The following is a 70,723-nucleotide window of genomic DNA, read 5'->3' as shown; positions in this document are numbered from 1 at the left end:
CCCACATCTGATTAAGATGGCCCTACAGCTCCTCTGGGACCCTGGGGGGTTCTTGGGCCTGACTCCAATCTCCCCCCCTCATTCCACCCATCTTCCCAGGCATGAAATGATCTCTCTCTCTCTCTCTCTCTCTCTCTCTCTCTCTCTCTCTCTCTCTCTCTCTCTCTCTCTCTCTCTCTCTCTCTCATACACACCCCCATTCATCTCTCTCTCTCTCTCACACACACATACACTTTCACATGCACTCTCATCTCTCTCTCTCTCACACACACACACTCATCTCTCTCATCTCTCTCTTCTCTCATCTCTCTCACACACACACTCACACACACACTCTCTCACACACACACTCATCTCTCTCACACACATTCTGTAGCTCTCTCACACATATACACACATTCTCTCTCTCTCTCTCTCTCACACACACACACACACACACTCACACACACACTCTCTCTCTCACACACACACTCATCTCTCTCACACACATTCTGTCCCTCTCTCACACATATACACACATTCTCTCTCTCTCTCTCTCTCTCTCTCTCTCTCTCTCTCTCTCTCTCTCTCTCTCTCTCTCTCTCTCTCACACACACACACACACACACACACACAACTGATCCCCAGGCAGGCAACCTTCCGAAGCGAGGAAGCACTCAAATGTGAGACCTCTGTTTTTACTTTCACGTTCGCATACAAAAGGGTGCGGACTCCAAATCAAGCATTTAACGAAGTTGGGCGAAGCGCCGGGGACGGAAAAACAACAAAAACGTTTGGGAAAAGAGCTTGGGACGGAAAGGAATTGGGGAGGGGGGGAGAAAGACCCAGCTAAGGCCATGCGCCCCCCTCCCGATTCTGCTTCTCCCCCCCCCTCTTCCCCCCCTCGCAAAGCCTTTCATTAACCCACCGCAAAAGCCTCCCCGACCGAAGAACGCCAGCACAAAAGGCAAGAGGAGAGCCCGGAGCAGAGCCATTGTCTTCCGATCACTCGTCCCAGGACAGCTCCGACCGAAGATATTTGGCCTTCCCCGAGGAGACGCTTCTGTCCATTTCCTTCCTACATTCTCCGCCCGTCTCTGGATTCCCGCCGGTTTGGACCTCGTCCCCGCCCCCCAGCAACTTGAAATATCACATCCTGGAGGAGGAGAAACCGATAGAGAAAGGGGAGAAACGATCCCTTTTCTTTGCCTCTGGCCGCAAAGGATGTTGAGCCCCGTTGGGGGGGGGGGGGCAATGAAACATTTGTTGACTTCCTTCCTAAGTCCTTGTCTTACGACCACAATTGAGCCCACAAAGACAAAACAGGGCAGCCCTCTTTATTTGAGAGGCCCTTCCACCAGAGTGGATGGGGGGGGGGGGGAAGACTCCAGGTCACTTCCATTAAGCCTTGGCCCCTACTTCTCAGGAATTTTTCTGTTACCTATGGAAGATTTCCCCCTGAAGGTCCAGCAGCCCCCCCCTCTTAATCTTCCAGAAGGAACATGTGACCCACTTTCCCCCCCTCCCCATAGAGTGATGTCAGAGTGGGAGACTGTGTGGTCACTTTTTAATTTTAATTTTTTAGAGATATTTTGGGCTTGGGCAACCTAGAACTACGCCGTCTTCAGTCTGATCTAAGCATAGTACACAGAATTATCTGCTACAACATCCTACCTGTCAATGTCTACTTCAGCTTCAACCGCAACTACAATACTGAGCACACAATAGATACAAACTCAAGGTAAACCTCTCCAAATTCTGTTGCAGAAAATACAACTTGAGCGGCAGAGTGGTCAATGCCTGGAATCACCACCTGACTCTGTTGTTACATCCCCAAACACCCCATAATTTTAACCTTACACCGGCTACTGTTGACCTCACCCCATTCCTAAGAGGTCTGTAAGGGGCCTGCATAAGTGCCCCAGCATGCCTAAGGTCCCTGTCCAACGGTCCCCATTTATTTGTCCCCATTTCCTGTGTTCTTATTCATGTTTATTCTTATTCCTGTTAACTTGTACATGAGGGACAAACAAAATAGAATAAATTAATAAATGAATAAAATAGATAAAAAGGATAAAATAAACAAACTAAATAAAATAAACTAAATAAACTAAATAAATAAAATAAATACCACAAATAAATAAAATACACAATCAGTGATGCAGCCTGCCTTCAAACGTTTTTAAGAAGAGATTTTGAACAACCATTTGTGCTGACAGAGCGGTGGGTTGGCCTAGAAGACTTCCAAGTCCCTTCCAACTCTGTAATTCTGTTTCTCTGCCCTGCTTTCTCTGCCCTGCCCAGTACAGAGGGAGGGGGCAGAGGCCCTGAACTGGGGGTTTTCTCCAACTCTCTAACACAGCCCCTCCCTCAAAGACCTGGCTAGCCCCTCCACAGCCCCCTCCCAAGCAGCTGTTCAAATCTACAGTTGCTATTCTCAGAAGCTCTGGAGATGAACCTCTGTGGCTTCTCCCCACCTGTTGGCTCTTTGATGGATGCTTAGAAGCCTCACTTGAGGATTCGCCCTCTGAGGTGGCTGAACGCCCAACAGCTTCTGGGGGAAAGAAAGGAGGCAGCCCAAGACATCAAGTGCTTGAAGCAAAGGACACAAGGACACCTTCTTTTGCGTTTGTTCTGCACAAGATAAAGGTAAAAGGTTCCCCTCGCACATATGTGCTAGTCCAGCAATGGCGAACCTTTTTTGGCTTGCGTGTCATAAGGGGGGAGCGCAGGGGGGTTGTGTGTGGGCGTGCCGCACCCATAATGCAATGTGCGACCCCCCCAGTGCGCATGCGCGCATGAAAGGCATTCCCCCTTTTTTTGCATGCTTTTTTCACCCTCCCCAGGCTCCAGAGGCTTTGTAGAAGCCTGAGGAGGGTGAAAACAGCCCCCCGCCCCCCCTGGAGACCCTCTGGAGGCTTTGGGGACCTTCAGGAGGCTTCCCTGAAGCCTCTGTAGGACTAAAAACAACCCTACGAATAGGGCCAGTTTAATCCCTCCGGAGGCTTCAGGGAGGTCCCTGAAGCCTCCGGAGGGCTTAAACCAACCGTAGGAGCAAACCGGAAGTCTGTTCTCAAACTTCTGGTTTGCCCATAGGGGCAGTTTTTTGCACTCCGGAGACTGTAGGGAAGCTCCTGAAGCCTCCGGAGGGCCTCTGGGGGGGCTCTTTTCGCCCTCCCCAGGCTCCTATAAAGCCTCTGGAATGAAAAATGGCATTAAAAAGGGCTGAACTCAGCTGGCCAGCGCATGCATGCGCGCTGGCCAGCTGACAGGGCAACGCCACGCATGCCCTGACAAATGGCTCCACGTGCCACCTGTGGCACGCATGCCATAGGTTCACCATCCCGATGCTAGTCGTTCCTTACTCTAGGGGGCAGTGCTCATCTCCGTTTCAAAGCTGAAGAGCCAGCGCTGTCCAAAGACGTCTCTGTGGTCATGTGGCCGGCATGAGTAAACGCCGAAGGCACATGGAACGCTGTTACCTTCCCACTATTTTTTCTACTTGCATTTTTAACGTGCTTTCGAACTGCTAGGTTGGCAGAAGCTGGGACAAGTAACGGGAGCTCACTCCATTATGTGGTGCTAGGGATTCGAACCGCCAAACTGCCAACCTTTCTGATCGACAAGCTCAGTGTCTTAGCCACTGAGCCACTCTGTCTCTACTTGTTCTGCATAGGAAATACATTTAAACAATTTTTCTCCTCCCATGCCAATTTTAGTACATGTTGTGTTTGCTGATAGCCTTTGCTGGCCTTGATTGGGGAGACCTCCTGGTTATGGAGGGCCTCTCAGCTCATCAACTGGGCTGCCCCGAAGATTGATACAGTCTCTGGTTGATAAAGTCACTTAGTTCCGATAAAGAAGAATATATCTAGTTCAGGCTTGACATGAGATCTTTGCTGCTCTCTGAGCTTTCTTGTTTCCTTGCAGATGTTTCATCACCCAAACTAGGTAACATCATCAGGTTACAGCATCATCAACATAGCCTCCCATGAAGTTATCTAGTTTGGGTAACGAAACATCTGCAAGAAAACCACATTCATGGAGCGCCAAAGACACTTCAAAGTCACTTGGATCCATTCTAACCTCAACTGTGCCTGAGAGACCATCTGTTGGAGCGGTCTGGATGAATTTGAGCTGGTTAACTATTGAGGATATCAACGTTTTATATTTATATTTAGAATTAGACGTAGTAGACCATTACATTATACCTTGGCCAACTGATCTCAAGTCAACTTTTCCAACAGGGAGAACAATCAACTAATGGAACATCTTTGCCTTCAGAAGTTGTGGGAGCTTCATCACTGGAAGCTTTCAAGAAGAGACTGGACTGTCATCTGCCAGGAATGGTGTAGGGTCTCCTGCTTGGGCGGGGGTGAGGGGAAGGGTTGGACTAGATGACTCACATGGTCCCTTCCAACCTTATTCCATTCCATTCCAATTGCAATTCCTACTCTACTCTACTCTACTCTACTCCACTCCACTCCACTCCACTCCACTCCACTCCACTCCACTCCACTCCACTCTTTTCATTTCACACCATCCCTATCCTTATCCCTATCCTATGAAGGGCTGTTGCCTGTACAAATGGGAAGACGTGCTTTTTAGGCAGCGTGGGGTTTGGCTGCTGGATTGCCAGGGCGGAGAACTTTAGCGGAGCTCAGTAAGAGGCGGTAGTGGGGCGGAGTGAAAGCATCTCAGTCGGAAGACGCCAATGTGCGGGTGGTTTAGAAGAAAATGCGGCTATGCCCGGCGTGCCTCTTGGTCCTGGGGGCGGCGCTGGGGGTTTCTGTGCCGGGGGGCTGTTGCGGTGAGTATCTGGGTGGGAAGCAGAAAGGGAGGGGGAGCGCATGTGTCCTGGGATATGTGTCCCCTCTCCCCCCAAGCCGCTTCCTCCTCATGTGCTTCGCTGAGTCGCGTTTAAAACTTGCTCGCCTTTCAGTTGGAATCGATCCCCATTTTATTTCTGAGAAAGTGAAAGGAGAATGTTGGGAGCGCGGAAAGTTGGGGTGGGGGCTGCTACGGACGAGTTCCCGGAAGGGGGAGGGACAGCAAGGGGGGGCGTGATCTTCCTGGGTCTCTCTCCCCCTCCCTCCGTCCCAAACTCCTTCGGGCTACGCTTAAGTCTTTCTTTTCCCATCGGTTCACGTTTAATTACTTAAGTTACCCAGTTAGTTTACTTTGTCATTGCCCCTCCTACAAGGGAATTAAATTCCACCTTCCGTCTACATTGTAACTATAGAAAATAAAACAAACACGCACCCTTCACATTCTCTACCATTGAATGGAAACTCCCTAATATTGCATTCATATTTCACTATCCGGTAGAATTCAGTATAGTTACTGCTCTGGGATAGAAGCTGTCCTTCAGCCTGTTTGTCCTTGTTTTTATTGTCCTGTACCGTCTGCATGATGGTAATAGTTAAAAAAGAAGTTTGCATTTTTGAGAAAAGCGAAAGTGAACAGTGAATGTGCAGAGGGGGGGGGGGTGGCTGCTGCGGCGACTTCCTGGGAGGATTGGAGACCTCGGGCAGTGGGGGTGGATGGTGGAGGGGGGGAAGCATAAGGGGGGGAGCGTGTCCTGCCAGGGTTTCTCTCTCTCATTCTTGCCCCTCCCTCCCCCTCTGTCCCAAACTCCGTTCTTTCCCGCTTCGCCGAGTCTCGTTTAAAGACTTTTGATGGTGTTTTCTTGTAATCAGCTCGCCTTTGTGTTTTTTATCAAAGGGAGTGAACCTGAAATAACCACTCTATAAAGCCTTAGTAAGACCACACCTAGAATACTTCATCCAGTTTTATAAAAAGATGTTGAGACTCTAGAAAAAGCGCAGAGGAGAGCAAGCAGGGTGATTCGGGGACTGGAGGCTAGAACGGATGCAGGAACTGGGCATGGCTAGTCTAGTGAAGAGAGGGACCAGGGGAGATAGGATAGCAGTGTTTCAGTATTGGAGGAGCTGCTACAGAGAGGAAGGGGGTCAAGCTATTTCCCAAAGCACTTGAAGGCCAGACAAGGAATAGTGGATGGAAACTGACCAAGGAGAGATTCAACCTAGAAATAAGGAGAACTTTTCTGACAGGGAGAACAATCAACCCATGGAACAGCTTAGAGTTGTGGCAGTTTCATCACTGGAGGCTTTCAAGAAGAGATTGGGCTGTCACCTGTCAGAAGTGGTGTAGGGCAGTGGTCACCAACCACTGGTGGTCCGTGAGAAAGTTTTAGTGGTCTGAAGAAAAAGTATTTGCATTTTTATATTGCACTAAATATTTATATTTTTTAAAAATCGTATTAGTGGTCTGTGGGATTTAAAATCATGAATTTAGTGGTCACCGAGGTCCGAGAGGTTGGTGACCCATGGTGTAGGATCTTCTGCTTGGGCAGGTGTGGGGTTGGACTAGATGACCTACAATGTACCTTCCAACTATATCTGTATCCTGCCTCACCTCTTCCCCTCAAATCGAACTCCACCCCCATCAGAAAACCTCACTGTGGCCTGAGGGGGTGGGGGAGCGTTGCTTTGCTGGGGAGACAGTGAGGTCTCTCACTCTAAACAAGGAAGCTTTAGGAGACTTGGAGGGAATTCAATTTGGCAATTCAATTCTCACTGGGCTCAATGTTGACTCAGCCTTCCATCCTTACCAGATCGGTAAAATGAGAATCCAGGTTGTTGAGAGCAACATACCGACTCTGTAAACCTTAGAGAAGGCTGTAAATCACCATGAAGCGGTATATAAGGGTAACAGGTATTACTATTGCTAATAGAAGGGGAACTCATCAGATTTGCAGATAAGCTGGCAGGAATAGCCAACACCCCAGCAGACAATACAATACAATACAATAGTAGAGTTGGAAGGGACCTTGGAGGTCTTCTACTCCAACCCCCTGCCTAGGCAGGAAACCCTATACCGTTCCAGACAAATGGCTATCCAACATCTTCTTAAAGACTTCCAGTGTTGAGGCATTCACAACTTCTGGAGGCAAGCTGTTCCACTGATTAATTGTTCTAACTGTCAGGAAATTTCTCCTCAGTTCTAAGTTGCTTCTCTCCTTGATTAGTTTCCACCCATTGCTTCTTGTTCTACCCTCAGGTGCCTTGGAGAATAGTTTGACTCCCTCTTCTTTGTGGCAACCCCTGAGATATTGGAACACTGCTATCATGTCTCCCTTAGTCCTTCTTACACTTAAGCTAAACATACCCAGTTCCTGCAACTGTTCTTCATATGTTTTAGTCTCCAGTCCCCTAATCATCTTTGTTGCTCTTCTCTGCACTCTTTCTAGAGTCTCCACATCTTTTCTACATCGTGGTGACCAAAACTGAATGCAGTATTCCAAGTGTGGCCTTACCAAGGCATTATAAAGTGGTATTAACACTTCACGTGATCTTGATTCTATCCCTCTGTTGATGCAGCCTAGAACTGTGTTGGCTTTTTTGGCAGCTGCTGCACACTGCTGGCTCATATTTAAATGGTTGTCCACTAGGACTCCAAGATCCCTTTCACAGTTACTACTACTGAGCAAGGTACCATCTATACTGTACCTGTGCATTCCGTTTTTGTTGCCTAAATGTAGAACCTTACTCTTTTCACCATTGAATTTCATTTTATTAGATAGTGCCCAATGTTCAAGTTTGTCAAGATACTTCTGTATCTTAAGCCTATCTTCTGGAGTGTTGGCTATTCCTGCCAGCTTCGTGTCATCTGCAAATTTGATGAGTTCCCCATTTATTCCCTCATCCAAATCATTGATGAAGATGTTGAAGAGTACTGGGCCTAAAACAGAGCCTTGGGGTACTCCACTGCATACTTCCCTCCATGTAGATGCAGTTCCATTGAGGACTACACATTGAATGCGGTTGGTCAGCCAGTTATGAATCCATCTGGTGGTGATGCTGTCTAACCCACATTCTTCTACTTTATCTAGTAGTAGGTTATGGTCTACCTTATCAAATGCCGTACTGGAGTCCAAGTAATCTATATTGACAGGATTCCTCTGGTCCACTAATTTTGTCACATTATCAAAGAATGCAATAAGATTAATTTGGCATGATCTGTTTTTGACAAACCCATGTTGCTTTTGGCTAGTACTTTGTTTGCTTCTAGGTGTTCGCAAATTCGTTGCTTGATTATTTTTTCCAGAATCTTTCCTGGTATTGAGGTCAGGCTAATAGGTCTGTAGTTTCCTGGATCTATTTTTTCCCTTTTTTGAAGATGGGAACCACATCAGCTCTTTTCCAGTCCTCTGGTAGTTCCCCGGTGTTCCAGGATCTCTGAAAGATATAATTCAGTGGTTCTGAGATCTCGTCTGCTAGTTCCTTCAGAACACTTGGATGTAATCACAAGCTGAGGATCCAAAACGATTTTGGTAGACTGGAACAATGGGCCCCATCCAATGGCATGACATTTAATATGGAGGAAAAACAAGGTTTTACACTTGGGAGGGAAAAACCAAAGGTACAAGTACAGATTAGGCAAAACCGGGATCAAAAACAGTAACTGTGAGAGGGACCTTGGATTCTTTAGTGGACGATTGCTTAAATATGAGTCAGCAGGGTGCAGCAGCCATCAAAAAAGCTCATACAATCCTGGGTTGTATAAACAGAGGCATAGAATCAAAATCACGTGAAGCCTTAGTACCGCTTTGTAAAGCCTTAGTAAGGCCACACCTGGAATACTGCATCCAGTTTTGGTCACCACATTGCAGAAAAGATGTTGAGACTTTGGCAACTAAGATGATTGAAGGCATGGAGACAAAAACATATGAAGAATGGTTGCAGCATTTGGATTTGGCTAGTCTAGAGAAAAGAAGGACTAGGGGGGAACATGATAGCAGTCTTCCAGTATTTGAGAGGCTGCCACAAAGAGGAGGGGGTCAATTTATTATCCAAAGCACCAGAGGGCAGGACAAGAAACAATGGATGGAAACTAATCAAGGACAGATGCAACGTGGAATTAGGGAGAAACTTCCTAACAGTGAGGCCAATTAACCAGTGGAACAGCTGGCCTTCAGAAATCATGGGCACTACATCATTGGAGGTTTTTAAGAAAAGACTGGACAGACATTTGATTGAGATAGAGGGGTTGCCACAAAGAAGAGAGAGTCAAACTGTTCTCCAAGGCACCTGAGGGTAGAACAAGAAGCAATGGGTGGAAACTAATCAAGGAGAGAAGCAACTTAGAACTGAGGAGAAACTTCCTGACAGTTAGAACAATTAATCAGTGGAACAGCTTGCCTCCAGAAGTTGTGAATGCCCCAACACTGGAAGTCTTTAAGAAGATGTTGGATAGCCATCTGTCTGAAACGGTATAGGATTTCCTGCCTAGGCAGGGGGTTGGACTAGAAGACCTCCAAGGTCCCTTCCAACTCTACTATTGTATTGTATTGTATTGAGATGGTATAGGTTCTCCTGCTTGAGCAGGCGGCTGGACTAGAAGACCTCCCAAGGTCCTTCCAGCTCTATTCTGATTCTAATTTTGAATCTTGACTCCCTGTGATTAACAGAGAGGAGATTACAATTAAGGTCAGATTACCACCAGCTAGCTGGGAATCCCCCTCCCCCAGAGGAATGTGGGGTGGGGGTGAGGTGGAGAGCTCCTTAACCAGATGTGGGCCTGCCCATATATTTTGAAGGTCAGCCAACAGATGCAGACGCTTTCTCCTTGTGTCGAAAGGCATAAACCTCCCAAGCAGATATGAAAGCTAGCTGCCCACTTGTTACAAGGGAGGGGTCTTCTGTATGACAGCAAAATTTTGGAGGGGCTGGAACTGCAGTACAGACCCCCTAATTCTGCTCTTCTCCCTTCCCAGGCTCACACTCCCTGCATTATTTCTACCTGCGACTGCTAGAGCCCAGCCAGGGGCTGCCTCTGTCCTTCATTAGGGGCTACCTGAATGACCAGCCCATCAGTCGCTATGACAGTCTCGCCAGGAGAGGAGAGTCTCTGGTATCCTGGATGGAGGAAGTGGAGAAGGAGACCTTTCTGCCCCTTGAGTGGGTCTTCAGGAGTGAGCTGGAGAAGTTGTCAAGACTCAACCACCCAACAAACGGTGAGCAGAGGCCCGGCCACATTGGATGTCCAGGTTAGATTTCCTTTCTGGCAAAGCAAAGGTGGTATTCAGGCAGTTCGGACTGGTTCAGGTGGACCAGTAGTGGAAATTTGACCTGGTTTGGAGAACCGGTAAATACCACCTCTGGCTGGCCCTGCCCACCCGGTGACGGCTTGTCCCCTCACCTCACCCGCTCTCTCGTCACTCGCCCTGCCCCACCTGCTTAACCCACCCCACCCTGCCCAGTCACTCCTCACCTCCTATGCAGCACACTGGGTCCTTGCTTGCGCATGCGCATAGTCTCTGCTCTGCGACTTGCCTTTCTAAGCTGCCTTCCCACACGGTGCCTGCACCCCAACTGAGCAGCCCGGATCTGCCTGCTTACAAGTAAGCTAGCTGCCTCCCAGTCCCCACCCCCTTCGCCTACTCCCTTCCACATAGCCCACAGCCCTGCCATGCTTCCCTGCCTTCCCGGCAATCACCGTGGCCAGGCCCACTGCCCACGCTCACCTAGAGAACCCACATAGGCCTCAAACTATATCCTCCCCACCTCTGGGCCGAAGCAGTTTACCAGGCCTGTAGCCTGCTGCTCTCGGCCGAAGGGCCGTGGGTGGGAGCAGTGCAGATCGGGGGGTACCCTTTTCTCTGGGTGGGATAAACAGGGGAAAGAGAGATTGGTCAGATGAGGACAAGGCTCCTTGCCTGAGATTCCTTAATGAAGAGGAGAGGAATACAGGTAGACCTCCTTACAACAGTTGGTTTCGTGACCGTTGTTAAGATATTTAAAATTTAATAGCTGCAGCAGTGAACGGTTGGAAGCGCCCACCATTATAGCTCATTGGTTAAAGAGAGCTGACTGTCAGGTTTCCAAAAGATGCCCAAATTAATTCATGAGCCTCGAGCCAAGTTTCAAAAGAAATCCAGTCATTTATTAGGAACACCATTTCGGCAATACCCCATTGCAGTCAGATCTAACCTCACTTAAGTTATGGCTGAACTTTGCCCCTGTTTCTCCCCTCCCCTCAGTCTGTGTCGTACATCACATTCTCAAACAATGCCTCGCAAGCCTGCTGTAGTAATCTGAGATCAGATTTGGGTGGAATGCGCTCCCCCCCCATTCGTCACCATGGCAACTCGATAACAGACATGCAAATGCTTTATGAGTTGACACTGGCCACTGCCTGAGGGAATCTGAGAGCTGTGATTGGTTGCTGTGGGACTAAAGGGGGAGTTTCCTGGTTTCCCATCTTTTTGCTCTGTGTGTCCTGTATGCTCTCTGTGATCTACCTGACAATTTTTGTGCTGTACAGGCAGTTCCTCGACTTATGACCACAACTGAGTCCCGAATGTATGCTACTAAAGGAAAACACGTGTTAAGTGCATGTTGCCCCATTTTGCGACTTTTCTCGCCAGACACGTTGAGTGAATCGCTGGAGTTCTTCAATGAGTAACCTGGTTGTTAAGTGAATCTGGATTCCCCATGGATGCTGCTTGTCAGAAGGTCGCAAAAGGGGATCACGTGACCCTGGGACACTGTGTCCGTCATAAATGGGAGTCAATTGTCAAGGGTCCGAATATAAATCATTTGACCGTGGGGATGCAGCAATAGTCATAGGTGTGAAAAATGGTCTTAGGTCACTTTTTTCAATGCCGTTGTAACTTTTAGAATAGAGTAACAGAGTTGGAAGGAACCTTGGAGGTCTTCTAGTCCAACCCCCTGCTTAGGCAGGAAACAGACAAATAGCTATCCAACATCTTCTTAAAAACGTCCAGTGCTTGGGGCATTCACAACTTCTGGAGGCAGGTTGTTCCACTGATTAATTGTCCTAACTGTCAGGACATTACTCCTTAGTTCTAGGTTGCTCCTCTCCTTGATTAGTTTCCTCCCATTGCTTCTTGTCCTGCCCTCAGGTGCCTTGGAGAACAGCTTGACTCCCTCTTCTTTGTGGCAACCCCAGAACACTGCTATGGTTTAGGTTTAGGTTTATTGGATTTATATGCCGCCCTTCTCCCGAAGGACTTAGGGCGACGTACAACATAAAAACACATATTACAAAAGTTAAAAGAAATATTAAATAGAGTATCCCAAAAAAATAGACATTTACAATGAGATTTAGAAATTAAATTAAAATTAACAATTAAAATTAATAATCTATTTTATTCAGGCCAGGCCGGCTTGCTGGAAAAGCCAACTTTTTGTCTCCCCTAGTCCTTCTTTCTATTAAACTAGACCTACCCAGTTCCTGCAACCGTTCTTCATATGTTTTAGTCTCCAGTCCCCTAATTATCTTTATTGCTCTTCTCTGCACTCTTTCTAGAGTCTCCACATCTTTTCTACATCGTGGTGACCAAAACTGAATGCAGTATTCCAAGTGTGTCCTTACCAAGGCATTATAAAGTGGTATTAACACTTCACATGATCTTGATTCTATCCCTCTGTTGATGCAGCCTAGGACTGTGTTGGCTTTTTTGGCAGCTGCTTCAGACGGCTGGCTCATATTTAAATGGTTGTCCATTTTAATTTAATTCAAATTAATGTAAATATGACCATTTGAATGGTCACTGTTTTAAGTCAAGGGCTACCTGTACCTTCTCATTTTCCACCCCCGGATCTCTTTCAGGGCTTCATACCTGGCAGGTGATTTTGGGCTGTGAGCTCCGGGAAGATGGGACCAAAGGGGGAGTTTTCCGCTATGGCTACAATGGGGTGAACTTCATCAGCTTCCAGAAGGAGACCCTCACCTGGGTGGCAGCTCAGCCCCAGGCCAGGAAGGTCAAGGAAAAGTGGGATGAGGATCCAGGGTGGTCCCAGGAAAATAAAGTCTACCTGGAGGAGACCTGCATTGTGTGGCTGCAGAGATACCTGTCCTACAGGAAGAATGCTCTGAGGAAGACAGGTGAGTGGCCAAATGCCTCCCTCTCCCATCCAGCAAATTTTCTTTTGGTTCCCTTGTCTCCCCCTTCCCTATATAGGTAGTCCTCTACCTATGACCACAATCCAATCCAAAAACTTCAATTGCTAAGCAAGGCAGTTGTCAATGAGTTTTGCCCCATTTAATAGCTGGAGCAGTGAAGAGTTGGACAATGAGTAAGGACCCACCGTTACAGCTCATCGGTTAAAGAGAGCTGTCCACTGCATGAAGGAATCTGAGAGCTGTGATTAGTTGCCGTGGGAGTAAAGGGGGAGTTTCCTGGTTTCCTGTATTTTTGCTCTGTGTGTCCTGTACGCTCTCTGTGATCTACCTGACAATCTTTCTGCTGTACAGGTAGTTCCTCGACTTATGACCACAACTACCGTATTTTTCAGAGTATAAGACCCACCAAGGTTTTGAAGAGGCTTTTTTTAAAAAAAGTAGGTAGGTAGGTAGGTAGGTAGAGGAATAGAGAGGGAGAGAAAGAGAGAGAAACACAGTAGATAGGGAGGGAGGGAGAAAGAGTAGTTAGGTAGGTAGATAAAGGGATAGAGAAAGAGAGAAATAGAGAGAGAGAGAAATACAGTAGGGAGGGAGGAAGGGAGGGAGAGGGATAGAGAGAGAGTGAATTACAGTAGATAGGTAGGTGTTTCTGCTGGCACAGCACTTAATCAATGTAATTCTCATCAATCAGTTAGAGCTTTCCAAAAGGAAAAAAATAGTTTTTGCACTCTGCAAAACTCCCCAAAATGGCCCGTTTTTCAAGAAAACGGCCCCAGTTTTTTTTTAAAAGGCCTGAATAGCCTTGGGGGCTTGCAGAGTGCTCCTGGGGGGGGGGGCAAAAACGAGCAAAAACGGCCCATTTTGCATATGTCTGCCCTCCCCAGCCCCCAGAAGCTCTCCGAAAGCCTTCTAAAAGCTATGCATGGCCATATTGGTGAAGAGGCGGGGCTCTGGGAGGCAAAAAAATGCTGTATTTGGTGTATAAGATGCACCCAGATTTTCAGCCTCTTTTTTGAGTAAAAAAAGGTGCATCGTGTTATACTCTGAAAAATAGGGTAAGTCCCAAATGTATGCTGCTAAATGAACTTTTCTTGCCACACATGTTAAGTGAATCACTGCAGTTCTTCAATGAGTAACCCGGTTGTTAAGTGAATCTGGCTTCCCCATGGACGCTGCTTGTCAGAAGGTCACAAAAGGGGATCATGTGACCCCCGGACACTGCGGCTGTCATAAATGGGAGTCAATAGAATCCAAAAATTTCAATTGCTAAGCAAGGCAGTTGTCGATGAGTTTTGCCCCATTTTATGATCTTTTGGCCACAATTGTGAAGTGAAACACTGCTGTCGTTAAGTGGACCATGCCTAACCCTAACCGCTAAACTGCCGACTTTTCTGATCGACAAGATCAGCATCTTAGCCACTGAGCCACCACGTCCCAATTCAGAGTATTCAGACTACTGTAGGATAATGGGGGAAATAATTTTCAATGCTCCCTAAAATAAGTTCATCTAAGAGAAAACAAGAAAACTTATTAAGCAAGAGATGAAGGCTAAGATCCATTTGCATTTCCATGAGGAAATCTTGCAAAGCAGAAGAAATTGTAATTCTCACATCCTGCATTTTGGGAGCTGAACTAAAGGGTCTATCACTATTCGCCATGGCCGACTCACCACGACCAATTCACCACAGCCAACTCACCATGGCCAGCATGCCACAGCCAACTTTCCAGGGCCAACTCACTGCATGACAACTCGCCACAACCAATCCGGTGCAGGACAACTCACTGCGGGACAAGAGTTAGACTAATATCAAAGAAATAGTGGAATAGAATCAATACAATACAATACAATACAATACAATAGCAGAGTTGGAAGGGACCTTGGAGGTCTTCTAGTCCAACCCCCTGCCTAGGCAGGAAACCCTATACCGTTCCAGACAAATGGCTATCCAACATCTTCTTAAAGACTTCCAGTGTTGGGGCATTCACAACTTCTGGAGGCAACTTCTGTTCCACTGATTAATTGTTCTAACTGTCAGGAAGTTTCTCCTCAGTTCTAAGTTGCTTCTCTCCTTGAATCATTAAAGAAAGGATGCAAAAGGGAGGGGCAGAATGAAATGTGAATGGGAAAAATTAAAATCATCTTTATCTGTTGTAAATAATTCAATAGAATTGTTAAATTGTGCAGCAGCAGGTTGTCCTGTGTTGAGTTGGCTGTGGAGAGTTGTCCCATGATGAGTTGACTGTGTCGAGTGGTAAGTTGTCCCACAGTGAGTTGGCCATGGTGAGTTATGCAATGAGTTGATTGTGGTAAGTTGTCCCGCAGTGAGTTAGCCATGGTGACTCATCCCTCAACGAGTTGGCTGTGTTGAGTTGTCCTGTGGTAAGTTGGCTGTGGTGGGTTGGCCATGGTGGGTTGGCTGTGGCAAGTTGTCCCATTCCCAAACCGAAAGATGAGGCTGTTCCTGAACACATTCAGTTCGTGATGTCAAAACCGAATCAAACCCTGAGCATTACAATTATTTGTGTCAGTGTGAAAAATTCATCCAAAATTCTGTGCAGCCCTTTCAATAATCAATGTAAAGAGCTTTGATGCTCCATCTTTGAGGGTCCCTTAGGTTCAGGAGAAGAGAAGGAGCAGTGGGAGAGGATGACCAGATAAGGTCTTCGCTGTTATTAAATTACCTGGACAGAAAATCCCAGGAACCCCGTTGTTGCTGTTTTTGCAGAGCCCCCAGTGGGGAAGGTGACTCACAAAGTGGTGGATGACAGCCTGGAGATCCTCATCTGCCAGGCCTATGGCTTCTACCCCAAGGAGATCCAGGCCACCTGGACCAGGGATGGAGAGAACTGGGAACAAGAGACCTTCCGTAGAACTGTGGCCCCCAACTCAGATGGGACTTATTATGTCTGGATCAGCATTGAGATCGATCCCAAGGAGAGGGACCGTTTTCGTTGTCACCTGGAACAAGAAGACATGCAGGACCAACTGGTGTTGGCTTGGAAGGAGGAAACGGGTGAGAGGCTGAGTGATTATGACATGTAGACGTATCTGTGGAGATTCTCAACCGTCTGGGTCATGGTTGTCCCAAAGGTGCTTTTCAAAAGGCAGCTGGGCTTTCTTAGCCACCTTTGGAACCTGTAGAAATAGATACTTCATCAATGCTGGAAAGTGCAGGGAAGTTACATTTCCTGCTGTATCATCTCAAGGCGGAGAACAGGAAGTATCATCCTGCATTTAGTGATGGGAGAGAAGTGATTTTTGACAGGGCAGGAGGCTGGATGGAAGTGGGAATTTGAGGACAAAGGTATGAAAATATGATAGGGTAGGGTGGAACAGGATAGGATAGGTTGGCTTAGCCTAGCTTAGTTTATCTTAGCTTAGTTCATCTTAGCTTACTTTATCTTAGCTTGTCTTATTTTATCTTATCTTATCTTAGTTTAGCTTGTTGTTAGCTGTGAAGCCATGTTCAACCCATCGCGACCCCCATGGACAACGTTCCTCCAGGCCTTCCTTGAGTTTGAGTTTGAGTTTTATTGGATTTATATGCCGCCCTTCTCCCAAAAGACTCAGGGCGGCGTACAACATTAAAAAACACACATCACGAAAGTTAAAAAGAAATTAGATACATATCCAAAAAACAAACCCAATTAATAGGACAATAACATTTGTCAGGGAATAAACAGGGCGAATTAGAAATTCAAGTAAAAGAGGGCAGATATGATATTATTGCCATTACAGAAACTTGGTGGGATGAAACCGACAAATGGAACATACAGCTAGAAGGATTTAAATTATTTAAAAGAAATAGACCAAATAAAAGAGGAGGTGGAGTTGCACTGTATATAAGAAATAACTACGTCTCTACAGAAATAGAGCACAACAATGATGAGAACAATCTTGAATGCATTTGGGTCAATATTAAAGGTTGTGGGGGAAATGACATTGCCATAGGTCTATACTACAGGCCACCCAACCAAGCAGAGGAAGTAGATGAACTTTTTGCTAGTCAGCTAACTAAGCTATGTAGGAAGCACACCACAATAGCAATGGGAGATTTTAACTACCCTGACATCAACTACCCTGACATCACCGCCCCGAGACCCTTTTTGGGAGAGGGGGCAGTTTAGAAATCCAAGAATAAAATAAAAAAAAACTGGGAAACAAACTCTGCACCAAGTGGAAGATCCAACAGGTTCCTAACAAACCTAGCAGACAACTTTGTTTTCAAAAAAGTAGAGAAGGGAACAAGGGGATCAGCCATATTGGGCTTAATTCTCACTAACAGAGAGGAAATGATAGAAGGTGTTGAAGCCATAGAAACCCTCGGGGCAAGTGACCATGCAATATTGGAATTCAACATTATCCAAACACAAGTAGTAGAACAAAGTCAAACTAGAGTCTTGGAATTTAAGAAAGCTAATTTCAATAAACTTAGAGAGAGCGTGGGAAAAATTCCATGGATGAGAATCCTCAAGGGGAAAACAACTCAAGAAGCTTGGGAAATTTTGAAAAATGAGATTACAAAAGCCCAGTCTAGCACAATACCAATGAAGAAGAAAAATAACAGCTCCCAAAAGAAACCAGCATGGCTGCATAAAGAATTATCTGACAAACTGAAAGACAAAAAAGGTAAGTATAAAAAGTGGAAGGAGGGGGACATAACTAAGGCAGAATATCAGCAAATAGCCCGAGCCTGTAAAGATGAAGTGAGGAAAGCTAAGGCTCACAATGAAGAAAGGCTTGCCACAAAAGTAAAAATTAACAAAAAAAAAGCTTCTTCCAACATGTTAAAAACAAGAAAAAAGTTAAGGAAACAATTGGTCCATTGCTAGGAGAAAGTGGCAAGAAGGTGACAAGCAACAGGGAGAAAGCAGAACTATTTAACTCATGTTTTGCATCTGTCTTTACACAAAGGGATAAAACAGTCCAACCTATCAAAAGCAGCACCACAAAAATCAGATTAGGAACACAAATTGAAATAGGGAAGAAAATGGTAAGTGAGCACCTGTCTACCCTAGATGAGTTCAAATCATCAGGACCGGATGGATTACACCCCAGGGTTCTGAAGGAACTAGCAGACGAGATCTCAGAACCACTGAATTGTATCTTTCAGCGATCCTGGAACACCGGGGAACTACCAGAGGACTGGAAAAGAGCTGATGTGGTTCCCATCTTCAAAAATGGGAAAAAATTAGATCCAGGAAACTACAGACCTATCAGCCTGACCTCAATACCAGGAAAGATTCTGGAAAAAATAATCAAACAACGAATTTGCGAACACCTAGAAGCAAACAAAGTAATAGCCAAAAGCCAACATGGATTTGTCAAAAACAGATCATGCCAGACTAATCTTATTGCATTCTTTGATAATATGACAAAATTAGTGGACCAGAGGAATGCCGTTGATATAGTTTACTTGGACTTCAGTAAGGCTTTTGATAAGATAGACCATAACCTACTATTAGATAAAGTAGAAGAATGTGGGTTAGACAGCATCACCACCAGATGGATTCGTAACTGGCTGACCAACTGCACTCAACGGGTAGTCCTCAATGGAAGTGCATCTACATGGAGGGAAGTATGCAGTGGAGTACCCCAAGGCTCTGTTTTAGGCCCAGTACTCTTCAACATCTTCATCAATGATTTGGATGAGGGAATAAATGGGGAACTCATCAAATTTGCAGATGACACCAAGCTGGCAGGAATAGCCAACACTCCAGAAGATAGGCTTAAGATACAGAAGGATCTTGACAAACTTGAACATTGGGCACTATCTAATAAAATGAAATTCAATGGTGAAAAGAGTAAGGTTCTACATTTAGGCAACAAAAATGGAATGCACAGGTACAGTATAGGTGGTACCTTGCTCAGTAGTAGTAACTGTGAAAGGGATCTTGGCGTCCTAGTGGACAACCATTTAAATATGAGCCAGCAGTGTGCAGCAGCTACCAAAAAAGCCAACGCAGTCCTAGGCTGCATCAACAGAGGGATAGAATCAAGATCACGTGAAGTGTTGATGCCGCTTTATAATGCCTTGGTGAGGCCACACTTGGAATACTGCATTCAGTTCTGGTCGCCACGATGTAAAAAAGATGTGGAGACTCTAGAAAGAGTGCAGAGAAGAGCAACAAAGATGATTAGGGGACTGGAGACTAAAACATATGAGGAATGGTTGCAGGAACTGGGTATGTTTAGCTTAAGAGAAAGAAGGACTAGGGGAGACATGATAGCAGTGTTCCAATATCTCAGGGGTTGCCACAAAGAAGAGGGAGTCAAACTATTTTCCAAGGCACCTGAGGGTAGAACAAGAAGCAATGGGTGGAAACTAATCAAGGAGAGAAGCAACTTAGAACTGAGGAGAAATTTCCTGACAGTTAGAACAATTAATCAGTGGAACAGCTTGCCTCCAGAAGTTGTGAATGCCCCAACACTGGAAGTCTTTAAGAAGATGTTGGATAGCCATTTGCCTGAAACGGTATAGGGTTTCCTGCCTAGGCAGGGGGTTGGACTAGAAGACCTCCAAGATCCCTTCCAACTCTACTATTGTATTGTATTGTATTGTATTTAAAATGTTGTCTCCTGTCCTCTGCCATCCTCTGGGGTCCATTTAAGCTCACGCCTACTGCTTCGGTGACTCCATTCAGCCACCTCATTCTCTGTCGTCCCCTTCTTCTTTTGCCCTCAATCCTTCCCAGCATTAAGCTCTTCTCCTTCCTTCTCATTAGGTGACCAAAGTACTTGAGTTTCATCTTCAGGATCTGGCCTTCTAAAGAGAAGTCAGGGTTGATCTCCTCTGGTAGGTTAGGGCAGGGCTGGGCAGGGCAGGTATAGTATACAGGTAGTCTGGGACTTAAGAATGGTCATTTAACAGCCACATGAAATCACAAAAGCCTCAGAAGTGGTGCTTTATGACCTATAAATCACTTCTGGTTGTCATAAAATGTTGTAACGCAGAGAGAGAGAGAGTTGGAGAGGGAGGGAGACAAAGAGAGAGAGGGAAAGAAAGAAAAAGAAGAAAGTAAAAGAGAGAAAGAAAAATGAAGGAAGGAAGGAACGAAAAAAGAAATAAACAAAGAGAAAGAAAGAAAGAGAGAAAGAGAAAGAAAGAGAAAGAAAGAAGAAAGAAAGAAAGAAAGAAAGAAAGAAAGAAAGAAAGAAAGAAAGAAAGAAAGAAAGAAAGAAAGAAAGAAAGGTCACTACTGTTTTTTCAGGGCTTCTACAGGACTCCCTGTATTTGTGGGAAGATGTTTCCCAGAAAATTGTTTTATAATGTTTTATATTATGAAACATTGTTTTAGATTATGAAACATTGTTTTATAACATATCTATACTATGAAGTTGAAACAATGTTTACTTTCTGGGAGGATTACCTGATAAGGGCCCCTTTGACACATTTCCTTAAACTGATTTCTTGACTTAGGCTCAAGTTTTCCTTATCTGACTGCTGCCTTGATTGTGGCTCTATCTTCTGCCCTTCAAGGCCTTTTCTCCAGCCTTCTGCAACCCCCAGGAAGTGCCCCCACCTGAAGGGAGTCCCTCCCCTCCGAGGCACAGGGGTCAGACGGAATGGCCTTGAAGGAAGAAGGCTTCCTTCAGCGGAGGGCAATTCCTGGAGACTAGTGCAGCTTGAGAAATGCTTGCGTTGCTCAGTGCCTCCAGGGAACTCAGGATCTCAGGAGCCATGATGGTGCAGTGGTTAGAGTGCAGTACTGCAGGCTACTTCTGCTGGCTGCTGGCTGCCAGCAGTTTGGCAGATCAAATCTCATCAGGCTCAAGGTTGACTCAGCCTTCCATCCTTCCGAAGTGGGTAAAATGAGGACCCAGACTGTTGGGGGCAATAGGCTGACTCTGTAAACTGCTTAGAGAGGGTTGTAAAGAACTGCGAAGCGGTATATAAATCAAATGCTATTACTATCTGTCTAATTTAAACCATGTTTCTCTTTCTTTAGCTACAGGGTGGCTGATTCTTGGGGGAATGGTAGCAGTCTTAATCGTGGGAGCTGTGATTCTCTTCCTGATACGTAAGTGAAACAAACACAGCCACTGACACCTCCCACCCCCACTCCTAGGTTTTTCTGTGTTGACTGAGCTGGTGTGGATGGGAGAGAGTTTCACCCACCATCTCCACAAGCCCCTTCCCCACAAACAGCATTTTGAACATGTGGGTCGAAAGGAGGAACAAACTATGCAGCCATTTATCCATTTCCTGTAAGTCTCAAAATGGCCCACGTTCCTGTTTGGGAAGGAGCCTCTTTGGCCTCAGTGGACTTACTCCAGAGGAGAAAAGATCAGGGGCTCAGGAATCAAAGAAAAGTCCAACAAATGATCTGGGAAGCACTAGAAAACCCATAATCCTGCCCCTGAAGAAGATCAGTGTGCTGCCCCACTCACTCACTCTCTATCACACACATAAGCGTGGCTTAGAGATTTTATGAATGTTCCCCAGCAATTCCCTTCACCCAGCTTCAGAACTGTCCCAAATAATGCCAGCCACAAGCAGACCGATTAGTCTGCAATGGCCAATAGTCCGTAAAAGAATGGAAAATTGCTCCAACAAATAAGTCCACCAAACAAACTTACACCCACCAGGCCAGACTGAAATACAGCCCCAAGAGCTCACTTGGAAAGAGAAGTTCAGAGTCTCCAAGGCACAAAGTCAAACAGGAAGCATGAGGAATAAACATACATCCAGAACCCAATCTTGTTCCCAGCAACGCCTCCCTCTGCCTGCTGGTGCAGCCCATCAAGATGGGTGGGGCCTTCTCCCGAGTAATCTGGCAGATCTCCGTTGCTCTCGTCTTTTCTCTGCTTTGTGTGCTCTTGGATCCACCAGAGAAGGCAGCTCCTCCTCCTCCTCTTCACTGACCCTCTGCTCCTGCAAGCTGTCCTCAGCTGAAGCCCCTATATTTTGGGTGGATGTTCAGAGTCATTAATTAACCCAGTTGCTGATGTGCCAGGAATGAGCTCATCACCTGAACTCCAAGAAGTAGGGCTAATGGGTGTGGAGCCATCTTGGAACTGCTGAAAAGACTGTCAGATGATGGAGACAGATGATCCTTCCTCCTCTGTTGAGAGAGGGCTGTTCAGGTTTTTTTTTAAAAAAAACACAACAGTTTATACACTTTTTCTTAACATATACAGTATGCGCTTTTTGAACAGCATGTTTTTCTGAGTCAGTTTGCTTACATAATAGTATTTTTCCAGTTTCTAATTTCTACTTCTATTATCCAACCATTGGCAAAGTCCCATGTTTCAAAATATTCGGCATTTTCTTTTTCTTTTCTCTTCAATGTCAAACCAGTCCATTTCTGCACAGTCTAGTTTTTAATTCTTCTGTAGATGTTTCCTCATTTTTCCAGTGCTGTGCAAGTACAACTCTCGCTGTCAAGACATGTAATGTCAAATATATATATTCCACTCTCAGCAGGATTGAAGAAAGATCAAAAACAGAACACAGGAAGAGGACAGCCTCTCTAAGCGGTTTACAGAACAAGCATATCGTCCCCAACAATCTGGCTCTTATTGGGAACATCTTTGCTGGCCAGCTTTGAACGGCTTCAGCTGTGGTGGAAAAACAGAGCTGTCTGGTCCCATCAGAGTGGTCTTCTGACCTAGGCTTCCCCAAAAAAGGACGAGGCAGGTTCCTGGTCCTGACCAAACCCCTTTTATTCAACGAGTGTGAATTCCTCTCATTCACATTCAGCAAAGGCCTGGCAAACAGTCTTTCAAAGGTGAATTTATGACCACAGACCTCATCTAGTTTGGAAAGCTGCCATGTCAATATTTTCCAAATGCAGAGCTGTGCAGGGAAAGACTTGGCACAGAGTCTCTTAAGATTCATGGACAGATCTTCACACTCCTGAAATGAATCTAATGACCAAAGGAAGAAATTGTTTCCTGCAAAAAACCCTCTCCCCTTTTGCTCCTCTTTGATTTCCTATGGGAGGGGACTTTACTTGGCTTTACTCCCTAGTTGACCCTGATTTCTTAGTTCTTCTTTTCTTCTGGCAGCTCTGCGCATGTGCATACTGGGAACAGGCTCCAGCTGTTCCTCTGCCTCACCGCTGTCTGGCTCTGAAGGCAGTTGAGAACTGCCAGATGGCCTTGGCCCCATCTCTGCCTCCGATGCAGAGCCCTTGTCTGAGCCTCCCCCAGCCTCCAGGACTGTGCCATGTTCCTTCCCAACCTCCTTACTGTCTGACTCTGCTGCCAGCTCTGCTGGCCGCTGGTGGACCACAGCATAGAGCTGCAATAGCAGCAAGGACAATTTCAACAATTACTTTGAATGATACCCAGGAATGTTCTTTGCCATCTTCTCATGGTCAGTACCTCTCAACAGCTAGCCATTTTTCCTTGGTCCCTAATAAAGCGATAGAAGTACTGATGCATCTTTCTCAGGATGCCTGGTTATAATCCAGGCAGTTGTACCATCTGGGACTTCTGACGGTCTTAGCATGAATCCTTCTCTATTTGAGGCAGGAACTGCTACTTCCAAAATTAACCAGCTATCCTCTCTCTTTGCCATCAGGCTGGAGACGTAGGAGAATTCTCTATCAGGAAGCAACGGCTTTGCCAGTTGACTTTCCTTTAAAGGGAGTTTCTTTTTTCTCTGCTGACACAGAAGATGATGAGATTCAATCAGAACCGATGCTCCAATCTGAAGTAACCTCAAAGGTGAGTCTGATTGTTGCTGAAGTCTATGTAAGATGCAAAACTCTGGGCTTGGGAAATACCCAAGAGCCAAGACCATTGAAGGGTTGGGTGGGGCAACAGTTATCCCCAAAATCTTTGTAAGAAGGGATTGTGGGCTGCTTGGGGCTTTTCTGGGGCTCGGCCCCTCCTGCTGGAGATCCTGTGATTGCCTGCTCTGCATGGAAGAGCCAGCCCAGCTCAGTTTCTTGCACCCATCAGGAGAATGAGATAGGGAAGGAGTCAGGAATAGGAGCTGGGGGAAAATGGGGGATTTCTGTCCAAGAAGGACTGGAATGGAGGAAGAGAAGGAATGGGAGGATGGAAAAACAAAGGGCGGGAGGGGGCATCTATGGAAATGATCCTGGTGACTTTCCTTTAGAAGGAGGTTTAGAAACAGATCCTGGAGAACATGAGCTGCAGAGGTAAGCTGTACGAGATGGGTGCCGTAAGAAAGAAAAAAGAAAGAAAGAAGAAAGGAAGAAAGAAAAAGAAATAAGAAAGAGAAAGAAAGAAAAGGAAAGGAAGGAAGGAAGGAAAGAGGGAGGGAGGGACAGACAGACAATAGAAAGATGGATGGATAAACAGATAGAAGATAGATAGACAAATAGATAGATAGACAGACAGACAGATAGAAGACAGATATGGATGGTAGACAAGTTAGATGATAGAATGCAATAGATAGATAGATGATGATAGATAGATAGATGATGATGATAGATAGATAGATAGATAGATAGATAGATGATAGATAGATGATAGATAGATGATAGATAGATAGATGATAGACAGACAGATGATAGATAGATAGATAGATAGATAGATAGATAGATAGATAGATAGATAGAAAGATAGATAGATAGACAGATAGATGATAGATGATATATAAAAGATAGGTGATAGAATATGATAGATGATAGATAATGTTAGATATTAGGTAGATGATAGATGATAAATGATAGCTAGATAGCTAGATGATATAGATAGCTGATACATGATAGAATGTGATAGATACATAGATGATAGATAGATAGATAGATAGATAGATAGATAGATAGATAGATAGATAGATAGATAGATAGATGATAGATAGATAGATATAGGAAGGAAGGAAGGAAGGAAATGAAACTTATGGGAGTATCCCCTCCCACCTATATCAGGAGCTGTTTGTATCAAGCCTCTTTGGTTGCTTGTCTTCATTCCTGTCAGTATGGAGGTGAGGATGACCGAGGGCTAATAAGGACTCCTGCCTTGAGAAGGGGGCTGAGGACCTCCAAGGTCCTTTCCACCCCTATGATTCTAATTGAATGAGAGAGAAAAAAAACACCACATTGCCGGTACAAACTGTGGTTTTGATGTTTTCGTTTTCTCCCTTTGCAGGATGGGACATCCTATGAACAGTTGAGGCGCCAATGGTTTCTTGAAGTCCCTAAGTTAGCATTGCGCAAGCGAGAAGGGAACGAACAGGGGCCCCAAAAGTCTTCGTCATGGGCTGGGGAGTTGGAGACCCTGGATAGCGAAGTGTCAAGATTGAATCAGCTATCATGGCCCAAACAAGAGTAATAACTGGTCCTGGATGCATTCTGAAAGATACACAGAGCATGGCTACCTCTGACGAAGGAAGAGGGCTAGCAACTTCAAACGGCCTCCAGCCTACTTCTTCTTCATATTTGTAGCCAAGTCTTGGAAAGGAAAGAGATCCAGGAAACCTTCCCCTTCCCCACCTTTTCCCCTCCTCTTGAAATGTTTACATTGTCAGGATTTGCTGCTGATGCTGCTCTTGAGAGTGGGTGGAAGAGAGAGGTCAAAAGGAGAGAGATGCGAGTGGGAAATGTAGCATGCCAGGTGCAATAGAAGGAACCGAGGAAGGTGGCGACACTCAGGTTGGCTCAGAACAGGAATTCCGATGCTAAGTGGAGAGACACTTGAACTCTGCTGGTGCTGCGCCTTCAAAGGTCTCCTCCATCCCTCTGGGGGATCCGGCACTCTTTATGTAGGACTCCACATAATGACCGACAAGATCATTGTTAAATGATCTCTCCCTCAACTGGGAGAGCCGGATTGTTGTCATTGAATGAAGGATTCTGTTAGGATATTGAATTCAGTAGCTGGAACAGTAAAGTGTACAATAGGCCAGAACCTCTTCAGAGCTGAAGTTCAAGAAAGTCCAGTTGCGTCTTGAAAAAGCACCTTTGGGACAACCGTGACCTGGATGATTGAGAATCTCCATAGACAATAGGCCAGGACACACGGTTGTAGTTGATTAGTTAGAGAGTGCGGACTCATGCATGAGGCAATCTATGCTGTAATTGGGTGCTGTGGATGTATTTGTTTGCTTGTTTATTAATAGTATTCTCAGATGACTTCTCTGACCTCAAAGTTCAAAAGCTTCCCTATAGTAAGTACTCTTCCTATACAAAGTGTCATTCAAAATGAAAGGAACTTGGAATTCAGGAGTGTAATTTTCAGGGCTTGCCTTCAGAATCAATCCATGTGTGCTTCATATTATGTTTGTGTGTGTGTGTGTGTGTTGTGTTTGTGCTGATAAATAAATAAAGGGAGACTAGTATAGATCTATTTCAAGCTATTTAGCTCTCATCAGCTAGCCATACCCTTACTGGGATTTGAACCTGGGCTGTGTTACATATTAGGCAGATTTGTTAGCCACTAAGCCACAGGCTCTCCTCCTTATCAGCTGAGCCAGGGAAATAGGTATGTATTTGTGTTACAACCCCTGGTATGCCCAAATATCAGCTGATAAGGAGGGGAGCCTGTGGCTTAGTGGCTAACAAATCTGCCTAATATGTAACACAGCCCAGGTTCAAATCCCAGTAAGGGTATGGCTAGCTGATGAGAGCTAAATAGCTAGAAATAGATCTATACTAGTCTCCCTTTATTTATTTATCAGCACAAACACAACACAAATATAAAAAGGCAACATTAAAAATAAAAATATGGTTTTCTGCCTGGATGGTCCTCTGTGATGAGCCAAATGACAGAAAGGGAGTCATTTTGGAAAAGACAACCTGCTCCATTGCTCCATTTTTGAGGATCCTTAAGGCGAAGATTGGAAGTAAGGTCACTGGAGAAGACGTTCTCATGATGTCCTTCTTGTTGTTGTAACTGTTGTAATTACAACTCTAGGTCACACATTTAAGGCTGTAATGCACTCTACATGAGGATACCTTTGAAGGGTATCCAGAAACTTCATCTAATGTCAAATGTAGTGACACAAGCACTTGTGTATACATCTGGATCAGTATGTTACACCTCTGCTTTTTGAGCCGCATACATTATCAGTTTGCTTCCAGATTGAATTCAAGGTATTGATAATGACATATAAAGCCTTCCATTACAGGGTTGGGTTAGTTGAGGGACTACCGTGTTTCCTTGAAAATAAGACAGGGTCTTATTTTCTTTTGACTCATAAAATAAGCTCTTGGCCTTATTTTGGGGGAGGTCTTATTATTTTTGAGGTGCAGGAGGCAGCGAGCGTGGTCACCTCATGGTTGCTGCTGTCTTGCAATATTTTCTGGGAGGGCTTATTTTCAGGGGAGGGCTTATTTTAGCCCATGTGCTCAAAAGCCCAATTGGGCTTATTATCTGGGAAGGTCTTATTTTCAGGGAAACAGGGTATGTCTCCCCAGTATCCATCACTATCTATCCCATCAGGTTCAGTGGGTTAGTGGGTGCCATCCAGTAAGAAATGCCATCTGACAGGACCCAGGATGAGAGGTTTTCCTGCTGAAGAACCCATCTTCTGGAACATCTGTGTCACTTGAGGCCAGACTGGTCCTAACCTTATTGGTCTTCTGGAAAGACCTCAAGACATGGATTTGCCATCTGGCCTGAGCATCTGGTAGTGGTATCTAGCCTAACAAATGTTGTACTGGTAGTGTGATTGTAACTTTGTGATTTTATTTACGGTTTTAATAATTCTTATTGTTTTAATTATCTTGTTATGTGCTTTTTTCCCCTTAGTTCAGTTTTAATTCTAAGCACTTAATTCTAAGTGGCGGTTCAGTAAATTAATGATGCTGGAAATGGTCTTTGTTTCAGTGGTTTGAGTCCTAGCACTGCGTAACAGGATGAGCTTCCATCACTTGCCTCAGCTTCTGCCCACCTAGCAGTTCGAAAGCATGTTCCATGCAAGTAGATAAATAGGTACCACTTTGGTTGGGAAATGAGCCGACGTTTCGTGCAAATGATCAGAATCCTGCTAGCAGTGAACCTTCTTGGTTGCAGTGCCAATTTGTGAGGTGGTTTCAATGGAAGGAGAGAGCCTCAGATGCTGCTGCAGGAAAGTCTGTCTTTCTGGTGCAAAGCTACCTCGCCCTCTTGTGGCACACCTTGGGAAGTGCGCGAGCATCAACCAAACGGCTAGCAAACAGGCAGCCAAGTCCTATTCTGCACTAGCGTTGTTGTCTCTTGGCTAATGTAACATCGTCATACGTTAAATAAATAAACAGATGAAAACTCTGTAAACCACCCCAAGTCACTTATGATGGAGGTTGGATCAATTTAAACAGAATAAAGACATTTATAAAGAAATGTCGTTTTGGATCTAGAAGTAGTTGATTTCTGCCTTGCCCTTAGAATTATTGAGTTGTACTACTGCCATTTTTACAGAGCCCTTAGTGCAGGGGTGTCAAACTCAATTTCATTGAGGGCCACATCAGGGCTGTCATTGACTTCGGGGGGGAGGGGTGGCCAGATGTGGCCAACTGGGTGGGTATGGCCAACTGGGTGGCATGACTAACTTGACACCACCCAAACTGCTGGCATGTTTCCTCTTTGCATTGAGTAGACCAGGCTGAAGGGGTGTGTTTAGACCGGGCCGAAGGGATGCAGGTACACTGGGGTGAAGTTACCCAGGCTGGGCCGTTACATTTTCCAGGATGGCCCTGTAGGCCACATCCAGCCCACAGACCTTGTGCTCAACACCCCTGCCTTAGTGGGAAAGGGGATCTGCAAGATTACAGTGAGACCTTCATCTCCCTGGTTTGAGGCTGCTTCCCTAAGGAGATCCAGGTCACCTGCAGGAGGGATGGAGAGGTCTAAAAGTATGAGACCTTTTGTAGGGAGCTTGGCCCTCAACCAGTACGGGACCTCTTATGTCTGGCTCAGCAGTGAGATCAACCCCAAAGAGAGAGCCCACTAGTGGTATCCTATGGAGCATGAGTGGGATAGTTTACCCTAGGGGTTCCCACCCCCATGCCGTAGCCCACTACCGGTCCTTAAGCCATTTGGAACCAGGCCACAGAAGTGGTGGGCAACACATCCTGACTTGCACAAGCAGTAGGTAAGCTAGTGCACATGCTTGCCTGCCACTAGTGTGGAACCATTCTCTCTGCCCACCAAAGTTGGGGAACTCTGGCCTACTTCACAGTCCTCAATTTCTATAAAAAAGAATCTTGGCTTTCTCTCCATTCTCATTGTCGTCGTCTTGTAATGCTGAAAACCCACTGATCTAAATGATTGATTTCCACTCTGCTTTGTTCTCTGTTCTTCTGAATTTTCCATGGCGGTCCAGAGGCTCATTCTGATGCTCTCCTATTCCCTGCAAAGCCTCCTTTCCATAGTCCAAGTGCCTCTGTACTGTAGACACTGAATGCGGGTCTCCTCCAGGTAGAATGCCTGGCTCTGGAAATCCCTCTGACCCATGTTGCCCTTCCACCGGACCATTTGTTCTGGAGCACAACTGCCACCCAAGGGAAGCTCTGCTCCTTCTACCTGATGTGGTCCCAATCCTGTAGCCATAATGTCAACAATCCTGATGGTGTCTTTCCTTCTCTCAGCCACGGATCCTCTGCCAAATGCAGCCTTGAAAAAGATGCAGTGGGGGGGAAGGTCCAATTCCCAGAGGCGGGAGCAAAGGCTGAATCAGATCCGTGATTGGCCAGGCAGAGAATGCATGTCTAATGATGAAGGGATTGCTGCCACAGATCTACAGGGGAGGAAACCAAATTTGGAGGGGGGTTTCTCTCTTAGCTGGGGGTTTTTGGAGGGAAAGATGGAGATCCCCACCACCACCACTGATGAGTTGTCCAGCAGCCAAGCCCCTCTGGATGGGGGCTTTCTCCTGGGCAAAGGAGAAAGCAGCACAAACCTGTAGGAGCCTTCTGTGTGAGGAATGCAAGGTCAGGAGTCCACCTGGTGCAACTAGCTGCTTCTCTGACTTCCGAGACAGTGATGTCCATAAGACACGCAAAACTCCCACTTTCAGAAAAGGTGCTAAGTGAGGAGCAAGAACAGAACAGAACAGAACAACTGAAATGGAAGAGACCTTTCCCAACAGAAGTGGTACCTATTTATCTACTTGCATGGAACGTGCTTTCAAACTGCTAGGTGGACAGAAGCTGAGATGAGTGACGGGAGCTCCTCCTGTTACACAAGTCTTCTAGTCTACCCCCCTGCTCAAGCAGGAAAACCTATACCAGTGATGGCTAACCCCTTTGTCGTTGCGTGCTAAAAGCGCATGTGTGACAGTGTGCGTGTGTGCCCACAGCCATAATGCACTGTGTGCGCCCACTCCCCATGCATGTTTGCATGATCCCCCCACAATCCCCCTCCCTCCACACATGTGCCCCTCCCTCCTCACCCATTTTTGGCTTCCAGGTTGGTGCAGGAGGCTTTCCAGGACCAAAACGGGTCGCATGTGCCCCCTTGCACCCTGTTTTGGGCTTGGAGGTTCTCCTGTACCAACCTTGAAGCCAAAACGGGGCATGGGAGCACTGCGTGAATCCACAAAATGTAATGTGAGTGCCCCCCACCCACATGCACCCACACTGCCTACGCATGCGCGGCAGAGACCAGAAGACCAGCTGGCTGGCAAGAGGTGCATGCACATGTGCGATGGAACTGGGCTGGGGTGATGGCTGGCATGCCTGCAGATTGGGCTCTGCGTGCTACCTGTGGCATGTATGCCATGGGTTTGCCATCATGGACCTATACCATTTCAGACAAATGGTTGTCCAATCTCTTCTTAAAAACCTCCAATGTTGGAAGCATCCACAACTTCCGGAGGCAAGTCGTTCCAAAGATTAACTCTTCTGACTGCCAGGAAACATCTCCTTGGCTTCAGGTTGCTTCTCTTCTTGATTAGTCCTGATTAATTAATCCATGGAACAACTTGCCACCAGAAGTTGTGAATGTTTCAGCACTGGAAGTTTTAAAGAAGAGATTGGGCAACCATTGTCTGAAGTGGTGTAGGGTTTCCTGATTGAGTAGAGGATTGGACTAGAAGACCTCCAGGGTCCCTTCCAACTCTTTTATTCTGTTATTCCATCTGTTGCCTCGTCTCCTGCCTTCAGGTGCTTTCGAGAATAGTTTGACCCCCTCTTCTTTGTGGCAACCCCTGAGATATTGGAAGACTGTTATCATGTCCCTCCTGGACAATCTAGAACTCAAGCCATTTGCAAGCTTGAATTGGTTTACACACACACACACACACACACACACACACACACACACACACACACACACACCACTCCACATTAATTTAAGGAAAACTGCACCCTTTGGATTGAGTGGCCTTGATTTCCCCAAGAGTAAACTAGAGGCGAGGCAAAAAGGTTCTCTGGAAGAGTTACTTCTTTCCTGGAGAAGATCAGATCCAATCTCTTGGAGAAGACTCCATGACTGATGCTGTGAGACAAACATGGGGAGTCTGGAACATCCTCGGTCCATCAGTGATGCCAAACGGGGCCAGGCTAAAGAGCTGCTGAGCATCCTGGCTGCCAACAGATATGCCTGGCTGCCTCAGCTGTCCACCAAGTGTCTCCGTCTTCCCAAATGGAGCAGAGTCCCATAAGGTTTCCCCAGAGGTTCAGGCTTAAAGTCATTTCCTGGAGGGTTCACACAGACTCACCCTAAAGGAAGATGGGTGTATACAGGGTGGGCTGCTGATGGTTCACACAGGATTGGGGGATCCTCTAGCTAGGATTCTGCCCAGTTTGGCAAACCGCCAAATGTTACTCCTGGCTGGCCGCGCCCATTCACCCCCGCCCTCCCAACCCACCCTGCCTGTCCCAGGAGTCTCCCGTGGCCTGTTCATCTTGCCAGGTAAATGCAGGGCCTACACAGAGGCTCAGGGAGGGAGGAAAACGGGCCTGCTAGAGGTTCTGGAAGTCCAGAAACCTGCCTGTTTCTGGCCTCCAGTGCCTGGGGAGGGCAGAAAACTCCCACCGACCGTGGTGCAGGAGGCCAACTAGGCCACTCCCAACATGGCCACGCCCACCCTGGGTGTATATCTCTATGTTGACCCTGTTGCTCAATACTTCTTGGACCAGTGGACAGTTCTAAGGCAGCATAATAGCAATGGCATTTAGACTTATATACTGCTTGACAGGGCTCTAGGCCTCTCTAACAATTTACAGAGTCCGCGTATTGCCCCCAACAATCCGGGTCCTCCTTTTACCCACTCAGAAGAACGGAAGGCTGAGTCAACCTTGAGCTGGACAGGATCCAACTGCCGAACTGCTGGCAGCCGGCAGTCAGCAGAAGCAGCCTGCAGTACTACATTCTAACCACTATGCGACCAAGATCAACCCTGCCTCCATTTCTAAATTTCAAACATTAGGAAACATGAGCTTTTAGCATGACCTTACAATTTTCGATGTGAACCATCTTTTTATTATAAAAGTCAGCATTAAAAAGGTATAATTTTTTTTTAAAGTACAAAAATAGTTATACTCATTTGCTTTGCATCAAAACATTATGAGCTCTTTATTCCATGGCTGTTTCATCCACTCTGCGTGAAGTGACAGAAGGAGGCAGGTTTCCTGGGATGAAAAACACATTATACTTTGTTGTAAAAACTACCCTCAGGGACCCCTAAATTCATAATTTTAAATCCCATGGACCACTAATGATCTGCCTAATCACTAGCTAGGTGGGTGTGGCTAGGTGGTCATGTGACTAGATGAGTGTGATCAACTCAATGTCACTTATGTCAAAGGGTGCCTCGCCAGCTTCTACTCACCCCTCCCCTCCCCTGCCAGCCACTCCTCCCCTGCCCACCTGGGCTCCTTAGGGCCCCAACAGGAAGCAGTTGTTGGAGCTAAGCAGCCACCACAAGAAAGTGTTTGGCAAAACAGCTCAGTTCAAATTGGATCTGACCGAGAAAGAGGCTCAGCAGAAACACCTCACTGAGGACTATGAGCATAAGCTTTCTAAGCAGAGGGAAGACCTGCAGGAGTGCAAGGCCAGGTACCAGCGCCTGGAAGCTCAGCAGGCTGAGATGGTCAGCCAGCTGAGCTGACCATGATGCAGTCCCACTGGAACGAGGCCCTCCGGCTCTTCGCCACCAGCGGCAGTTCCCTCCAGCCTTCGCCCAAAGCCCCACACCAGGAGGCTGAAGCAGAGCCCTCCCCCTAAAAAGGCAACTGGACTTTCTTGGCTTTTATTTTTCTTTGAACATGTTTTGCTTCTTGGCCAAAAAGCTTAGAACTGAACTTCAAATTGAAGAAGAAGGTTCTTGGATTAGATGCGAAATGTTTTCAAAGAAATCGAGAGGGTTCAGAAGTATTTCACGAGAAAAGTTTTGCACTCTTCTGTACATAATAGAATTCCCTATGTTAGTAGACTCGAAATTCATGGTTTGGATAACTTGGAACTGGGTTGCTTTTTAATTTTTTTTAATTGAATAAACATTAAAAATATTGGACAGAGCAACCTTTTTGTCATTTTGGAACTGTGTTGCTTGTGGTCAGACTTAGGTATTGCATAGAAAATTGTATGTAGAACCCTGTTTTCCTGAAAATAAGATTGAGCTTTAGAGTGCATGCACTAAAATAAGCCCTCCCCGAAAATATTGCAACACAGCAGCAGCCATGAGGTGACCATGCTTGCTACCTCCTGCACCTCAATAAGACCTCCCCAAAAATAAGGCCAGGTGCTTATTTTGGGGGTCAAAAGAAAGTAAGACCATGCCTTATTTTCTAGGAAACATGGTAATGTTTTACTTGTAAATGACTTTTTCTGTTTTAATCGCAATAATATGCTGACGAAGAACCGCTTTAAACTCAATATAAATTGTTCTAAATTTGCCTGTAAAAAAAATAAGATTTTTATAATAGAGTTGTCAATATCTGGAATGCTCTACCTGATTCAGTTGTCTCAGCTACAAATTTTCATAGTTTCAGTCACAAATTGACTTGCGGGGACCTCACTTCATACTTAAGAGGACCACAGAGGGAGCATGTATAAGTGCACTAATGTGCCTGTTGTTGTGTTTTTATATTACTCCTGTTTTCGTTTCTGTTTGACAAATTGCAATACATAAGAATAATGTAAAAACAACAACGGAAAGTCTAGTTGCCTTTTGGAACAAAAGAACTTTTGTAAATTAATATTGTAAATTAAGGACTGTATATAATAGTATCATATGTATATAGACAAAGAGAAACTGAAATAAGAGGGGAGAAGTACATTTACAATGAATGTATAACCGAGGTGGAAATATTGTACAGAAGGAAATTGCAAAAATTATTTTTTCTTTTTGTCTTTTTTTAAAAAAATTAAATAAAATATTTTATATATAAAAACAGAACTTTGGGGTCTTTACAAGAAGGTGTTTTTTGGGTGGAGGAGTGGTCCTGGCATCCATCAGCACCAGAGTATTTCCAGTTCATTTACGTCTCAGGAGGAAGATCATCAGAGGCAGCAACAGGACAACAGGGATGATCCCCAGCAGAGCAAATGTCGCTTTGGCTAAAGGAGGAGAAACACATTTCTGGTTAGAACATAGACTTACCGAGTAGGAAGGGGCCTTGGAGGTCTTGTAGTCCAACCCCCTGCTCGAGCAGAAGGCCCTATATGACTTCAGACAAATGACTATGCACTGTCTTTTTGAAAGCCGGCGATGGAGAACCCACAACTTCTGAAGGCAAGCTATTCCATTGGTTGACTGATCTTACTGCTAGGAAATTTCTCCTTATTTCTAAGTTGCTTCTCTCTTTGATTAGTTTCCTTCCATTGTTTCTTGTCTTTCCTTTTGGTGCTTTGAAAAATCGTTTGACACCCTTGTCTTTGTAAGAGCCTCTCAAATATTGAAACAGTGCTAACATCTCACTCTTAGGATAGTGTAGGTTCTCCTTATTGGAGCTAAGGATTGGAGGCTGCTCTTGCTCCCTCCAGCATTGATGCTGAGTCCCCTACTAGGAGGCAGTGAGCAGAGGAAGGATCCGGTGGTGGGATTCAACCCACTTAACAACTGGTTCACCGAAAATATGAGTGCGTGCACGGCTTCCGCGCATGCGTGTGACTTCCGCCACGTTGCGAGGGTTGACCAAGCAGCCTTTCGGAGACTGCTCCACTCCATTTATGCTCTCCGGGGCAGGGCTGCTTCTCTTCACTGCTGCTCTTGCTGGGAGAGAGAGCATCTCTTGTGCAATTTAGCAACTGGGAACTGCCACTTTCCTCTACGTCCCATCCAGAAAGCGAGCAGCAGAGAGAAGCAGCATGTTGAATGCTGGTTCTTTCTGCCACAGTGCTTTCCGGATGCAACAGGGGTGGTATTCACTTACCTTCCCTACCGGTTCGCAAATGTGAGCGTGCATGCATGTGCTTTGCCTAAAACAAAGGGCCTGAATGGGATGCCATAGAGCCAGGATGGGTAGGCGGGGCCAAGCAAGATTTCCACTACCGGTTCAGGTGAACCAGTCAGAACCATCAGAATACCTCTGGGAATCCACCTTGCATCTCTCAGAGATGCTCTGTCATTAGCATCATCTAAGCAGAAGGCTCTATCAGGGGATATTTCTTACTGTGCATCTCAAGATTATGAGATGGTTTAACAGAGGACATTTTCCCCCTCATTCTTTCCAACAAGGGTGCTTAATTCCCTTCTACTTACTTGGATGCTGCAGTTTATCATCAGGCTCCTCCTTCAAGGCCAAGACCAGGGGCTCCTGCAAGCCTTCGTGGTCCAGGTGACACAGAAAACGCTGCCTCTCCTTGGGGTCGATCTCAATGCTGAGCCAGAGATAATAGGTCCCATCCGAGTTGGGAGCCACGTTCCTAGGGAGGGTCTCGTATTCGCAGACCTCCCCATCCCTCGTCCAGGTGGCCTGGATCTCCTTGGGGTAGAAGCCAAAGGCCTGGCAGATGAGGACCTCCAGGCTTCCATCCACCACGTTGCGGGTCACCTTCCCCACCAGGGGCTCTGCAAAAAGCAAGAGATTTCAGAGCAGGAATGTCCTCCTATGACTTGGCCTGTCTCACTCTCTCTGCTTCTCTCCTGAACGTCTAGTAGGCTTCAAAGTTTAGACATGCTTGAGGCCCCTGAGAAGCCAAGTGCAACACAAGATTGGCTTTTCCCCAAAACAGGACCTTCCTCCCCACCTTCACCCTCAAATGTCCAGGAAAGAGAGATCCCCGGGTTTTCTTCTCCAATGGACTCACCTGTCCTCTGAAGGGCTTCCTAGTGCGACTACCGGGGCCCTAGACCGGGTGGCGCTTTTGCGGCCTCTCCTGTGGCGACGAACCACCCTGGCCCCTTGGTTCACCGAGGAGTTAAGGGTGATGAAACGCCACAAGAGACGCCTAGAGAGTCGTTGGAGATCCTCCCGTTCCGAATTTGACCGAGCACAGGCACGAGCCTACTTGAGGACGTACCTTGTGGCATTAAGGGCGGCCGAACGTCAATATTGCGCCGCTCTTATTGCGTCCGCAGATAACCGCCCTGCCGCACTGTTTCGGGTGACTCGCTCCCTCTTGTTTGAGAGACCGCGGGAAGCCCCTTTACAGGGCAGAGCAGAGGAGTTTGGGAAATATCTACAGGACAAAGTCGCTCAAATCCGGATGGGATGGGCCCCTTTCAGTGGTCCAGTAGAGACGCCCGTGGCGAGTCTTGAGGGACCGCTTTGGGAGGAGCTTGACTCGGTTGCCATCGAGGATTTGGACAGGTTGCGTGGACGTCTGCGACCTACCACATGTTTATTGGACCCGTGTCCCTCCTGGCTTGTACTGGCATCCTGGGAGGTTACGCGCGACTGGCTCCTGGGCCTAGTGAACGCTTCGTTGGGTGAGGGGTTTCTACCGGCCGCCTTGAAAGAGGCGGTGGTGAGGCCCCTGCTCAAGAAGCCTTCCCTGGACCCAACGGATCTGGTCAATTATCGTCCAGTCTCCAACCTTCCTTTTTTAGCGAAGGTTGTAGAGAGTGTGGTGGCACAACAGTTCCCACGTCACCTGGAGGAAAATGATTATCTAGACCCGCGCCAGTCCGGCTTCCGACCCGGGCACAGCACGGAGACGGCCTTGGTCGCATTGGTTGATGATCTCTGGAGGGCCAGAGATAGGGGTTGTTCCTCTATCCTGGTCCTGTTAGATCTCTCGGCGACGTTCGATACCATCGACCATGGTATACTGTTGCACAGGCTAGAAGGGCTGGGTGTCAGGGGCACCGTTTTACGGTGGTTTGGCTCCTACCTCTCTGACCGGACGCAACGTGTGTTGGCAGGGGAGCAGAGATCGACCCGGAGGCTACTCACATGTGGAGTGCCACAGGGATCGGTGCTCTCGCCTCTCCTGTTCAACACATACATGAAACCGCTGGGCGAGATCATCCGTGGTTTTGGGGTGGGATATCATCTGTATGCTGATGATACTCAGCTATACATTTCCACCCTGAACCACCCCAATGAGGCCGTTGAAATGATGTCCCGGTGTTTGGAGGCCGTACGGGTCTGGATGGATGGCAACCGACTAAAACTCAACCCTTCCAAGACGGAGTGGCTGTGGCTTCCGGCCTCCCGGTTCAACCAGTTGCTTCCATCTCTGGCCATCGGGGGCGTGCAACTAGCCCCCATGGAACAGGTGTGCAATTTGGGCGTCCTCCTAGATGCCCGGCTGTCCATGGATGACCATGTAACAGCCGTGGCAAGGGGGGCGTTCCATCAGGTTCGCCTGATGCGCCAATTGCGCCCCTTATTGGACCGGGATGCCCTACGCACAGTCACCCATGCGCTAGTGATGTCTCGCCTGGACTACTGCAATGCTCTCTACATGGGGCTTCCCTTGAGATGCACTCGGAGACTACAGTTGGTCCAGAACGCGGCCGCGCGGGTGATTATGGGGAGGACTAGATACTCCCCCGTAACACCTCTCCTGCGTGAGCTGCACTGGCTTCCTGTGGTCTACCGAGTGCGTTTCAAGGTTTTGATTATGATCTTTAAAGCGCTTCATGGCACAGGACCTAGTTACATGCAGGATCGCATCCTGCCCCATACATCCCTACGACCAATTCGCTCACACAGAGAGGGACTTCTCCGGGTGCCGTCCGCTAAACAGTGTCGGGGGGCGACACCCAGGAGCAGAGCCTTCTCTGTGATGGGCCCAGCCCTGTGGAATGACCTTCCCCGTGACATCAGGATTACTTCCGATCTCCGCTCCTTCCGCGTACAGCTGAAGACCCACCTCTTTCAATTATCTGGCCTGGCTCAACCGTAATTTTTCTTACTCCTCCTGACTGTCTTTTTAAATTTTTTAATTTTAAATCGTGTTTTTACAATTGGGGTATTTTAATGGTGATTTTTAACTGTCTAAATGTGATGTAATTTGTTACCTCCTCCGTGCATGTATGTCCTTGTATATATGTATGTTTATGTCTTTGTACACATGTTTTATGTTTTATATGCTCCATTGTACGCCGCCCCGAGTCCTGTCTGGAAAGGGAGCGGCTAATAAATCCAAATTTATTATTATTTTTATTATTGGAAAGGGTGGGGATTCCTCCCTCCTCCCCCATGCACTCCTTTCTTGCCCCCACTTCACCAGGAGTTTCAATCTCTTTCTAGATGAAGAAGACATGGATTTTACTGTCAGGAGCTAAAAAACTGTTTCACAAATAAATAGAGGCAGAAGTGCCATTGAAAAGGGAGGGGGCTTTTCTCTCTCTCCATTCCCCTCCTAAAGAAAAAATAATCACATCACTGTCTCTTTGCATCCTTGGAGACCAAAAGAGAGAAAGAAATCCTGGCGCTTGGCTATGATTCCTGCAATGCATGTGTGGATGGTTTCATAGCTGCTTTGCCCTGCCTTTGTGGTGCATGTTTTTTGTGTGTCTGTGTGTGTCATTGTTCTGTTTCCATTCCACAATCTCTGGTGTCAGAGTGTGCACAACATGACTACTATTTTGAGACAACCCAGGAGCAAAATACAGTACACAGAAGTTTTGTTTTTCAAAGAGTGGTTTGTCTATAAGACTTACCGTATTTTTCAGATGTACCGAAGTATAAGATGCACCAAGATTTTGAAGAGGTAAATTAAAAAAAAAGTTCTTGCACTCTGCAGCCCTCCCAAACCCTCTGCATGCCTCATTTTTTGTGAAAAATGGGGCGTGCAGAGAGTTTGAGAGGTCTGGAAAGTGCTCCGGGGGGGGGGGGGTTGGGGGGCTCAAAATATGAGCAAAAAAGTGCCCATTTTTCACAAAACAGCCCCCTTTCCTCCCTCAAAAGCAGGGCATGCATAGGCTTTGGGAGGCTTGCAAAGTGCTCCTGGGGGCTGAGGGGGCAAAAATGGGCAAAAAACAGCCCGTTTTCCAGTCGTTTTTGTCCTCCTCAGCCCCCAGGAACACTTTGTAGGCCTCCCAAAGCCTCTGCATGTCCATTTTTGTGAAAGGGGGGGGGGGGTCGGGAGGCCAAAAATGCTGTATTTAGTGTATAAGATGCACCCAGCTTTTTACCCTCTTTTTTGGGGGGGGGGGAAAGGTGCATCTTATACTCTGAAAAATATGGTATATATGTACATACGTAGGTATGTGCATGCATACATACATACATACATACATACATACATACATACATACATACATACACATATTAGGCAAATACCAGGCAATCATTCAATCTTCAACGATAACACAGAAGCTCACACAGAGAGCTACAATGGAGATAGAACACCAGGAGAGGAGATGCCTCACATGACCTCCCTTATATAGACAGCTTCTTAAGGTGGCAGTAGCCCTGCTGACTCATTCTCATTTCATCATCTGGGAACTTGTTTCTTTCCTTGATAGTTGAAATGACAGGATGTAGACGGCAAGAACTGAGAGTGAATTCACAGCTGAAGGGAAGAATCTGTCTGCTCACCTTCATTCTGGGAGTGGAAATTTTGTGCACTCTCCAGATCAGACCTGAACACCCACTCAGGGTACAGATAGCTTTTCAGCTCCATCATCTTCATCCAGGGCACCAGAGGCACCAACTTCCTGGTTTGGTTGTCATAGCGAGCGATGGGCTGGTCATCCAGGTGGACCATGGAGAGAAACTGGGGCAGCCTCTGGCTGGGCTCTGACACTTGCAGATAGGAATAAGACAGGGAGTGTTTGGAAGAGCCTGGAAAGGGAAGCAATAAAGGGTCAGAATTAGGAGTTATTATGCACGCCCCCTTTATGGACCTCTTAGGAATGGGGTGAGTTCTATGGTGGACAGTCTAAAGTTGAAACTGTGGGGATTTGAGGATGTAGCAATGGAGTCAGGTAGAGCATTCCAGGCATTGACCACTCTGTTGCTGAAGTTGTATTTTTTGTAATCGAGTTTGGAGCGGTTTACCTTGAGTTTGTATCAATTGTTTCCCCATGTATTATTGAGGTTGAAGCTGAAGAAGTCATTGACAGGTAGGCCATTGTAGCAGACAATTTTGTGTACTATGCTTAGGTCAGACTGCAGGTGGCATAGTTCCAGGTTGTCCAAGACAAAAATTTTGAGCCTGACAGCATAAGGGATTTTGTTGTGAGCAGAGGAGTGGAGTATGCTTCTTGTGAAATACCTCAGGACCTGCTCGATCATATTAGTGTCCAATATACAGTGTGGATTCCAGGCAGATGAGCTGTATTCGAGGATTGGTCTGGCAAAGGAGAAGAAGCTTCACAAAATTAAGTTAATAACTCTTAATGCCTTTTTGGCAATGCTGTTACATCTACAACTCAGGACTTTCTCTGAAGCACACTGTCACCAGAAATCCACTTTTTGATTTATGGTACCAATAAAGGAGAATGTTCTGAGTAATGAACTCTGAACTCTAAAGACTCTGAAGCTTGGCTCCGGTTCAAGAATTCCTTTATTGAGTACATTATATCAGCACTTAGAAAGATGAGGCTAGCTCTAAATTATTCCCGTGCATAGATAAATGTAAGGGTTCCCCCTCGCACATATGTGCTAGTCGTTCCCAACTCTAGGGGGCGGTGCTCATCTTCGTTTCAAAGCCAAAGAGCCAGCACTGTCCGAAGACTTCTTCGTGGTTATGTGGCTGGCATGACTAAACACTGAAGGCGCACAGAACGATGTTACCTTCCCACCAAAGATCATCCCAATTTTTCTACTTGCATTTTTTACATGCTTTTGAACTGCTAGGTTGGCGGAAGCTGGGACACGTAACGGGAGCTCACTCTGTTATGCAGCGCTAGGGATTCGAACCGCCGAACTGCCTACCTTTCTGATTGACAAGCTCTGCGTCTTAGCCACTGATCCACCGCATCCCTCCATTTCCCACGCATAGGGATAGTTAAAAGAATAGGATCCGCCCCCCCCCGTCTCTCAGGTCACATGGGCCAATCAGTCCAGTCACTGGCTCTGACAGGTATCCGATGAGATGACTTTGGTTCACACGCCAGGCTATAAGGCACCACATTGCAAGTCCCCCCCCCCTCTTGAATGGCAACCAAGAAACAAAGCAGAAGTTAGGATGGTTTCAGTTGAAGTCATTTTGCAGGTTGACAGAGAACATTTGTAGCTCAGGGTTGAAATGGGAGCCCCTTATTGATATCTGAACTTGCTTGTTATCTTGCTGACCTTCAGTACTCAGTTTCACTATCTAAACTAGGCAACATTATCAATGCTTGCGCTAGCACTGATGTTGTTATCTACTTTGGGTAATGAAATGTTGGCAAGGAAACAAGCACGCTCATATTCTATCATGGCGTTTTAACAGTCCTGTTTGTAAACCCGGAAGGTGGCAATTCCCCAGGATAGTTTGAGTGACCCTAATAAAGCTAAAGGGATCACTTGGAAACGGACTTTCTGGATGAGCCAGCTGGAGCTCTAGAAGCAGTTCTGATCTCATGAGCTGATTTTAACAGAACAGAATAACAGAATTGGGAAAGACCTTGGAGGCTTCTAGTCCAACCCCCCAATCAGGCAGGAAATTCTTATCATTTCAGACAAATGGTTGCCCAATCTCTTCTTTAAAAAGTGTTGTTAGCTTTCACAACTTCCGGAGGCAAGCGCTTCCGAGGATTAATTGTTCTAAGGGGTCTCTCTCTCTCTCTCTCTCCCTCTCCCTCTCCCCCCCTCACTCACACAGAGTTATGTTTGTGCAAGAAGGCTCACCCGGACTTTCCCTTGGGTTTCCAAAGGTGCTCCTCTTCCGGGAAATGCAACTTTAGCTAGAGACGAACAAAGATTCATTTCTAGCAGAGAAACTATAAGTGAAAGTGGGGGGGGGGGGGGAGGTTAATTCATTCGGTCCCCAACAGCAGGAAAGTCCAGATTCCACACGTGCAACAATGAAAGCCAAGATTCCACACGTGCGACAATGAACGTTAAGGCGGAGGGAGCTCCGGGAAAGAAGGGGTACTGGATAGACGGCTGAAAAAGAAGGGGGGCGCTTAACTGAAAAGGCGGAACGGCAGAGCAAGAGGACAAATCCCGGCACTCCGAGATGCTTTTTATCCCACCCAGGAGCACCACCCCCCACCCCCACCCCAACAGGTCCGTGCAGTCCTTCTGGGCATCGGCGGAGCGCCAGAAAGGGATCCCTGGCGGGTGAAAAAACCCGGAAAGGTCGGCGAGGAAGCTTGCAGCCCGCGCGTTTCGTCCCGTTCCCTGCGTTACTCACCGCAGCAGGATAACCCCACAGCCATCCCCAGGAGCCAGAGGGGTGCAAAGTGGAACAGCATCCATGCAGCCTGACTCTTTCTGCTACAGTAAAATAAGGCACTCCTCCCTCCTCCTCCTTCCCATCTCTTCCCTCCCTCCCTAACAAATTGTTAGAAGTGCCCTTTCCACTCATGCCTCTTCATATCTCCTCCTGCTTTTGCCTGCCTTCTGTTCAGTTTTGTTCAGTGTTTAAAATTTAATAAATAAACAAATTTCAAGCTATTTTTCACCATATTAAGCGGAGGCTGCAGCTCTTTGGATTTGAAAGGGGGCGATGCTCATCTTTGTTTCAAAGCCAAAGAGCCAGCACTGTCTGAAGACTTCTCCGTGGTCATGTGACTGGCATGACTAAACACCGAAGGCGCACAGAACGATGTTACCTTCCCACCAAAGATGATCCCTATTTTTCTACTTGCATTTTGACGTGCTTTTGAACTGCTAGGTTGGCAGAAGCTGGGACATGTAACGGGAGCTCACTCCGTTATGCGGCGCTAGGGATTGGAACCGCCAAATTGCCTACCTTTCTGATTGACAAGCTCTGCGTCTTAGCCACTGATCCACCGCATCCCTCCATTTCCCACACATAGGGATAGTTAAAAGAATAGGATCCGCCCCCCCCCCCCCGTCTCTCAGGTCACATGGGCCAATCAGTCCAGTCACTGGCTCCGACAGGTATCCAATGTCAAAGGCACTACATTGCAAGCCCCCCCCTCCCCTCTTGAATGGCAACCAAGAAACAAAGCAGAAGTTAGCATGGTTTCAGTTGAAGTCATTTTGCAGGTTGGCAGAGAACATTTGTAGCTCAGGGTTGAAATGGGAGCCCCTTATTGATATCTGAAATTGCTTGTTTTCTTGCTGACCTTCAGACTCAGTTTCCCTACCCAAACTAGGCAAAGTCAACAGTGCTTCCACTAGCGCTTCCAAGGCGCCCCTCTTCTGAGAAATGCAACTTTAGCTAGAGAGGAACAAAGATCAAAGCAAAGAAACGAGAGAAAGTCAAAGTGGGTTACCCCACTTCCCCACCCAAACAGGCCCGTGCAGTCTCCAACAGCAGGAAAGCCCAGATTCCACACGTGCAACAATGAAAGCCAAAATTCTACACATGCAACAATGAAAGCCCAGATTCTACACGTGCAACAATAAAAGCCAAGATTCCACACGTGCAACAATGAAGGTGGAGGGAGCTTCGGGAAAGAAGGGGTACTGGATAGACGGCTGAAAAAGCAGGGGGGCGCTTAACTGAAAAGGCGGAACGGCAGAGCAAGAGGACAAATACCGGCACTCCGAGGTGCTTTTTATCCCACCCAGGAGCACCCCCCCCACCCCCACCCCAACAGGTCCGTGCAGTCCTTCTGGGCATCGGCGGAGCGCCAGAAAGGGATCCCTGGCGGGTGAAAAAACCCGGAAAGGTCGGCGAGGAAGCTTGCAGACCGCGTTTCGTCCCGTTCCCTGCGTTACTCACCGCAGCAGGATAACCCCACAGCCATCCCCAGGAGCCAGAGGGGTGCAGAGTGGAACAGCATCCATGCACCCCGGGGCAGATATGGCAAGTGGGGCTCCCGCTAAAACCTCTTCCTGCCAGACGTGGCCTTTGCTCTCCCGCCTATTGGGCCTGTTTTGGCGGGAGAAGCGGTTTAAGGTAGGTTCTATCCGGGACGGGGTGAGGGGTGGGGGAGGGGACTCTAGATAACATGCAGGATGAGAGAAATCTAATCCAATGTTGGTTTTTGTTTTTGTTTTTTTACTGCAGAAGTAAAGAAGGTGCATCCAAGTGTTTTTAACTTAGGGAGCCTCCTCCCTGCTTGTCTCATTATTCGGTCCTTTGTATCCTGCCTTTATTAGGTTTAGAAAGAACGGAAGGCTGCGAACATGTCCCAGTTTAACCTTTTGACGGAGTATTGTAAAACACAAAAGTAAATAGGAAAGCAGTGGGAGGGGGCAAGGGGAAGAGAAGCGAGGAAAGATAGGGGCAAAAGAAAAAAGAAAAAGAAGCACTGACTTCCGACTCTTTCCGACTAAAATAAGGCATTAACATCCCAACTTTTTACTCTTCCATCATTGTATGGGCAGCAAAGCTCCGAAGTGCAAACGAAGAACCGGAGCCAGCGAGGTAAAAGAAGCAAGCGCTGACCTCCAAGCGGATCTCTCGCCCCGCCCACCCGCTTGCTGATTGGCCTTTGGAATCTTTCGCCTGCTCCTCCCTTCGGCCCGGGAAAATCCAGGTGTTGCTCTTGCCCCGCCCTTCTTCTCAGCGCTTTCTATTAATGGGAGACCGCTTAACCGCTTCCTCTTTTCCGCAAAAGTGATTAAATTCAGTGTACAAGGCGAAAGTTGGGGTTTACCGCTTCAGGAACTGAACACCTGCCTAACGTCTTTTCTTCGACGAGGGATCCTTGTTTTCCCCACAGATCGATCGAATCTATCTATCTATCTATCTATCTATCTATCTATCTATCTATCTATCTATCTATCTATCTATCTATCTATCTATCTATCTATCTATCTATCTATCTATCCATCCATCCATCCATCCATCCATCTACTTCTTTGTTTCTTTCTTTCCTTTACTTCTCCCCCTCTTTCCCTTCCTAGTTTCCTTCCTTCCTTCCTTCCTATCTTCCTCCCTCCCTCCCTCTTTCTTTCTTTCTTTTCCCCCTTTCCTTCTTTCCTTCCTCTTTTCCTTCTTTCCTTCCTCCTTTTTTCTTTCCTCCTTTCCTTCTTTCTTTCCTCCTTTCTCTCTCTCTCTCTTTCTTTCCTTCTCCCTTTCCCATTCCTCCCTTCCCCTTTCCATTCTTCCCTTTCTTTCCCTCTCCCTTTCTTTCTGTCACTCTAAGCCCATGAGGGCGAACCTGTGGCATACGGGTGGCACATGGAGCCATTTGTCAGAGCATGTGAGGTGTTGCCCTGTCAGCTGGTCAACGTGCCTTTTTTTGAGGACATTTTTTGGAGCACGAAAAACCAGCCCTACAGGCAAACTGGAGGTCAGTTCCGGTTTCCTTGTAGGGCTGGCTTTAGCCCAAGTGGTGCATTCAGGAGGCTTCCCTGAATAATAATAAATAAATAATAATAAATTTAAAGTTATTAGCCGCTCCCTTTCCAGACAGGACTCGGGGCGGCGTACAATGGAGTATAAAACATAAAACATGTATACAAACACATAAACCTACATATATACAGGACATAACAATGCAATTACATCACATTGGACAATTAAAAGTCACCATTAAAATACCCCAATTGTAAAAACACAATTTAAAATTTAAAAAATTTAAAAGAACTGTCAGGAGGAATAAGAAAAATTTTTACGGTTGAGCCAGGCCAGATAATTGAAAGAGGTGGGTCTTCAACTGTACACGGAAGGAGCGGAGATCGGAAGTAGTCCTGATGTCACGGGGGAGGTCATTCCATAGGGCTGGGCCCATCACAGAGAAGGCTCTGCTCCTGGGTGTCGCCCCCCGACACTGTTTGGCGGACGGCACCCGAAGAAGTCCCTCTCTGTGTGAGCGGATTGGTCGTAGGGATGTATGGGGCAGGATGCGATCCTGCATGTAACTAGGTCCTGTGCCATGAAGCGCTTTAAAGATCATAATCAAAACCTTGAAACGCACTCGATAGACTACAGGAAGCCAGTGCAGCTCGCGCAGGAGAGGTGTTACAGGGGAGTATCTCGTCCTCCCCATAATCACCAGCGCGGCCGCGTTCTGGACCAACTGCAGTCTCCGAGTGCATCTCAAGGGAAGCCCCATGTAGAGAGCATTGCAGTAGTCCAGGCGAGACGTCACTAGCGCATGGGTGATTGTGCGTAGGGCATCCCGGTCCAATAAGGGGCGCAATTGGCGCATCAGGCGAACCTGATGGAACGCCCCCCTTGCCACGGCTGTTACATGGTCATCCATGGACAGCCGGGCATCTAGGAGGACGCCCAAATTGTGCACCTGTTCCATGGGGGCCAGTTGCACGCCCCCAATGGCCAGAGATGGAAGCAACTGGTTGAACCGGGAGGCCGGAAGCCACAGCCACTCCGTCCTGGAAGGGTTGAGTTTTAGTCGGTTGTCATCCATCCAGACCCGTACGGCCTCCAAACACCGGGACATCATTTCGACGGCCTCATTGGGGTGGTTCGGGGTGGAAATGTATAGCTGAGTATCATCAGCATACAGATGATATCCCACCCCAAAACCACGGATGATCTCGCCCAGCGGTTTCATGTAAGTGTTGAACAGGAGGGGCGAGAGCACCGACCCCTGAGGCACCCCACATGTGAGTGGCCTCCGGGTCGATCTCTGCTCCCCTGCCAACACACGTTGCGTCCGGTCAGAGAGGTAGGAGCCAAACCACCGTAGAATGGTGCCCCTGACTCCCAGCCCCTCTAGCCGGTGCAACAGGATACCATGGTCGATGGTATCGAACGCCGCCGAGAGATCTAATAGGACCAGGATAGAGGAACAGCCCCTATCTCTGGCCCTGCAGAGATCATCAACCAATGCGACCAAGGCCGTCTCCGTGCTGTGCCCGGGTCGGAAGCCGGACTGGCGCGGGTCTAGATAATCATTCTCCTCCAGGTGACGTGGGAACTGTTGTGCTACCACACTCTCTACAACCTTCGCTAAAAAAGGAAGGTTGGAGACTGGACGATAATTGACTAGGTCCATTGGGTCCAGGGAAGGCTTCTTGAGCAGGGGCCTCACCACCGCCTCTTTCAAGGCGGTCGGTAGAAGCCCCTCGCCCAACGAGGCGTTCACTAGGCCCAGGAGCCAGTCGCGTGTAACCTCCCAGGATGCCAGTACAAGCCAGGAGGGACACGGGTCCAATAAACATGTGGTAGGTCGCAGACGTCCACGCAACCTGTCCAAATCCTCGATGGCAACCGAGTCAAACTCCTCCCAAAGCGGTCCCTCAAGACTTGCCGCAGGCGTCTCAGCTGGACTACTGAAAGGGGCCCATCCCTTCCGGATTTGAGCGACTTTGTCCTGTAGATATTTCCCAAACTCCTCTGCTCTGCCCTGTAAAGGGGCTTCCCGCGGTCTCTCAAACAAGAGAGAGCGAGTCACCCGAAACAGGGCGGCAGGGCGGTTATCTGTGGACGCAATAAGAGCCGGACAATATTGACGTTTGGCCGCTCTTAATGCCACAAGGTACGTCCTCAAATAGGCTCGTACCTGTGTTCGGTCAAATTCGGAACGGGAGGATCTCCAACGACTCTCTAGGCGTCTCTTGTGGCGTTTCATCACTCTTAGCTCCTCGGTAAACCAAGGGGCCAGGGTGGTTCGTCGCCGCAGGAGAGGCCGCAAAGGCGCCACCCGGTCTAGGGCCCCGGTAGTCGCACTATTCCATGCGTCCACCAGGTCCTCCACTCGGGGGCGGGTCAGGTCCACAGAAGGTGGCCCAAGCTCCGTCTGGAACCTATCTGGTTCCATCAGGCGCTTGGGGCGGAACCATCTAATACCTTCCGGTTCCGCCTCCCCGCAGCGGGGTGTAGCACCGGGGAAGTCAAGCCGGAGAAGTGAGTGATCTGACCATGACAGGGGAGTAATAATTGAATCCCCTATTCCCAGATCACTCGTCCACTGGCCAGAGACAAAGACAAGGTCCAACGTGTGGCCTCCCTCGTGAGTAGGGCCCTGAATTAACTGGGTCAGGTCCATGGCTGTCATGGAAGCCATGAACTCCCGAACCCCCTCAGACGCTTCTCCCATCGACGGCAGATTAAAATCCCCCATCACTAAAAGTTTGGGGGTCTCAACCGCTACCGATGAGATCAGCTCGAGGAGTTCAGGCAGGGCCGCTGGTGTATAGCGAGGAGCCAGGTATACTATCAGCAGGCCCAACTGCCTCCCTGGGCCCCATCTCACGACGAGGGACTCACACCCGGATGTCTGTGGCACAGTGAACTCTCTCGGCTCCAAGTCTTCCCGGATAATCACTGCTACCCCACCGCCCCTTCCTTGGGCCCGAGGCTGGTGAAATGCTCGATAACCTGGCAGGCACATTTCCACGAGGGGTAAACCTCCCTCGTGGCCCAACCAGGTCTCGGTTATTCCTGCGAGGTCCGGCTCCCCCTCCAAAATTAGATCGTAGATGAGGGGGGCCTTATTGACAACGGACCTCGCATTGCATAACAGCAGTCTCAGGCCTTGGGTCTGTAGATCCTGACCACCTAGTATGCAGGGGTTGGTACAAACGACCGGGAATGACCAAAAACCCCAGTCTCCCAACCGACTACGCGCTCTTGATCTGTCCTCGCACCTGCCCCTCCCCACGACCGTTGGTATCAGGGAGCCCTGCGCAGGAATGCTATCTTCCCTCTCCTCCCCCACTCCGCTCCCTCCTCCTTCGACCACACCTAGGTGCCTGGCTCTCCCATCCCTCCTGACCTGTTCCCCCCCACCCCTGGAACCCCTTACAATTTTTAAAAAACAATTAATTAAAAAACCCCTCAATGTGCGCTTCCTCCACCTCTCTGGGTTAATGAACCCGTCCTCGAGGTGGGCCCTTGAGAGGGCAGGAGGCCATAACTGCGAGAGGGGGGACTCCTGCAGTAAAATAAGGCCAGACCTCGCATACATGATAAATGATAAATAATAAATACACCGGGCTAAAGATGGATTCTGGGTGCTAGAGGTGTTAAATAAGTCTACCCGTTAAAAATCATGACAGAACGGCAACCAAGATTACAAGATGAGAGAGATGAGTAAAGAAATAGGTAGAAGTGGCTAAAAAATAAGTAGGGCCTATAATCTACAGTTCTCAATAGTAGGGGGTTAGGCAGTTCTTAAAAATCCGTGAGAGAGTGAGCAGATGATCCATAGCGGGCGGGGGGGGTTGAACAGCTCCCCGCAGTCCTTCCAAGCCCCAGGTGGTAAGGGGTTAAGCCGATCTCAAAGTCTATGCAAAGACAAGCGGATAATCCGTAATGGGCAGGGGGGGGTGTTGACGGCTCCCCGTGAACCTTTCAAGCCCCAGCGTCGCCTCCGCGCCATTTCAGGCGGCCTCTGTTATTCACTCCACACCTTCTGCCGGCCTCCGGCGCCCTCCAACAACTCCGGCGACTCCGATGTTTCAAGCCCAGCTCAAACCTCCCACGACCTCCACTGGGCTTCTGGTAGGCTCGGGGCTCCCAGCGGGTCCAGCGGGTCGGGGGACTGATGTTTAGAGCCCCCGATGATCTTCCGGGCCGCCACTGCCACCAACGCCTCCCTCCGCCTTCTCTCGTGTGGGACGCCATCGTGTCCCCGTCGCTAGCCGCTCAGGGCGTCGCTGGTCTCACCTCGGGCTGTCGTAGCTGTCGTGGCTTGCAAAAACGCCCGCAAACGCCGGCCAAACAGATCGTAACCACCAAGACGCCAGCTCCAGCAGCCATCGACGCCTGCAGTCTCCCGGAGTAAGCCGGCGCGCCCGCACGCCGACCGCCATTTCCCGGCTCACTACAAGTTTTCAAAAAACACCGATTTGCTTTCTTCCACTCTCCTGTGCCGTCCGGCCACCCTGGGGGACCACTAGGGTCCTGAAATAAGCCAGGGTGGTCATTGGGTAGGTTCGTGGTCCTCCAGTTCGTATAAAGGACCAGCAGCACCCAGCCCGGTCAAAAAGAGCCCCGAGAAAACACGGAGCTCAGAGGCTCTGGAGTTGAAGGCTCTGGAGTTGTTTTTTGCCCTCCGGAGCCTTCAGGGAAGCCTCATGAAGGCCCCTGAAGACTCCAGAGGGCTAAACCTGACACTACAAGCAAACTGGAAGTGCATTCCTGAATTTCCGGTTTGTCCGTAGGGCCAGTTTTCTGTGCTCCGGAGGTTTCAGGAAAGCTCCTGAAGCATCCAGAGGTCCTCCTCGGGGGCAGGGTGAGGCTTTTTTCGCCCTCCCCAGGCTCCTATAAAGCCTCTGGAGCCTGGGGAGGGCAAAAAAAAAAGCATGCCAAAAATGGGCTGGAGTGCCGGTTGTGTGCGCATTTGCGCTGAGGTCATACGCATAGCATTATGGGTGTGGCACGCCCACAGATGACCCCCCTGTGCTCCCCCTGCTTTTGGCACGCGAGCCAAAAAAGGTTTGCCATCATTGCCATTTACAATATAGAATAACAGAGTTGGAAGGGACCTTGGAGGTCTTCTAGTCCAACCCCTGCTCAAGCAGGAAACATTATGTGACCATTTCAGACAAACGGTTGTCCTCTTTTTTTTTTATTTGTCTGAATGCAAGCGAATCCATTGGCTGTTTGCTCTCTCACCATCAGGAAGTTTCTCCTCAGTTCTACCACTAGGTTCCCTCACACTTTCCTGCCTTCTTTTTCTTTCAGCTTTGCCATCAAATGGGGCCTCAGTCACTGGTCATCCCGGGGAGAATTCGGAGTCGCTTTGAAAGGAAGACGCTTCATTTGAGGGGGTTTGATTAGTTCTCGACCGCCCTCAGGAGTCTTTGATGGGCGGGACCAGAAGGAGAGAGGCTGCCAGTGAGCTGGAGGGTGTGATGCGGGGGTGGGGCTTCAGATTTGGTGCAATTTGTGGCCGCTGACATGGGGACGATGACTTTGTGCCCACTGCCTCTCTTGCTCTGGAGAGGAAAGGAAGGCGGGTAGAAATATTTAAGCTGGGCCGCGTCCCCCACGAAATGACTCCTCCACACACACACCCATCAGAACTTCCCTTGACGTGCCGGGCTGAGCTCCATTTATTAACTTTTCCTCGAGTACGTAATTTATACCCTTAACTGCATCACAATGTTAATAAAATGACGTTTGCATTTTTTGAGAGAGAGGAAAAAAAGGAAGGACAAGAATCCAGATACGGTTCTGTCATTTGGCTGTGCCCAAACTCTAGCCTTCCTCTGCCCCCCCCACCTTTGGAATGTGTGTCTTGAGGTTTTCTCCCACACCCTTTTACTGAGAGGAACTGCCTGCCCTTAAACAGTAAACAGTAACATAGTTGGAAGGGACTTTGTAGGTCATCTAGTCCACTCCCTGCTCACGCAGGAAACCTGTACTAGGGATTCGAACCGTGAACTGCCGACCTTTCTGATTGGGCCTTCTGGCATAGAAACACAAGCAAAAATACATTCAATACATTAAAACCACCAGGAAAAAAAAGGAAACGAACCCTTCTTAAACCTGAAGTCTCTTTTCCAGAATTTCAGCACCTGGACAGCTACTTTGGATCTCTCACACCTGACGATTAGGAAAACCCACAGTTGATCTAAACCAGAATCTCCAAACAACTAGCTGAGGAATTCTGGGAGTTGAAGTCCACAAATCTTCACGTTGCCAAATGGTCTCCTGCGTGAGGGGGGTGGGTGGGTTGGACTAGATGACCTCCAAGGTCCCTTCTACAACTCTGTTACTTTTTAAATGTAAGGCACAAATCCTTCTGATGCCTCACCAGGTGCTGCGAAGGATGTCAACCAGATCAGTCTGTCTTTACTGTTTCCAGCGTGTGAGTCTATAGGGGGAGGCGGGTTCAGTTTTCTCTCTGGAAGGCTGATTCCATGATTACGAGCCTTGGGGATCACCATGGCAACTGTGCACATGACTAGCCAGCACCCTAACACCACCAGCTAGAGGATGGCACAATTTAAAGATCAGAAGATCACCTGTGTGCCTTACGGGGTGGTGATGATGATGCTAACCATCATCATTATCCTATAAAATAACATCATCGTCATTATACTATAAGACCTACAGTCCTTTCCAAAACATATACAACAGCAAGAAGCACAATTCACTTGGGAAGCTGCAAAGCCCTTCACTGGTGCTCTTTGACAACTTTCGAAGGATTATTCCTCCTCTCCCGCCCCTTCCCAATCTGAAATGGGGCGGGGCGCATTCAGTTGGGAGCCATGTAAGGATCAGCCAGAGAACAAGGGCAAGGATGGAGAAAATAAAGGGGCTGAAAACAGCACGAAGCCCCTCCACACTTGGGGGCAGAGCCCGACCAGCTCCTGATTGGAGTGGAGGCAGGCAAGTGGAGATTTTGCTCCCCCCTCTTTTTTTGGGGGGGGGGAGCTAGGCAAAAGTTCTCTAGGGACACAGTGGCTAAGATGCTGAGCTTGTGGATCAGAAAGGTTGGAAATTCGGCAGTTCAAATCCCTAGCGCATGTAAAAATGCAAGTAGAAAAGTGGGAACCACCTTCGGTGGGAACATAACAGCGTTTTGGGCACCTTCGGCATTTAGTCATGCTGGCCACTTGACCATGGAGACGTCTTTGGACAGCGCTGGCTCTTCGGCTTTGAAATGGAGATGAGCATCGCCACCTAGAGTCAGGAACAACTAGCACATATGTGCGATGGGAACCTTTACCTTTAGGCAAATGTTTGATTTGTCTCCTGGAAGAGGGAGATTCCCTTGAAACTGATGTATGGGGTCATTTGTCCCAGTGGGTCATTTGCCCTTTTCTCCATTCTTTGTCTGCCCTGCTTTCTTCCTTTCTTTCCCCTTTTTTTCTTCTTTGGCTCTTTTTTGGGGAAAAATGGATGACAGCTTTTGATTTCCTTCCTCCCTTCCTTCCTTCTCCCCCTCCCCTCCTCCCTCCTCCTCCTTCCCATCTCTTCCCTCCCTCCTTCCCTAACAAATTGTTAGGAGTCTTCTGCCCTTTCCACTCATGCCTCTTCATATCTCCCCCTGCTTTTGCCTGCCTTCTGTTCAGTTTTGTTCAGTGTTTAATGTTTAATAAATAAACAAATTTCAAGCTATTTTTGGCCATATTAAGCGGAGGCTGCAGCTCTTTAGATTTGAATATGAAATTTTCCAGGTGTGTGCCAGGTGCAAACAAAGCTGAAAACAAACCAATATTTGCATTTCCATGACAACAATCAGCCAAGTGTTCTTTTGCCTTCTACCCATCTGTTCATTTTTTTTGGCCCCCTCTCCTCACCCAGCCCTGGCAACACCTGCCATTCTAAACCAGGCATCCATCTCGTTTGGCCCACCCACCCGCATTCCTTACCTGCATTTGGAGCAACGGGGCCAATTGCGTATGCGCGCATAGCGTCCGGCACCTGTGCGACCTCCGCCAAGCAGCTGGGTGTCACAGGGTGGTGGTATGCACATGCGTGTGCAGCGCATGTGCCCGATGAGGATGCCCGGCCCCATGCACAGTGTGACGGGAGCCAGAACCCATCACCTGAATCAACCTTTGGAACAGCTTGCCTTCAGACGTTGTGGGTGCTTCATCACTGGAGGCTTTTAGGAAGAGATTGGATAGCCATTTGTCTGAAATGGTATCGTGACTCCTGCTTGAACAGGGGGTTGGAACTAGAAGACCTCCAAGGTTCTTTCTTGGAGTTTCTCTTTTACAGACCCACGGTGGCCCAGTGGTTAGAGTGCAGTTTTGCAGGCTACTTCTGCTGATCATCATCTGCCTGCAAATTTGGCAGTTCAAATCTCACCAGGCTCAAGGTTGACTCAGCCTTCCATCCTTCCCAGGTGGATAAAATGAGGACCCAGATTGTTGGGGCCAATAGGCTGACTCTGTAAACCGCTTAGACTGGTATATGGATCAGTATATAAGTCTAAGTGCTATTGCTATTTCTTTTACTAAAGTATTTCTTTTAGTAAAAGGTAATAAGCTGTAAAAGAGGTTTTTAGAAATGGGGGAGAGGGGTCAGTTCTATTATCTGTATATTCAGGTGCTCCTTGACTTACAACCACAATTGAGCTCAACATTTCCGTTGCTAAGCAAGACAGTTGTCCGGCATTACCTTGATATAAGGTGGGTGGCCTGTAAATTTTATAAATAAATAAATAAATGAGTTTTGCCCCCTTTTACAACTTTTCTTGGCACAGTTGTTAAGTGAATCCCTGCAGTTGCTATGTTAGTAACGTAGTTGTTAAATCTGCCTTCCCCGTTGGCTTTGCTTGTCACAAGGTCACAAAATAGGATCACATGACCCCGGGCACTGTAACAGTCATAAATAGGAGCCCATTGCTAAGCATCCAAATGTTGACTCCCTGACCATGGGGATGCTGTAATGGTTATAAGGGTGAAAAATTGTCATAAGTCACACTTTTTCAGTTCCGTTGTAAGTTCGAACTTCATTCAGTGAGTGGATGCAAGTTTGGGACTACCTGGACTGCTACTCCAGAGCTGCAAATTTGGATGTAAGATCCGCCTCTCATCAGCTTGACTCACTAGCCAACTGCACAAACCCTTGTTTTGTTGCCTTCTTACAAGGAGCTGCTGTTCCATGGATAAATAGGTCAATTTCCAGAATTCTCCTTAAATCCAGAGAAGTTTAGAAAGGTCCTGTCTGAGACCCAAATCAGTTGTAGAGAGTCAAGGAACTATGCAGCAGCTGTCCAGATGAAGTTGGAGACGTCAACACAAACTTTTAGTGTTTAATTATATATATGAAGACCCAGAATGTTGGGGGCAATAGGCTGATTTTGTAAACCACTTAGAGAGTGCTGTAAAAGCACGATGAAGTGGTATATAAGTCTAAGTGCCATTGCTATATATATAAAAGAGCTGTAGTGGTGCAGTGGTTAGAATGCAGTACTGCAAGCTAATTCTACTGTCTGCCAGAAGTTCAATTCTGACCGGTTGACTCTACCTTCCATCCTTCCAAGGTTGGTAAAATGAGGACCCAGATTGTGGGGGAAATATGCTGACTCTGTAACCGGCTTAGAGAGGGCTATAAAGCACTGTGAAGTGCTACATACTAAGTGCTCTTGTTATATAAATATATTTAACGTTTACAGCAGTCTTTGTCAACATCCAGAAAGGAAAAAACACAAGATAGTCAGGAACATAGGAACATCATGAGGTAAACTAAACAGTATACAGAACAGACAGAGAAAAAAGGCGGGAAAAAAGGAAAACTCCCCCTTTGTACTTATGGCAACCAATCATAACGTAGATTGCCTCATGCATGAAACACCAACTTTTTTATTTTTAATTTTCAAAAGAAACATAAAAATCCTCCTTCTTTACATAATGTAGAAAGTGTATCAGTTGGTTACAAAAGGTTTTTGTGCATCTCTTCTACCGTCATCAAGTATAATTCATATTAACTCTAGTGTCTTAACTCAAATGTTTATACATATTACCGGAGGTATCATCATACCTCCACTTTTATTTGACTATAATTGTTTAAACGTCCTTCATCATGAAATATAGCAAAATTTAATACGTAACCACATACTGTCATTTCATTTACTTATTTATAAAAATCTCCATTAACATTAAATCCTTATATCCTATTCTAGCTAAACATCCATAATATTTAATAACAAATGGTCTCCTGCGTGAGGGGGAAAACTTAATAAAGTTTTCTAATCCTCCTTTCCAAATCACTGTTTACAATTTACATCCTCTTTTTCTCATTTGAAATACATTTCTTTTGTATTTCAAATTAGAAAAAGAGGTCCAATCTTTAAATGAATTAAAAAAAATACAGCGATGAAAGAGGAAAGCTTTGGTTATAAATCACAGAGAATCACAGAAAAAAAATAGAAAAAGAAGACTTAATCCATCCATTTTAAAAAGCTTGTAAAAATTCCACCCATGAAGATAGCATATAAAAAAAAAATGGGATAACCACTGTCCAGAACCATTACAGCTTTAATTTCGCCGCTTGATTCTTCTATTCTTCAATTTAAATCAGTTTTTAAGTTTTTATAGGCAGTCTCTCTTTTAAAGCAATAAAGATTCCTCATCAGCTGGAAACACTTTCACTTTCCATTCCTTCCGTTTTGGGGCCGCCCCAACTTCATCAGCCTTGGCTGGATTTTTCGTCATCGGCTTGAAGAAACTTCTCTTGCTTCTTTTGGGGATTTTGCGATATCCCTGAGATCAGCAAGATGTATTCTTCCTATTCACTGTCTCTTCGGGACAGTTTAGATCCGTTTGGATGCCCCCCCCCCCCAGTGGCAAAAGTGTTGACTGTGATCTCAGAGCATTGAGGTTGCAGGTTGTGTCATTGCAACTTTGGCTCTGTCCCCCTCGATGCCCTTCCCTCCTGACTCTTTATGGGAGGATGTTTAGGGAGATTCTCAGTCATCCAGGTAAGGGTTGTCCCGATGTTGCTTCTCCCTCCCCCTAAAAAGGCAACTGGACTTTCTTGGCTTTTATTTTTCTTTGAACATGTTTTGCTTCTTGGCCAAAAAGCTTAGAACTGAACTTCAAATTGAAGAAGAAGGTTCTTGGATTAGATGCAAAATGTTTTCAAAGAAATCGAGAGGGTTCAGAAGTATTTCACGAGAAACGTTTTGCACTCTTCTGTACATAGTAGAATTCCCTATGCTACTAGACTCAAAATTCGTGATTTGGATAACTTGGAACTGCGTTGCTTTTAAAAAATGTTTTTAATTGAATAAACATTAAAAATATTGGACAGAGCAACCTTTTTGTCATTTTGGAACTGTGTTGCATGCGGTCAGACTGAGGTATTGCATACAAAATTGTACATAGAACCCTGTTTCCCTGAAAATAAGACCTCTCCGGATAATAAGCCCAATTGAGCTTTAGAGCGCATGCGCTAAAATAAGCCCTCCCCGAAAATATTGCAACACAGCAGCAGCCGTGAGGTGACCATGCTTGCTACCTCCTGCACCTCAATAAGACCTCCCCGAAAATAAGGCCAGGTTCTTATTTTGGGGGTCAAAAGAAAGTAAGACCATGTCTTATTTTCTAGGAAACACGGTAATGTTTTACTTGTAAATGACTTTTTCTGTTTTAATCGCAATAATATGCTCACCAAGAACGGCTTTAAACTCAATATAAATCGTTCTAAAATTTACTACATACTGGAAATTTGCTACATTACTGACTGTAAAAAAATAAGACTTTTATAATAGAGTTGTCACTGTCTGGAATGCTCTACCTGATTCAGTTGTCTCAGCTACAAATTTTCATAGTTTCAGTCACAAATTGACTTGCAGGGACCTCACTTCATACTTAAGAGGACTACAGAGGGAGCATGTATAAGTGCACTAATGTGCCTGTTGTTGTATTTTTATATTACTCCTGTTTTCGTTTCTGTTTGACAAATTGCAATACATAAGAATAATTAAAAAACGACAATGGAAAGTCCAGTTGCCTTTTGCAAAAGAACTTTTGTAAATTAATATTGTAAATTAAGGACTGTATATAATAGTATCATATGTATAGATAAAGAGAAATTGAAATAAGGGGGGGGGAGAAGTACATTTAGAATGGATGGAAATGTTGTACATGGAAATGTTGTACAGAAGGAAGTTGCAAAAATTATTTTTTCTTTTTGTCATTTTTTTTAAAAAGTCTAATAAATTATTATTATTATTATTAAATTATTAAATAAAATATTTTATATATAAAAAAAGAACTTTGGGGTCTTTATGAGAAGGTGGTTTTTTGGGTGGGGGAGGGGGTATTGGCACCCATCAGCACCAGGGTATTTCCAGTTCATTTACGTCTCAGAAGGAAGGTCATCAGAAGCAGCAATAAGACAGCAGGGATGATCCCCAGCAGAGCAAATCTCCCTCTGGCTAAAGGAGGAGAAACACATTTCTGGTTAGAACATAGACTTACCGAGTAGGAAGGGGCCTTGGAGGTCTTCTAGTCCAACCCCCTGCTCGAGCAGAAGACCCTATATGACTTCAGACAAATGACTATGTAGTGTCTTTTTGAAAGCTGGCGATGGAGAATCCACAACTTCTGAAGGCAAGCTATTCCATTGGTTGACTGATCTTACTGCTAGGAAATTTCTTCTTATTTCTAAGTTGCTTCTCTCTTTGATTAGTTTCCTTCACTTGTTTCTTGTCTTTCCTTTTGGTGCTTTGAAAAATCGTTTCACACCCTCGTCTTTGTAAGAGCCTCTCAAATATTGAAACAGTGCCAACATCTCACTCTTAGATAGTGTAGTTGCTCCTTATTGGAGCTAAGGATTGGAGGCTGCTCTTGGGCCCTCCGGCACTGATGCTGAGTCCCCTACTAGGAGGCAGTGAGTAGAGGAAGGATCCAGTGGTGGGATTCAACCCACTTAACAACTGGTTTGCCAAAAATATGAGTGCATGCACGGCTTCTGCGCATGCGTGTGACTTCCGCCACATTGCGAGGGTTGACCAAGTAGTCTTTCGGAGACTGCTCCACTCCATTTATGCTCTCTGGGCCAGGGGCTGCTTCTCTTCACTGCTGCTCTTGCTGGGAGAGAGAGCATCTCTTGTGCAATTTAGCAACTGGGAATTGCCACTTTCCTCTAAGTCCCATCCAGAAAGCGCGCAGCAGAGAGAAGCAGCATGTTGAATGCTAGTTCTTTCTGCCACAGTGCTTTCCGGATGCCACAGGGGTGGTATTCACTTATCTTCCCTACCGGTTCGCAAATGTGAGCGTGCATGCATGTGCTTTGCCTAAAACAAAGGGCCTGAATGGGATGCCGTAGAGTCGGGATGGGTAGGCGGGGCCAAGCATGATTTCCACTACCGGTTCAGGTGAACCAATCAGAACCATCAGAATACCTCTGGGAATCCACCTTGCTCTGTCATTAGCATCATCTAAGCAGAAGGCTCTATCAGGGGATATTTCTTACTGTGCACCTCAAGATTATGAGATGGTTTACAGAGGACATTTCCCCCCTCATTCTTTCCAACAAGGGTGCTTAATTCCCTTCTACGTACTTGGATGCTGCAGTTTATCATCAGGCTCCTCCTTCAAGGCCAAGATCAGGGGCTCCTGCAAGCCTTCGTGGTCCAGGTGACACAGAAAATGGTCCCTCTCCTTGGGGTCGATCTCAATGCTGAGCCAGAGATAATAGGTCCCATCCGAGTTGGGAGCCACGTTCCTAGGGAGGGTCTCGTACTTGCAAACCTCTTCATCCCTCATCCAGGTGGCCTGGATCTCCTTGGGGTAGAAGCCAAAGGCCTGGCAGATGAGGACCTCCAGGCTGTCATCCACCACCTTGCGGGTCACCTCCCCCGCCAGGGGCTCTGCAGAAACCAAGAGATTTCAGAGCAGGAATGTTCTCCTTTGACTTGGCCTGTCTCACTCTCTCTGCTTCTCTCCTGAACGTCTAGTAGGCTTCAAAGTTTAGACATGCTTGAGCCCCTTGAGAAGCCAAGTGCAACACAAGATTGGCTTTTCCCCAAAACAGGACCTTCCTCCCCACCTTCACCATCAAATGTCCAGCAAAGAGAGATCCCCGGGTTTTCTTCTCCAATGGACTCACCTGTCCTCTGAAGAGCTTCCTTCCCATAGGACAAGTATTTCTTCATCAACACAATGCAGTTGTGCTCTAGGAAGTGTTTATTTTCCTGGAACCACCCTGGATCATCCTCCCACTTCTCCTTGACCTTCTGGGCCCGGGGCTGAGCTGTCACCCATCTGAAGGTTTCCTTGTCGAAGCTGATGAAGTCCATCCCATCATAGCCATAGTGGAAATAGCTTTCTTGGCTCCCGTCTTCCCGGAGTTCACAGCCCAAAATTGCCTGCCATGTGTGAAGTCCTGAAGTAGAAACTCAATGAGATTGGAAAGGGTGGGGATTCCTCCCTCCTCCCCCATGCACTCTGTTCTTGCCCCCTCCTCACCAGGAGTTTCAATCTCTTTCTAGATGAAGAAGACATGGATTTTACTGTCAGGAGCTACAAAACTGTTTCACAAATAAATAGAGGCAGAAGTGCCATTGAAAAGGGAGGGGGCTTTTCTCTCTCTCCATTCCCCTCCTAAAGAAAAAATGATCACATCACTGTCTCTTTGCATCCTTAGAGACCAAAAGAGAGAAAGAAATCCTGGCACTTGGCTATGATTCCTGCAATGCATGTGTGGATGGTTTCATAGTTGCTTTGCCCTGCCTTTGTGGTGCATGTTTTTGTGTGTGTGTGTGTGTGTGTGTGTGTGTGTGTGTGTGATTGTTCTGTTTCTATTCCACAATCTCTGGTGTCAGAGTGTGCACAGCGTGAGAACTATTTTGAGACAACCCAGGAGCAAAATACAGTACCCAGAAGTTTTGTTTTTCAAAGAGTAGTTTATTTACAAGACTTACCGTATTTTTCGGACGATAAGATGTACCAGAGTATAAGACGCACCAAGATTTTGAAGAGGTACATTTTAAAAAAGGTTTTTGCACTCTGCAGCCCTCCCAAACCTTCTGTATGCCTCATTTTTTGTGAAAAATGGGGCATGCAGAGAGTTTGAGAGGTCTGCGAAGTGCTCCTGTGGGCTTGGGGGGGCTCAAAAATGAGCAAAAAATGACCTGTTTTTCACGAAAACAGACCCCTATTTTTGCAAAAAAAGCAGGGCATGCATAGGCTTTGGGAGGCCTGCAAAGTGCTCCTGGGGGCTGGGAGGGGGGGCAAAAATGGGCAAAAAGCAGCCCATTTTTCAGTCATTTCTGTCCTCCCCAGCCCCCAGGAACACTTTGTAGGCCTCCCAAAGCCGCTGCCCGTCTATTTTTGTGAAGGGGTGGCATTTCGGGATACCAAAAATGCTGTATTTAGTGTATAAGATGCACACAGATTTTTACCCTCTTTTTTTTGGGGGGGGGGGAAGGTACATCTTATATTCTAAAAAATATGGTATATATGTACGTACATACATACATACATACATACATACATACATACATAAATACACGTATTAGGCAACTACCTGGCAATCATTCAATCTTCAACGATAACACAGAAGCTCACACAGAGAGCTACAATGGAGATAGAACACCAGGAGAGGAGATGCCTCACATGACCTCCCTTATATGGACAGCTTCTTAAGGTGGCAGTAGCCCTGCTGACTCATTCTCATTTCATCATCTGGGAACTTGTTTCTTTCCTTGATAGTTGAAATGACAGGATGTAGATGGCAAGAACTGAGAGTGAATTCACAGCTGAAGGGAAGAATCTGTCTGCTCACCTTCATTCTGGGAGTGGAAATTTTGTGCACTCTCCAGATCAGACCTGAACACCCACTCAGGGTACAGATAGCTTTTCAGCTCCATCATCTTCATCCAGGGCACCAGAGGCACCAACTTCCTGGTTTGGTTGTCATAGCGAGCGATGGGCTGGTCATCCAGGTGGACCATGGAGAGAAACTGGGGCAGCCTCTGGCTGGGCTCTGACACTTGCAGATAGGAATAAGACAGGGAGTGTTTGGAAGAGCCTGGAAAGGGAAGCAATAAAGGGTCAGAATTAGGAGTTATTATGCACGCCCCCTTTATGGACCTCTTAGGAATGGGGCGAGTTCTATGGTGGACAGTCTAAAGTTGAAACTGTGGGGATTTGAGGATGTAGCAATGGAGTCAGGTAGAGCATTCCAGGCATTGACCACTCTGTTGCTGAAGTTGTATTTTTTGTAATCGAGTTTGGAGCGGTTTACCTTGAGTTTGTATCAATTGTTTCCCCATGTATTATTGAGGTTGAAGCTGAAGAAGTCATTGACAGGTAGGCCATTGTAGCAGACAATTTTGTGTACTATGCTTAGGTCAGACTGCAGGTGGCATAGTTCCAGGTTGTCCAAGACAAAAATTTTGAGCCTGACAGCATAAGGGATTTTGTTGTGAGCAGAGGAGTGGAGTATGCTTCTTGTGAAATACCTCAGGACCTGCTCGATCATATTAGTGTCCAATATACAGTGTGGATTCCAGGCAGATGAGCTGTATTCGAGGATTGGTCTGGCAAAGGAGAAGAAGCTTCACAAAATTAAGTTAATAACTCTTAATGCCTTTTTGGCAATGCTGTTACATCTACAACTCAGGACTTTCTCTGAAGCACACTGTCACCAGAAATCCACTTTTTGATTTATGGTACCAATAAAGGAGAATGTTCTGAGTAATGAACTCTGAACTCTAAAGACTCTGAAGCTTGGCTCCGGTTCAAGAATTCCTTTATTGAGTACATTATATCAGCACTTAGAAAGATGAGGCTAGCTCTAAATTATTCCCGTGCATAGATAAATGTAAGGGTTCCCCCTCGCACATATGTGCTAGTCGTTCCCAACTCTAGGGGGCGGTGCTCATCTTCGTTTCAAAGCCAAAGAGCCAGCACTGTCCGAAGACTTCTTCGTGGTTATGTGGCTGGCATGACTAAACACTGAAGGCGCACAGAACGATGTTACCTTCCCACCAAAGATGATCCCAATTTTTCTACTTGCATTTTTTACATGCTTTTGAACTGCTAGGTTGGCGGAAGCTGGGACACGTAACGGGAGCTCACTCTGTTATGCAGCGCTAGGGATTCGAACCGCCGAACTGCCTACCTTTCTGATTGACAAGCTCTGCGTCTTAGCCACTGATCCACCGCATCCCTCCATTTCCCACGCATAGGGATAGTTAAAAGAATAGGATCCGCCCCCCCCCCGTCTCTCAGGTCACATGGGCCAATCAGTCCAGTCACTGGCTCTGACAGGTATCCGATGAGATGACTTTGGTTCACACGCCAGGCTATAAGGCACCACATTGCAAGTCCCCCCCCCTCTTGAATGGCAACCAAGAAACAAAGCAGAAGTTAGGATGGTTTCAGTTGAAGTCATTTTGCAGGTTGACAGAGAACATTTGTAGCTCAGGGTTGAAATGGGAGCCCCTTATTGATATCTGAACTTGCTTGTTATCTTGCTGACCTTCAGTACTCAGTTTCACTATCTAAACTAGGCAACATTATCAATGCTTGCGCTAGCACTGATGTTGTTATCTACTTTGGGTAATGAAATGTTGGCAAGGAAACAAGCACGCTCATATTCTATCATGGCGTTTTAACAGTCCTGTTTGTAAACCCGGAAGGTGGCAATTCCCCAGGATAGTTTGAGTGACCCTAATAAAGCTAAAGGGATCACTTGGAAACGGACTTTCTGGATGAGCCAGCTGGAGCACCAGAAGCAGTTCTGATCTCATGAGCTGATTTTAACAGAACAGAATAACAGAATTGGGAAAGACCTTGGAGGCTTCTAGTCCAACCCCCCAATCAGGCAGGAAATTCTTATCATTTCAGACAAATGGTTGCCCAATCTCTTCTTTAAAAAGTGTTGTTAGCTTTCACAACTTCCGGAGGCAAGCGCTTCCGAGGATTAATTGTTCTAAGGGGTCTCTCTCTCTCTCTCTCTCCCTCTCCCTCTCCCCCCCTCACTCACACAGAGTTATGTTTGTGCAAGAAGGCTCACCTCGACTCTCCCTTGGGTTTCCAAAGACGCCCCTCTTCCGGGAAATGCAACTTTAGCTAGAGACGAACAAAGATTCATTTCTAGCAGAGAAACTATAAGTGAAAGTGGGGGGGGGGGAGGTTAATTCATTCGGTCCCCAACAGCAGGAAAGTCCAGATTCCACACGTGCAACAATGAAAGCCAAGATTCCACACGTGCGACAATGAACGTTAAGGCGGAGGGAGCTCCGGGAAAGAAGGGGTACTGGATAGACGGCTGAAAAAGAAGGGGGGCGCTTAACTGAAAAGGCGGAACGGCAGAGCAAGAGGACAAATCCCGGCACTCCGAGATGCTTTTTATCCCACCCAGGAGCACCACCCCCCACCCCCACCCCAACAGGTCCGTGCAGTCCTTCTGGGCATCGGCGGAGCGCCAGAAAGGGATCCCTGGCGGGTGAAAAAACCCGGAAAGGTCGGCGAGGAAGCTTGCAGCCCGCGCGTTTCGTCCCGTTCCCTGCGTTACTCACCGCAGCAGGATAACCCCACAGCCATCCCCAGGAGCCAGAGGGGTGCAAAGTGGAACAGCATCCATGCAGCCTGACTCTTTCTGCTACAGTAAAATAAGGCACTCCTCCCTCCTCCTCCTTCCCATCTCTTCCCTCCCTCCCTAACAAATTGTTAGAAGTGCCCTTTCCACTCATGCCTCTTCATATCTCCTCCTGCTTTTGCCTGCCTTCTGTTCAGTTTTGTTCAGTGTTTAAAATTTAATAAATAAACAAATTTCAAGCTATTTTTCACCATATTAAGCGGAGGCTGCAGCTCTTTGGATTTGAAAGGGGGCGATGCTCATCTTTGTTTCAAAGCCAAAGAGCCAGCACTGTCTGAAGACTTCTCCGTGGTCATGTGACTGGCATGACTAAACACCGAAGGCGCACAGAACGATGTTACCTTCCCACCAAAGATGATCCCTATTTTTCTACTTGCATTTTGACGTGCTTTTGAACTGCTAGGTTGGCAGAAGCTGGGACATGTAACGGGAGCTCACTCCGTTATGCGGCACTAGGGATTGGAACCGCCAAATTGCCTACCTTTCTGATTGACAAGCTCTGCGTCTTAGCCACTGATCCACCGCATCCCTCCATTTCCCACACATAGGGATAGTTAAAAGAATAGGATCCGCCCCCCCCCCCCCGTCTCTCAGGTCACATGGGCCAATCAGTCCAGTCACTGGCTCCGACAGGTATCCAATGTCAAAGGCACTACATTGCAAGTCCCCCTCCCCTCTTGAATGGCAACCAAGAAACAAAGCAGACGTTAGGATGATTTCAGTTGAAGTCATTTTGCAGGTTGGCAGAGAACATTTGTAGCTCAGGGTTGAAACGGGAGCCCCTTATTGATATCTGAAATTGCTTGTTTTCTTGCTGACCTTCAGACTCAGTTTCACTACCCAAACTAGGCAAAGTCAACAGTGCTTCCACTAGCGCTTCCAAGGCGCCCCTCTTCTGAGAAATGCAACTTTAGCTAGAGAGGAACAAAGATCAAAGCAAAGAAACGAGAGAAAGTCAAAGTGGGTTACCCCACTTCCCCACCCAAACAGGCCCGTGCAGTCTCCAACAGCAGGAAAGCCCAGATTCCACACGTGCAACAATGAAAGCCAAAATTCTACACATGCAACAATGAAAGCCCAGATTCTACACGTGCAACAATAAAAGCCAAGATTCCACACGTGCAACAATGAAGGTGGAGGGAGCTTCGGGAAAGAAGGGGTACTGGATAGACGGCTGAAAAAGCAGGGGGGCGCTTAACTGAAAAGGCGGAACGGCAGAGCAAGAGGACAAATACCGGCACTCCGAGGTGCTTTTTATCCCACCCAGGAGCACCCCCCCCACCCCCACCCCAACAGGTCCGTGCAGTCCTTCTGGGCATCGGCGGAGCGCCAGAAAGGGATCCCTGGCGGGTGAAAAAACCCGGAAAGGTCGGCGAGGAAGCTTGCAGACCGCGTTTCGTCCCGTTCCCTGCGTTACTCACCGCAGCAGGATAACCCCACAGCCATCCCCAGGAGCCAGAGGGGTGCAGAGTGGAACAGCATCCATGCACCCCGGGGCAGATATGGCAAGTGGGGCTCCCGCTAAAACCTCTTCCTGCCAGACGTGGCCTTTGCTCTCCCGCCTATTGGGCCTGTTTTGGCGGGAGAAGCGGTTTAAGGTAGGTTCTATCCGGGACGGGGTGAGGGGTGGGGGAGGGGACTCTAGATAACATGCAGGATGAGAGAAATCTAATCCAATGTTGGTTTTTGTTTTTGTTTTTTTACTGCAGAAGTAAAGAAGGTGCATCCAAGTGTTTTTAACTTAGGGAGCCTCCTCCCTGCTTGTCTCATTATTCGTTCCTTTGTATCCTGCCTTTATTAGGTTTAGAAAGAACGGAAGGCTGCGAACATGTCCCAGTTTAACCTTTTGACGGAGTATTGTAAAACACAAAAGTAAATAGGAAAGCAGTGGGAGGGGGCAAGGGGAAGAGAAGCGAGGAAAGATAGGGGCAAAAGAAAAAAGAAAAAGAAGCACTGACTTCCGACTCTTTCCGACTAAAATAAGGCATTAACATCCCAACTTTTTACTCTTCCATCATTGTATGGGCAGCAAAGCTCCGAAGTGCAAACGAAGAACCGGAGCCAGCGAGGTAAAAGAAGCAAGCGCTGACCTCCAAGCGGATCTCTCGCCCCGCCCACCCGCTTGCTGATTGGCCTTTGGAATCTTTCGCCTGCTCCTCCCTTCGGCCCGGGAAAATCCAGGTGTTGCTCTTGCCCCGCCCTTCTTCTCAGCGCTTTCTATTAATGGGAGACCGCTTAACCGCTTCCTCTTTTCCGCAAAAGTGATTAAATTCAGTGTACAAGGCGAAAGTTGGGGTTTACCGCTTCAGGAACTGAACACCTGCCTAACGTCTTTTCTTCGACGAGGGATCCTTGTTTTCCCCACAGATCGATCGAATCTATCTATCTATCTATCTATCTATCTATCTATCTATCTATCTATCTATCTATCTATCTATCTATCTATCTATCTATCTATCTATCTATCCATCCATCCATCCATCCATCCATCCATCCATCCATCCATCCATCTACTTCTTTGTTTCTTTCTTTCCTTTACTTCTCCCCCTCTTTCCCTTCCTAGTTTCCTTCCTTCCTTCCTTCCTATCTTCCTCCCTCCCTCCCTCTTTCTTTCTTTCTTTTCCCCCTTTCCTTCTTTCCTTCCTCTTTTCCTTCTTTCCTTCCTCCTTTTTTCTTTCCTCCTTTCCTTCTTTCTTTCCTCCTTTCTCTCTCTCTCTCTTTCTTTCCTTCTCCCTTTCCCATTCCTCCCTTCCCCTTTCCATTCTTCCCTTTCTTTCCCTCTCCCTTTCTTTCTGTCACTCTAAGCCCATGAGGGCGAACCTGTGGCATACGGGTGGCACATGGAACCATTTGTCAGAGCATGTGAGGTGTTGCCCTGTCAGCTGGTCAACGTGCCTTTTTTTGAGGACATTTTTTGGAGCACGAAAAACCAGCCCTACAGGCAAACTGGAGGTCAGTTCCGGTTTCCTTGTAGGGCTGGCTTTAGCCCAAGTGGTGCATTCAGGAGGCTTCCCTGAATAATAATAAATAAATAATAATAAATTTAAAGTTATTAGCCGCTCCCTTTCCAGACAGGACTCGGGGCGGCGTACAATGGAGTATAAAACATAAAACATGTATACAAACACATAAACCTACATATATACAGGACATAACAATGCAATTACATCACATTGGACAATTAAAAGTCACCATTAAAATACCCCAATTGTAAAAACACAATTTAAAATTTAAAAAATTTAAAAGAACTGTCAGGAGGAATAAGAAAATTTTTTACGGTTGAGCCAGGCCAGATAATTGAAAGAGGTGGGTCTTCAACTGTACACGGAAGGAGCGGAGATCGGAAGTAGTCCTGATGTCACGGGGGAGGTCATTCCATAGGGCTGGGCCCATCACAGAGAAGGCTCTGCTCCTGGGTGTCGCCCCCCAACACTGTTTGGCGGACGGCACCCGAAGAAGTCCCTCTCTGTGTGAGCGGATTGGTCGTAGGGATGTATGGGGCAGGATGCGATCCTGCATGTAACTAGGTCCTGTGCCATGAAGCGCTTTAAAGATCATAATCAAAACCTTGAAACGCACTCGATAGACTACAGGAAGCCAGTGCAGCTCGCGCAGGAGAGGTGTTACAGGGGAGTATCTCGTCCTCCCCATAATCACCAGCGCGGCCGCGTTCTGGACCAACTGCAGTCTCCAAGTGCATCTCAAGGGAAGCCCCATGTAGAGAGCATTGCAGTAGTCCAGGCGAGACGTCACTAGCGCATGGGTGATTGTGCGTAGGGCATCCCGGTCCAATAAGGGGCGCAATTGGCGCATCAGGCGAACCTGATGGAACGCCCCCCTTGCCACGGCTGTTACATGGTCATCCATGGACAGCCGGGCATCTAGGAGGACGCCCAAATTGTGCACCTGTTCCATGGGGGCCAGTTGCACGCCCCCAATGGCCAGAGATGGAAGCAACTGGTTGAACCGGGAGGCCGGAAGCCACAGCCACTCCGTCCTGGAAGGGTTGAGTTTTAGTCGGTTGTCATCCATCCAGACCCGTACGGCCTCCAAACACCGGGACATCATTTCGACGGCCTCATTGGGGTGGTTCGGGGTGGAAATGTATAGCTGAGTATCATCAGCATACAGATGATATCCCACCCCAAAACCACGGATGATCTCGCCCAGCGGTTTCATGTAAGTGTTGAACAGGAGGGGCGAGAGCACCGACCCCTGAGGCACCCCACATGTGAGTGGCCTCCGGGTCGATCTCTGCTCCCCTGCCAACACACGTTGCGTCCGGTCAGAGAGGTAGGAGCCAAACCACCGTAGAATGGTGCCCCTGACTCCCAGCCCCTCTAGCCGGTGCAACAGGATACCATGGTCGATGGTATCGAACGCCGCCGAGAGATCTAATAGGACCAGGATAGAGGAACAGCCCCTATCTCTGGCCCTGCAGAGATCATCAACCAATGCGACCAAGGCCGTCTCCGTGCTGTGCCCGGGTCGGAAGCCGGACTGGCGCGGGTCTAGATAATCATTCTCCTCCAGGTGACGTGGGAACTGTTGTGCTACCACACTCTCTACAACCTTCGCTAAAAAAGGAAGGTTGGAGACTGGACGATAATTGACTAGGTCCATTGGGTCCAGGGAAGGCTTCTTGAGCAGGGGCCTCACCACCGCCTCTTTCAAGGCGGTCGGTAGAAGCCCCTCGCCCAACGAGGCGTTCACTAGGCCCAGGAGCCAGTCGCGTGTAACCTCCCAGGATGCCAGTACAAGCCAGGAGGGACACGGGTCCAATAAACATGTGGTAGGTCGCAGACGTCCACGCAACCTGTCCAAATCCTCGATGGCAACCGAGTCAAACTCCTCCCAAAGCGGTCCCTCAAGACTTGCCGCAGGCGTCTCAGCTGGACTACTGAAAGGGGCCCATCCCTTCCGGATTTGAGCGACTTTGTCCTGTAGATATTTCCCAAACTCCTCTGCTCTGCCCTGTAAAGGGGCTTCCCGCGGTCTCTCAAACAAGAGAGAGCGAGTCACCCGAAACAGGGCGGCAGGGCGGTTATCTGTGGACGCAATAAGAGCCGGACAATATTGACGTTTGGCCGCTCTTAATGCCACAAGGTACGTCCTCAAATAGGCTCGTACCTGTGTTCGGTCAAATTCGGAACGGGAGGATCTCCAACGACTCTCTAGGCGTCTCTTGTGGCGTTTCATCACTCTTAGCTCCTCGGTAAACCAAGGGGCCAGGGTGGTTCGTCGCCGCAGGAGAGGCCGCAAAGGCGCCACCCGGTCTAGGGCCCCGGTAGTCGCACTATTCCATGCGTCCACCAGGTCCTCCACTCGGGGGCGGGTCAGGTCCACAGAAGGTGGCCCAAGCTCCGTCTGGAACCTATCTGGTTCCATCAGGCGCTTGGGGCGGAACCATCTAATACCTTCCGGTTCCGCCTCCCCGCAGCGGGGTGTAGCACCGGGGAAGTCAAGCCGGAGAAGTGAGTGATCTGACCATGACAGGGGAGTAATAATTGAATCCCCTATTCCCAGATCACTCGTCCACTGGCCAGAGACAAAGACAAGGTCCAACGTGTGGCCTCCCTCGTGAGTAGGGCCCTGAATTAACTGGGTCAGGTCCATGGCTGTCATGGAAGCCATGAACTCCCGAACCCCCTCAGACGCTTCTCCCATCGACGGCAGATTAAAATCCCCCATCACTAAAAGTTTGGGGGTCTCAACCGCTACCGATGAGATCAGCTCGAGGAGTTCAGGCAGGGCCGCTGGTGTATAGCGAGGAGCCAGGTATACTATCAGCAGGCCCAACTGCCTCCCTGGGCCCCATCTCACGACGAGGGACTCACACCCGGATGTCTGTGGCACAGTGAACTCTCTCGGCTCCAAGTCTTCCCGGATAATCACTGCTACCCCACCGCCCCTTCCTTGGGCCCGAGGCTGGTGAAATGCTCGATAACCTGGCAGGCACATTTCCACGAGGGGTAAACCTCCCTCGTGGCCCAACCAGGTCTCGGTTATTCCTGCGAGGTCCGGCTCCCCCTCCAAAATTAGATCGTAGATGAGGGGGGCCTTATTGACAACGGACCTCGCATTGCATAACAGCAGTCTCAGGCCTTGGGTCTGTAGATCCTGACCACCTAGTATGCAGGGGTTGGTACAAACGACCGGGAATGACCAAAAACCCCAGTCTCCCAACCGACTACGCGCTCTTGATCTGTCCTCGCACCTGCCCCTCCCCACGACCGTTGGTATCAGGGAGCCCTGCGCAGGAATGCTATCTTCCCTCTCCTCCCCCACTCCGCTCCCTCCTCCTTCGACCACACCTAGGTGCCTGGCTCTCCCATCCCTCCTGACCTGTTCCCCCCCACCCCTGGAACCCCTTACAATTTTTAAAAAACAATTAATTAAAAAACCCCTCAATGTGCGCTTCCTCCACCTCTCTGGGTTAATGAACCCGTCCTCGAGGTGGGCCCTTGAGAGGGCAGGAGGCCATAACTGCGAGAGGGGGGACTCCTGCAGTAAAATAAGGCCAGACCTCGCATACATGATAAATGATAAATAATAAATACACCGGGCTAAAGATGGATTCTGGGTGCTAGAGGTGTTAAA

The 70,723-nt window shown here is 47.4% G+C and overlaps 3 protein-coding genes across 5 annotated transcripts in view; 1 reads left to right on the top strand and 2 right to left on the bottom strand.

Annotated features, from left to right (window-relative positions):
- LOC309383778 (major histocompatibility complex class I-related gene protein-like) overlaps positions 1-1,386 on the bottom strand; it is a 140,309-nt gene extending 138,923 nt beyond the window's left edge. The window contains exon 1 of one of the 3 annotated variants that reach the window (XM_081936654.1): positions 908-1,386. In XM_081936654.1, coding sequence (XP_081792780.1) covers positions 908-974 — 67 coding nt within the window. In that variant the 5' untranslated portion in view covers positions 975-1,386. The remainder of the gene's footprint in view (positions 1-907) is intronic. The other 2 variants (XM_081936653.1, XM_081936652.1) reach the window with 2 other exon arrangements.
- A 3,279-nt stretch (positions 1,387-4,665) lies between these two features.
- Positions 4,666-26,287, top strand: LOC309383791 (zinc-alpha-2-glycoprotein-like). The gene is made up of 7 exons (XM_081936690.1): positions 4,666-4,789; positions 9,779-10,018; positions 12,640-12,915; positions 15,660-15,947; positions 20,884-20,955; positions 23,463-23,608; positions 25,004-26,287. The coding sequence occupies exons 1-7, from the start codon at positions 4,717-4,719 to the stop codon at positions 25,184-25,186; spliced, it is 1,278 nt and encodes a 425-aa protein (XP_081792816.1). The 5' UTR covers positions 4,666-4,716; the 3' UTR covers positions 25,187-26,287.
- Positions 26,288-32,127: 5,840 nt separating this feature from the next.
- LOC309383806 (major histocompatibility complex class I-related gene protein-like) lies at positions 32,128-64,080 on the bottom strand. The gene is made up of 6 exons (XM_081936739.1): positions 64,044-64,080; positions 61,301-61,546; positions 59,624-59,899; positions 35,481-35,789; positions 34,262-34,336; positions 32,128-32,406 (listed from the first exon to the last, which is right to left on the bottom strand). Exons 1-6 carry the CDS (start codon positions 64,066-64,068, stop codon positions 32,351-32,353), a joined length of 987 nt encoding a protein of 328 aa, XP_081792865.1. The 5' UTR covers positions 64,069-64,080; the 3' UTR covers positions 32,128-32,350.
- Between the last annotated feature and the right edge of the window lie 6,643 nt (positions 64,081-70,723).

Source organism: Natrix helvetica (genome assembly GCF_964273705.1).
Source record: "Natrix helvetica genome assembly, chromosome: 1".
NCBI classification, from domain to species: domain Eukaryota; kingdom Metazoa; phylum Chordata; class Lepidosauria; order Squamata; family Natricidae; genus Natrix; species Natrix helvetica.
This window is presented reverse-complemented; position numbering and strand designations above follow the sequence as displayed.

Coding starts and splice junctions, on each gene's coding strand:
- LOC309383791 (XM_081936690.1), top strand. CDS start 4,717: ATGCGGCTATGCCCGGCGTGCCTCTTGGTCCTGGGGGCGGCGCTGGGG. Junction 10,019..12,639: donor ACTCAACCACCCAACAAACG/GTGAGCAGAGGC, acceptor GATCTCTTTCAG/GGCTTCATACCTGGCAGGTG. Junction 12,916..15,659: donor GAATGCTCTGAGGAAGACAG/GTGAGTGGCCAA, acceptor CTGTTTTTGCAG/AGCCCCCAGTGGGGAAGGTG.
- LOC309383806 (XM_081936739.1), bottom strand. CDS start 64,068: ATGGCTGTGGGGTTATCCTGCTGCG. Junction 61,547..64,043: donor TGTGGGGTTATCCTGCTGCG/GTGAGTAACGCA, acceptor TTCCCTTTCCAG/GCTCTTCCAAACACTCCCTG. Junction 35,790..59,623: donor GGAAGCTCTTCAGAGGACAG/GTGAGTCCATTG, acceptor TGCTTTTTGCAG/AGCCCCTGGTGGGGAAGGTG.